Here is a 72,089-nt window from a genome sequence, read left to right as displayed (position 1 = left end):
TATTTAACCTAATTAAAATGTAAATTTGACAATGTTGCATTATTGATGGACTCCATAAATCACAGGTAGTAAGATTTTGCTAAAGGATTTGATCTGATTTGGGTGTCTAAGTATGCACTGTAGAATACATGAAAATGTTATTAATTCTACACAAATCATTCATGATTCTGCATTTTTTTTAAATTCTGTTGATCACAATGACTTTTTCATCACAATACCTGCTGGCATTCTGGAATAAAATTCTCCTTTGAATAATTTCTAGAGACTTCCATTAATGCGGATATTGGCCTAAAATATGTGGTACATAACATACATGTATAGCATATATTCAAATATAAATATAAATTCTTTATCACGTTCTCTGTACTTACTGGTACTAGGTTTTGTATTCTGAGCAGGAGTGCCAACAGCCTCTACAGGCCCCTGGGCAAGAGGTGCAGGGACTGGTTCCATATTCCCAGAAGAGGCGAGGCCTTGGGAAGAAGGGTCAGGGCCAGGGCAGCCCCAGAGCTCCATAGCAGAGGCAAGGAGCCACAGGCCCCTTTGAATTATTCTTTTTATCACCCCCCACCATTTCAGTGGGCCTGAGTCTGAGTTGAAGAATGATAATGAAATATTCATATTCAAATATTGGGATTTTGTTTTTGTTTTCTGATGTGTATTCCTATGATTGATTTTTACAAAAGATACACATCCAAGTCACAGTTTGAAAGTAGTTTAAAAAGTGAATGTGTCTACTTCTTGACACTTCCTTTTCTTGTAAAGGATAGCATTCAGTAGTCTGAATATTACTAATCCTTTAGCCGTCTTATAGCCATAAATATGATTACAACGTAATTCCTCCCTGCAACCCTTCCTTCTTTCCTTTCCCCCCTTCCTCTTTTACACTTCTGCAGCCTCACTCATCACAGAATAGGTCTAAGTTACTACCCCATCCAACTCCTACTGAACTCTATCCATTCCATTTCATTACATTCCATGGGAGTTAAATCAAGTCCTTATTCTGGGAGGAACTGAAAGCTTAAGTGACTGTTTTCTTTAAGGTGGTGAAAGCATTTCAGTTTGGTACATATATTCTATGTGATGTGTAGTTTTCTGTTATGTGGTGTTGTTATTCACTCTCATTTGCACACTGTAGTCATTCAGGGCAGTGTAATAGTGCTGCTAGTGTAACACACAGAGTGTGGTGTTCTGCCATCACATACTAGCAGAGGTAGATTCACCAACTAGAACCTTATCTAACAGAGCTAATTCTCTGAGCCCAAGAAGTAAGTGACTCATGCTTTTAGACCCAGAGGTCTTAAGTTCAACTTCCATTTCTGAAAATTAAGGTTTCAATGTTACTTTTGCTTTTACTGGGAAACAGTAATTCTGCACAATTTGTAAAGAATGGCTGAAGATACACAGAGCCTACCAGTGAACAGGAGGAACTGAGGGGAGAGAGACATGTTGAAAGGGGATTGACTGGTGGGTGCTGAGCATTCACCTTTTTTTCGTGGGTGCTCCAGCCTCAGAGCACCTATGGAGTTAGCACCTATGGCTATCACTGACAGACTATGCCTGAGTCCTGCATGAGACACACATACTCAGGCAGAGGGTCTCCCAAAGCACAGTGCTCAGAGTGGTCACCCTGGTACACGTCTGGTCAAGCAGATATTAAAACTTTCTAATGATCCTTGATAGAGTCTTCTCAACAACAAAAAGCAATCAACTTGCTTGGTTCTGCATAGGTAAAGAAGGGAAAGGCGAGAAATCCTTTCATTCCTGTTTGTTTCTTCACAAAGGCCAGCTACAAGGTGCCTTGAGAACAGAGGAACAGCATCAGACTTGTACATGGGGGCGGGGAAGCCTAGCCTCCCCAGTGAGGAGCATGGTGATCACTGGTCTCTCCTTCTGTATGTCAGCAGAACTCCTACTGAAGTGTGTAAGCCCAGGAAGACACTCTCCACATCCTTCCCCAGAGCAGGGTTGTACCTTTAAAGGCACAATATAGCCAAATGAATTAATTATTTCTTCAGACTTGGGCCTTAAAATGTTGTAGGAGAGCATCGCAAAAGAAACAACTCATTGCTCAGCAGATAAGAATGCTTAGCTGCTTCCATGTGGCCATCCCAAAATAGTTGTGCTTGCAACCCCATCCTCAGAGCATGAGAAAGCTAGTCACGTCACTATCTTCCACTGAAAAGCCTGTTCTTCTATATTCCATCTCAAGAGCAAGAAACAAATTAAGAGAGGAAATACTCCACAAATCTAAACGATCCCCAGGAATTTACCGTATATACAGACTTTTGCTTTTGAATATCCTATTCCAAGAAAGCTGCTTTAAGAAGTGAAATGGCAAGAGCAAATTAGTAAATATTATAAAGCTGAAATCAGAGGAATCATGTCAACCAAATATATAGGTAATGGTATAAACTTGAAGTAGTGCATCCTTTCTGATCCACATTCTGCCTGTGCATGCCTTGATCCCCATTCTAACTGCATGAAAAGAAACGGTTTTCTTTACCTCACAGATAAAAAAGTAAATTCCTGGAGAACAGAGGCTGTAGCTATTCCTGCTATAAAAGGCCATACTCCACTAGCAAATGTTTAAGAGAGTAGTTTTAGTTCAAGTGTTTTGTTCACTCATCCAGCCAGCATATTTCTCTGTGTTTTCCCATATTCAGACAGCTAAATTTCTTTAAATAAGACCAAAACCATCTAATAGCAAATTCAGATGTACAAGTTGAACCTCTCCAGTATGGCACTGTCTGGTCTGGCAATATCTGTGGTCCAGTATGATTTTAGTTATCCAGATATCCATTTACCCACGGTATGACCAAATTTCCGCAGTTCTGTAAATTTTGTTTACAGCCACCAGTCCTGGCTCTCAGTGTTCTGTGCTGTTATTTATCTCTAATTTACCCCTAAATGTCTTTTAAGAGCCCAGTGAGTAATGGAAGTGTTGGTAATGCTGCTAGACAATATTTTCCTCCCATGGTTTGACAAATTCTCTGGTTCGGCACCAGTCCGATATGGAGGGTATCGGACTAGAGAGATTCAACCTGTAAAACACAAAATCAATCACAAACCAAATATATTAGAGAAAATAATTTATATTAGAAGAACTCAGTGTCTTGCTGTCTGTAACTATACAGAGAACCCTGAAATTTGTTCAGCAAAATTATTAAGAAAAGGAAAACAAAGGAGACAGACTCTTCAGCTATGAAATAAAAATGAAGCAAAGAAAGCAATTAATGGATTTACAAAAAAAAAAAAAAAGACAAAAGGATTCTTTTTTTCCTTTCCTCCAGTATTGTTCACCAGAGTCAGAGCTAGCATATATAGAAATTCAAGCATACTGAAGCTTCTCAGATAATTTTACTTGTACATTGGCTACCAAAAATACTATATAGGGTATGTCTATTCTACACCTGAGAACATAATTCCCAGCTCAGGTAGAAAAATATGCTATGTATTACAGATGGCATGCTAAAAATAGCAGTGCAGTCAGACATAGAATATAGAATGGGCAGAAGTTTGGAATAATTGCCTGCATAGAAATATGCCCAGATCTCCTTAGAATGTAGTTGGATAGCTATGCTAAGACACTGCCCATGCTGCCCCTAGCTAAATTGGTATGTGTCTAGATAGAAAGCATGCTTCCAGCAGCAGGAATGGCACACCCATAGGCAAAAGCAAGCAACGCCCCCATAAAAAAAAACATAAAATAAAATGAAGTAAAATAAAATGAAATAAAATGATGAAGAAGGAAAAACTCTAAATCTAAGTATATTTAACGTACAGTATTATAAGACCTTAAAAAGACTCACATTTAACTTCTGTCATGTATTACTAAAAGTCAAAGGCTTTCAATTGCTATGTGAGAAATATGAATAGATAATCTCTAAGGCCGTGTCCAGACTCAGGGGTTTTTTCGGGAAAAGTAGCCTTTTCCTGAAAAAACTTCCCCTGCGTCCAGACTCAAGCCGCGTTCTTTCGAAATTATTTCGAAAGAACGCGGCTTTTCTTTCGATGGCGGTAAACCTCAATTTACGAGGAAGAACGCCTTCTTTCGAAAGTTCCTCTTTCGAAAGAAGGCGTTCTTCAATGTAAAAAGGCCGTCTTCGAAAGAGAGCATCCAGACTCGCTGGGTGCTCTCTTTCGAAAAAGCGGATTTCTCTTTCGAAAGATCCGCCTGCAGTCTAGACGCGATCTTTCGAAAGAGGCTCTTTCGAAAGAAGCCTGCAGTCTAGACATAGCCTAAGAGTATGTCTACACTACAGGATAAAGTTTAATTAAGGTACACAAGTTCAGCTAGGTTAATAGTGTATCTGAAGTCCAAGTACTTGAACTCAAGTTTTGGTTCTGTTCACACTGCAGGAAGTCAAAGAAAGAACACTCTCCTTTCGATCTCCCTACTCTTCATTGATGCAGGATTATGGTATTGACTAGAGTGTCCTTCTCAGTTTGAATTAACATGTCTTCACTAGACACATTAATTTGAACCCTGGAAAATCGACAGCAGCAACTTCGATCTTCTCTGTAGTGTAGACATACCCTAAGACAAAAAAGCCTTCTTACATCAATCAGCCTTACGGAAAAAATATTGAATAAATCACAATGACTTACATCCAAGAGTCTCTCTGTGAATTAAAAGCCAAGCCCGGAATTGAATTAAAACTATTTATAGATATCCCAATAGATTTTGCCAAATACAATTACTTGTAATGTCTATATAGTCTTCCTAAGAGAGAGATTGTCCTCTGTCTCCATTAGTATCCATCTCTTCTGTTAAACCTATGTCTCCTTTTTACCACAATAGAAGAAAATTAATGAATAAAAGTATTCTAGGGGACACAAAATTATCTTCACAAATGTATGTGTGTAGATTATGTACTGATGATAGAAAAGCTGATGATCTCCGTACTAATAATTTTTTCAGATCATTTTCAGGTATTAGAATTAATTATAGCAAATGTGAAGCCATGGAATAAAAACCTCCTCAGGCACAGTAATGATCATTGTAAAATGGTATAGTGAATTTAAAAGCTAACATAAATCCAGATCAATTCAGGGTGGAAGTAGCACATTCACAGCCAGGCCGTCTCAGAAAATGAAAAAGGCCCAGGCCCCTTTGAGTTTAGAGGCCCCATCCCATCTCCATCCCCAGGCCTCCAACGTATCTAACTTCTCATCCACAGGCTCATACTAAAGCCAAAAGAATATATGAAAATGAACACTTGAGACATTTATGTATTAACAATTAAGTCATTATACCAATAGCATGTATACTAAAATGTAACTTTCATTGTGAGTTTCCACTGCAAGCAAAACTCTTCATTTTAGGAATGCTTTTCTGGTTTTGTTGTGTGCAAATTAATTTATAATTGAAGAAAAATTTAATTTATGTGCAACATCATTGTTAATTTTAAGCCCATTCAAATGTGAGCCCATTCAAATGCTCTTGTCCCATTGTAGAATGATAATAGTTCTTTACTTGTTTTATCAAGTTGAATGTGCATTCACCTGAAACCACTGGTGCAGGGAGACTGACAAAAAATACTTAAGGCAATTGCGATATTAGGAAATACAGTCAACAGGCTGAGATCAAATATTTCTTGAAGTAGTTCTTTTTGCTTGCAGTCTCATTTAATGTTGGTGAAATGTATATGTTTCAGGAAGATGATCTTGTCATAGAGATATCTTGAAGTTTCATTGTAGCTTTGTTGAAACTATTCAACCACTGAATATAGATCTTCATCACCTAATACTCTGAACTCCCAAAGGAATCCAAAAAGGGTACAAATTTGTCACAGTTACTCAAATAGACATGTAAGACCAGATTTGATGGAGTCAATAACAACAATAAAATTGGCTTGGTAGTGCCTTTCTGCATCAGCTTGAGATGTTAGGCTGTGATTGGTGGAAAACTTAGATGAAATGTCAATATTCTGTGCTACTGACTTGGACTCAGAAATGATTGCATCTCATTGATCATTAATCTTTTGAATATCTTTAAGAAGTCATCGAATGTTATCTCTTTCAAAATTGAATGTAGCATTGCATGTTTCAATTACACAATTAGTTTAGTAGATCATTTGTAGTAGCTTCATCCACAAGGACAACATTAAACTGTATTCAAATTTGGATATATACTTCTAAATTGACTGAAACTCAGTGTGAGCCTGTGCCGTGAGAGTAAGAGATACAAGCTCAATTAAAGCCTTTCTCACAGAGTCCACATGCTGTGCAACTGGTTTAATGCCATCAATTTATGCTGACCATCTCATTGTTGACATGCCGTGAAGGGAAACAGTCAGATGCTGCTTCAGAATGTCCCGCTTTTGAAGACTGCTACTGAAGAGGCTGTAAAATTGCAGGATTGTTCCAGAGTATGTGATTGTTTCCTTGCATGACTTAGCACAATAAACGCCAACAAGATTTCGTGTGTGGTTGCCACAACTGGAGAAAATACAGTTTAGATTTTGCTCAAGAAAGATTGCTTGTTCTCCATTGTACTCTATATTGGATCCATTGTCATAGATTTGGCCAATGCAGACATGACAATTTAACATGAAGCCTTCCAGAATTTCTAATACATGGGCAGTGATTTCTTTTCCAAATTTTTGTGTGAAATTATCAAACAAAATGAATCATTCTTCATCTGAAACTTTTGAGCTTCCTACAATTTTAATATATCAGACAACCAAGGACATCTGTTCTTCATAAGAACAGTTTGGAGTTGCATCATTAATAAGGGTATGTCTACACTACAGTGATAGTTTGAAATAGTTAACTCAAATTAACTATTTCAAATTAAGTTAATTCAAAATAGCTGGAAGGGGGAAGCAAAGAGAAGAAGGGGGAGGGGAAGCTCAGGGCTCAGGGGATCTTGTCAGGCCACATGTCTCCTAGCATGGCGGCCGTGGGGGCCTCGGTGTCCCCGGGGGAATGGTGTGGAGGTTGAGGTGGGGGGTGTAGAGACTGAGGAGGAGGGTGAGGAGGGAGAGGCAGGAGGGGGAGGAGGAGCGTGAGGAGGAGCAGGAGCTGGCAAGGCAGCAGGCACGGGAGCGGCACGAGGCAGCACGCTCTGCACCAGAGTCAGCAGATGGGCACAGATGGCACAACCCTGGGCAAGCAGCTCCTGCTGGAACTCCCATTCTTCCTACGCCTGCTGCTCCATGATGTGGGTCTGGTCTTGCAGGGCCACCAGGTGCTGCTCATGGTACCCAAGCAGTGTTGAGGTGGTCCTGAGGAGCCCTCAGGACTGGGAGCATGTCCCGGTTGGAGTGGTGCTCCCTGAATGTGCAGGTGGTGCTGCTGTGGAGAAAAAAGAGAAGTGGTCAGTTCTCCCTGGGGACACAGTGGGTGAAGCCCAGCGAGGTGAGGATGACCATTCCCTACACCATCAGAACTGTTGTGCTTGCCCAGAGGCCACGTTTGGAATGTCCAGCTATCCCTGGGAGTGGAAGGTGCCCCGAGACCGCACCCATGCCCCTGTGCCATGGATAGTGCGGCTGAGGTGGGGGGAGATGTCCCCTGCCTCTGTGTAGAGGGGGTGTGTGAAGGGATGGCATCCTGTTGTGTCATGCCCCGGGGTCAGCAGCGTGTTAGGTCTCTTCACACATGTGGGTACCTATCAGGCCACGGCCCCTGGTTGTCACTCATCTGGAGCCACCTGCCCAAGGGTGGCATAGTATGTGCTCACACATGCACAGGTTGCTGCGTGATGTGTGGTAAGCAAGGGCCACACACACAGTCCCTGGTTTCCCTCCCCCCCCACCCCAAGTAGGGGACGGTGATGGCACTTACCTGATGTGTCCTCCCCAGATGACACTCCTGACTCCAGTGCTGGGACAGCTTGGGGGTCCTGCTGGCATTGCACTCTCAGCAATGTCCCTCTGCCGTGCCCAGGTCAGGGCCCTCCAGTCCCGGCTGGCTGCCCCCTGTGGTGGCATGGGTCATCCAGTCCCCCAGGATGTGGTCAAGGGCAGGGAAGTAGGGTCAGGTGTCAGCCCCTGCTGCGGCGCTGCCCCGGTGGCCCTGTCGTACGCCTGCCGCAGCTCCTTCACTTTGAGGTGCACCTGCTCCTATGGGTGCCTGTGGCCCTTTCTGGCCATGGTGGCTGCTATGCGGCCATAGACAGCCGCATTCCTCCGCCTAGTGCGGAGATCATGGACATTGGGGGTCTCCCCCCCCCAGCCTCAAGGAGGTCCACAATCTTCGCACTAGTCCATGAAGGTGCGTGCCGTCTACAGCCGCTGGCGGGCCCCTGGGTGCTGGGGGACTGGGTTGGGGACGGCTGGTGGCCACTGGCTGCCATTGTGCGGCCACTGGGTGAGGGGCTGCAGCTGCTGGCAGGCCTGGCTCTGGCACATGCCCAGTGGCCAGAGTCTACCCCTTTATGGGCCCCGGGGCTGGGGAAGAGGAGAGGAGTTTTCCTGGTTGTGCCCAGAGTGGCCACCAGGAGAAACTGGGAAGGGCTGGAGGCCAGCTAATTCAAATTAAGTGTCTACACAGCACTTATTTCAAATTTTCTATTTCGAATTTGGCATTACTCCTCATAGAATGAGGTTTACCAAATTCGAAATAAGCGCTCCGCTATTTTGAATTTAATTCAAAATAGCGATTTGCATGTATAGATGCTATTGAAGTTAATTCGAAATAACGGCTGTTATTTCGAATTAACTTTGCAGAGTAGACACACCCTAACTGAAAAGTACTTCACATGTCATATCTCTTCAAGAATTGTTGTTTGCCCAAATGTCCCACACAGCTCAATAAACTTGTTTTGTATTTTGGTAGACAGATAATGGACTTGCATGCATTTTCTGCTCTCTTGTGATTCACAAATAAGCTTAACATGGCCTCATAAAAGTTTGTTATACTTTCTAAGAAGCTCAAGTATGCCAAGAAAGTTTTCATTTGTAGGATCACCAATACGTTGATTGGAACCAAACAAAGCCAATCCTCGTTCAGAAAAAAAAAGAATGACATTCAGTCTGTGCTCAGGGTTTTTTTTGCAGTTATCATTTCGTGTATTTTTCTTGGTCTGAGAGTGAGTTTAACCTTTAAATTAGATGTTTATTTCTGCATAGGAGATTTTTGTATTTCTGGTTTTTCTTTTGTGTCTTCGTATACAATAATCATATCAGGCTCAGCTGTAAGGTACTTCTTCCTCCAGTTCTAGATTCATCTATCAGTAGTGATAGATGCCGAATCAACACTCAGTTTAGAGATTGTGCTTTTAATTCTAGTTGTTTAAAAAAACGTTATATCTAATATGGCAATTGCCCTATGTTCATATTCATAATAATTTAGAGGCATTTAATAACAGGAACATTTTAGCAGATGAAAATTCAAGACTTACAGACCTTGAATAAGTCTATAAGGGTCGTAGTAAATAATACCCCAAAACATTATTATATAATATTAATTGCAAAATATATTTGATTAAAATTTTGTATAATGAACTTATTAATGTATTGTGTGTTACTGTGCCTTAAAAGAACTCCTTTATAAAAATATAGCTAAGATTTGAAAGTGGCACAAGTAAGAGATGTTGAAAGCAAAGAGTGAAGCATCAGATAAGATTTTTAAACCCAATAACACCATTTCTTGTAGAAAAGATGTCACCATCTAAAGGATGATGCCATACTGACAGTGACACTTCCAGTTCTCATGATGAAAACTTTGTACCCACAAATTACATTTCAATGCCACTGTCTCAAAAAATTAGGAGGTCATTAATTAGGAACAGAAATGACAACAGTAGTGATAGATGCAGAATCAACACTCAAATTAGAGATTGTGCAGGCAGAAAATGAGGACCTTGGACATGCCACGCAGTAAGAGCGAGAACTTTTGACTAATACAGGACACAGTATAAAACAACAGTGGCATCAGAACCTGATATTGGACTTCTTGATAAGAACAATGTAAGGATTTTGCATAGAATCAACTTCTATTTTTGATCAAAAGTAAATTGACCTTGGGTGAGATGAACAGATAACTTTATCAGCTGGATAAAATGGTTTTCTACATTTCATATCCTAATCTATTGCCTAGCATTGATGTTCCTTTTTTTGTTGTGTTCCATCTCAGAGGTAGATGCATTTCAGTAGCTAGTGAATGATCTCTGCCTAGGAAGATACACTTTAAACTGATATACATAGGAGATATTATATGCATGAAGATAATCTTTATAAATATTTCTGAAAGTTTGTTTGTTTGTCCCAAAAGACCTCCGAAACGGTAAGAGCTAGAAAAAACAAATTTTGCACAGACACTACTGATTTCCTAACTTCAATCTCTTGATTGGTTATATCTCAAAATCAGTTCCCCCAGAGCCCCAATTGGGCCACATTAGCTTTCAGTAGCACCTGTTCATAGGTATTTGCTGTACTCTTCTGCTAAGCGTGTCACAAACTGCAACTATGAGATCTTTTCCCTATGATAACAAAGTACTAGCTATGTTAATTTCTTACAGTAATATAGAAGAGAAAAGTATTTACAATGAAATACGCTATGTTAATGTCATTGACGTAGTTCATTCATCACACCTTTTACTAAATTTTCCCCGGGCGACGCCGGGTATTTCTGTGAGGTGTTATTAAAATATCTTCCAGTGAAACTACTCTGAATGTGAAACACTTTATAATTTATACATAAAAAAATCTGAAAAAATAAACAACCTTGAAAGCCAATAGAAAAAAAGATGCAAAACTGTGAGACGCTAATACCCTGTAGGCTTGTTCTCCTATAATAAACATAAGCTGGATATACAGTAAGGAAGACTGCCAAGGAATCTCTTTCAGGTATCAAATCTGGCTCAATGCACAAGTAGCTGAAAATATTGTGTAGCAGAGTCACACTAAAAACACAGGGCTTTAGAATAATATCTGGCTCTGAAAATTCCTTGTACCCCAATTAAGAAAATCACAATAAACCTTTAACTATTTGGAAGAAGATTTTATTTTGTTTAAAATTAATCAGAGAATAATTCACAGTTCCTAATTTGGTAGAAAAATAAGACTTTTAAGTCACCAACATTATCCCACTTGCAGGTAGCAAAAACTCTTTAGACTAAATGATTTACCATACTACACAAGTTTATTTTCCATCATCCACATGAATCACTTGTATATTCATGTCTCACAACATTTTGTAAGGAATAGCTTATATGGTACAAAGCAAATATCACTTTTATCTAGTTCACTGGTTACTAATTATTTTTGCAGGCATTAATTAATTCACGTTATTTTGGGAGGAAAAGACAAGAGAGGCACTCACAAAAAAGTCTGTCTTGGTGTGAGATTGATGTAATGAAAACCAAGGAATGTCAGCACATCTAGTTAATTAGTGCTATGAAACCCTCATGATACATTTTTGTTTATTTCATGCTTTGTTAACGTAAATCGGAGACATCTGAAATGAACATTCCCTCCCAAGTCTGAGAAAGCAAGACTGAACTGTAAGTATTTTAATCCTATAAGGTATGGCAAAGTCTTCACATTTTAAGTGCAATGTGAGTTGTGGTACTAAGAAACTGCACACAAAAATAATTTAATCTTCTAGTTTTGGTGAACAAATAGATAAATGGTACCACTGATTAGAAAAGAAACAAAATACTGTATCCATTAATACTATATGGCTAATGGAGTATGCATGTAAGTCAGGGTACACTACACTTTTCAAAATAAAAAGGCAAGCGTCCATACTAACAAGCCTGTTATTGATAACAAGCTTTTTATTTAGAAATAATAACTCCTGTTTGTGAAGAGGAATAAGCTTATTTCAAAATAAGTTATCATATATATAATAGCCCAGTGTCTGTGAGCGAGAAAGAGAGAGAGAGATGGAGTGAGAGAGCTCAGGAGAGAAGACCTGAAAATCCCATTTTATGACGGGCTAATTGGCTAGTTTTGAAATAATAACTCCCAAAATAACTATTTACAAATAACCTGGTAGTATATACATAGCCTACCAGGCTATGACATGGTTCACCAAAGTAAACCCATGAGCTTCCAGATGGAAACTAGGACAAATAACAAAGGATGAATATAGGCAAGCAACACGGGAACGCAGGGGCAAGATTAGAAAGGCAAAGGCACAAAATGAGATCAAACTAGCTACAGGCATAAAGGGAAACAAGAAGACCTTTTATAAATACATTAAAAGCAAGAGGAAGACCAAGGACGGGTAGGCCCACTGGTTAGTGAGGAGGGAGAAGCAGTAACAGGAAACTTGGAAATGGTGGAGATGCTCAATGACTTCTTTGTTTCGGTCTTCACCGAGAAGTCTGGAGGCGTGCCTAACGTAGTGAATACAAGCAGAGAGAGGGTAAGTTTAGAAGATAGGATACACAAAGAACAAGTTAAAAATCATTTAGGAAAGTTAGATGTCAGCAAGTCACCAGGTCCTGATGAAATGCATCCCAGGATACTCAAAGAGCTGATAGAGGAGGTATCTGAGCCTTTAGTTATGATCTTTGAAAAATCATGGCAGACAGGGGAGATTCCAGAAGACTGGAAAAGGGCAAATATTGTGCCCATCTATAAAAAGGGGAATAAGAACAACCCAGGAAACTACAGACTGGTCAGTTTATCGTCTGTCCCAGGGAAGATAATGGAGCAGGTAATTAAGGAAATCCTATGCAAACACTTGGAAGGTAATAAAGTGATAGGGAATAGCCAGCATGGGTTTGTGAAGAACAAGTCATGCCAAACTAATCTGATAGCTTTCTTTGATAGGATAACGAGCCTTGTGGATAAGGGAGAAGCGGTGGATGTCATATACCTAGACTTTAGTAAGGCATTTGATACGGTCTCGCATGATATTCTTATTGATAAACTAGGCAAATATAACTTAGATAGGGCCACGATAAGGTGGGTGCATAATTGGCTGCATGACCATAGACAGAGAGTTGTTGTTAACCGTGCTAAATCCTGCTGGAAAGGGATAACAAGTGGAGTTCCGCAAGGGTCTGTTTTGGGACCCATACTGTTCAATATCTTCATCAATGATGTAGATATTGGGATAGAGAGTACGCTTATTAAGTTTGCAGATGATACCAAACTGGGTGGGGTTGCAACTTCTTTGGAGGATAGGGACATAATTCAAAATGACCTTAGCAAGTTAGAGAAATGGTCAGAGGTAAACAGGATGAGGTTTAATAAAGAGAAATGCAAAGTGCTCCACTTAGGAAGGAACAATCAGTTCCATACATACAAGATGGGAAGCGACTGTCTAGGAAGGAGCATGGCGGAAAGGGATCTAGGGGTCATAGTGGACCACAAGTTGAATATGAGTCAACAGTGTGATGCTGTTGCACAAAAAGCAAATATGATTCTAGGTTGTATCAACGGGTGTGTTGTAGGCAAAACTTGTGAAGTCATTCTGCCGCTCTACTCTGCACTAGTTAGGCCTCAGCTGGAGTACTGTGTCCAGTTCTGGGCGCCACATTTCAAGAAAGATGTGGAGAAATTGGAAAGGGTACAGAGAAGAGCGACAAGAATGATTAAAGGTTTAGAGAACATGACCTATGAAGCCAGGCTTCATGAACTGGGCTTGTTTAGTTTGGAAAAAAGAAGATTAAGCGGGGACATGATAGCGGTTTTCAAATATCTAAAAGGGTGTCACAAGGAGGAAGGAGAAAATGTGTTCCTCTTGGTTTCTGAGGACAGGACAAGGAGTAATGGGCTTAAAGTGCAGCAGGGGAGGTTTAGATTGGACATTAGGAAAAAATTCCTAACTGTCAGGGTGGTCAAATATTGGAATAAATTGCCAAGGGAGGTGGTGGAATCTCCCTCTCTGGAGATATTTAAGAACAGGTTAGATAGACATCTGTCAGGGATGGTGTAGATGGAGCTTGGTCCTGCCTTGAGAGCGGGGGGCTGGACTCGATGACCTCTCGCGGTCCTTTCCCTTCCTATTATTCTATGCTTTTATTTACATGAGCATCCTCAGCTATGGCCACTTGCAACTCCCATAGGCCATGGTTCACCAATCCCAGCCATTACGATTGTGAGAAACACTGGCTAAGATGATTGATTAGCTCAGTTAGGTAGAGTAGGGGCTAATAGTAACTTCCCTGGTCATGGTTTTGATCTGCAAACAGGCCACAGTTGATATTGGTTTTTGTTTTCCATAATAACAGCTTTCAAGTACTTGAAAGGGGTGACAATGCAGAGAGTGATTTCTTTTTCTCTCCTTAACCTCTGAGGATAGTACAAGAAGCAGTGGGCTTAAATTGCAACATGGGAGGTTCTGATTGGACATTAGGAAAAAAAACCCTCCTGTCAGGCCAATAAGCCCAAGAATAAATTGCCTAGGGAGATCTGTGGAATCTCCAAGTGGAGATATTTAAGAGGAGTTTGGACAAGCATCTGTCAGGGATGATCTAGATGGTGTTTGGTCCTGCCATGAGTGTAGGGGACTGGACTTGATGATCCCTTCCAGTTTTAGTGGTTTAAGATTTTATGATATCATAAAAGGGGATGTCATAACATTACATATTATGGTGCTTCATAAATTTCACTCCATATTATTGACCAGCTAGTTATTCATTTTCAAATGATATCTTTATTGAAAATATGCCTGGTAAGGTAACTACAGTAGTGTGTATGGTGTGAATACAGGGTTGATTTCAGTCACAATCACTCAATCCATTCCCTGGAAATACTCATATTACACATCCCCGTGTGGAGTAGTAAAGATTTTGAAACATTTCTCTTTTTTCTAGTCCATCAGGGGATTTAGAGTCCTTCAGAGTTAATTCCATTCTCTAGTATTGAGTTTCCGATCAAAGGAAATATTTAATGAGAGGAGAGTGATAGTTAGAACTCAAACAATATAAAAACATACTCTACATCCTTCAGAGGGACCATGTAGAATGTTACCTTTGATTATGAACAAAAGATACCAGTAAAACAGAACATGATCAGACATCAGTAGCCACTGAATTTTTATACCAAAAAATCCTGTGTCAATGATCTAGTGTGTTGATATTGCCTCTAAATAAGCATGCCAATTTGATTTTAGAGAGAAAATTATGAAGAGATATCCAATCTTGGATGGAATACTTGAGATAAATTTTGTATAAGCTTGAAAGTTTGTCATTTTCACCAAAGTTACTCAAATATATTAATTCACCAAATATGTCTCTCTATATAATACATAAAGCTTTCATTTTAATGAAGTGAAAGTAATGTGCTTTAAGCAGTATTCACTCTAAATGTGCCAAGATATTATTCCTGTGCATTTCATTTAAATATACATACACATAAATAAATGTTCCAGGCTGAAATTTGGAATCAAACTCCAAGTAAATTTGGAAAGTAGACTTCAGTAGTGTCCAATAAAACACAAATAAGTTTTGCCCTCTGTAAAATAAATTTCTAAACACATAGGTATTTAGGTCCACAAACAGACTTTTTAGTTGTTTCTCAGATCACACACACACACACACACACACACATATACACACACACACACTACCCAGTCAGACAAATGTAAGCTGAAGGTCATCAATCTGTAAGGTTATAGAAAATACATGTACTAGATCATATTGAGCTTGAAAAATACTACATGGTTAGACTTTAAAAACTGTGGAGACTTTTATATAGACTTTTGTATATTCAATCAGCACATTTCTGGAACTTGTGACCTTGTTTCTTCCCCAGCCAGAACTTAGTGTTCTGCCTAGTTCTGGGGCTTCATTGGCTAATTGTAAGCCCATTAAGCCAGTAGCAGTTGTAGAAAGCTTGGGTCCCACAGCTCTGGAAGACAGCCAGCTTGGGCTCATTAAACAGTTAGTCATCTCCTTAAACCCGTCTGAGATGTTATTGCTAGTCAGTTTCCCAGGAGTTGAGATCTGTAGAAAAACACTCAAAAGGAGAAAAATTTATTGAGAGAGATGTAGCCTGACTATCAGTACATCTCCATGTTCCACATCCCCTGGCCCCATTCTTTCAGACATAACGTTGGGTTATATGGAAATTAAGGGAAACAGAGGCTCAAGGGGGGGTATATCTCCTTAAATAATGTCACCATGCATGTTACAGAGTCTCCACTGAAGTTCAATTGGTTTCTGTAAGCTCTGATCTTTTAAGATGGTTTAGACTTTTATACAGTGGAGCGGTACATGCTAACAGCATAGAGCTATACACAACATATGTTGACAGAGCACCAACTGCAGGTGAGTAACTTCCCTATTTAAATATAACTACAGAAAAGTACACTGAAGTTTAGCAAGACCTTAAAGTAAGCATCAATGTAACATATCCATTTTAAGAACTGTTTAGACTTCAAAGCTGTGTAAAAATACCCTGACATTAAAATATGCATCTTAAAAAAATAACTGAGAGTAAAAGAAAGAATTTTATTTAGCGATCTGTTTTGCAAGTCTTCCACCTTGTTAGGAAAACTGCTGTACTGTAGCAAGATGTCAGTCTGATAAAGATATATTGGATTTCATTATAAATCTTGTCTCCAACCAACAGCACAAGGTGGGGAAGCTACAGCTGATAGATACATCTTCTCATATAAGAGGCACAGACAATTCAGAGAATAATATCTGGTGAAAGTGAACAGATATAATTAGACTATATTTACAATTTTCCAAACTTTGTTCTTTAACTTTTATGCAGTAACTATAAATCTGTTTTTTGCTTTTCTAAAACCTTAAAGATTTTTGGACACTCACCAACATTTAAACACCACACTTGTTCTGAACAGTAAGTACCAGGAAGCTGATTTAAAACCGCTTCAGGTAGCAAGTGCAGAGAACAATAAAAATCAGAGGTCATCATCACTGACCCTACTTCGCAAGTGCTGTCTCATATGAGTCTCACTGATTCATGTAGACTAGGCCATATGTAATTTGAGTTAATTCTGAGAGTATCAAATACTCCCATCAAATGTATTTTCACTAAGGATTTAAAGTAAATAATTCTATTTTGAAAAAAAAATGCCAATCATACTGTAGCAACCCTACAAAGTGCACAAATTGTAAAAAGTACTGAACACTTCCAAAGAGATTTCATAACTTGGATTGAAATCAGAAAACCAAATTCAGCTCTGTTAGTCCAAATTTACATCAGTAGATCAGGAAAATTTTTAGGTCTCAAAATGTAATTTTTAACAAGTGTTTCTCTAGTATGGTACCACAGGGGTCAGTTCATGGACATACAATGTTTTTATTAATGACTGGAAGACAACAAAATCATCACCTGTAAAATTTGCAGATGACACAAAAATTGGGGAAATGGCAAATAGTGAGGAGGACAGATCACTGATACAGAGTAGCATGGTAAGCTAGCAAGAAGCATATTGTATGTTTTTTAATATGGCTGAATGTAAAATATACATCTAAGTCACAACGAATGTAGGCCATATTTATAGGAGGGGGACTGTATCCTGTAAAGCGATGATTTCTGAAAAAGATTTGAGGGGACGGGGGTTTGTCATAGTTAATCATCTGAACATGAGCTCCCAATCTGATATTATGGCCAAAAAGGCTAACATGATTCTTGGGTACATAAACAGGAGAATCATGAATAGGAGTAGAGAGATTATTTTACCTCTGTATTTGGCACTGTTGTGTTTTCTGCTGGAGTCCTGTGATCTCTTCTTTTTTCTGCAATTCAAGAAGGAGGTTAATAAATTGGAAAATAGTTCAGAAATGAGCCATGAAAATAATTAAAGGACCAGAAAATGTACCTTATAGTGATTCAAGGAGATGAATCACTAATTTAATGAATAGAAGGTTAAGAGGAGAGTTAATTAATCTATGAGTATCTGCATAGGGAAAAATATCAAAGAAAGGTCTCTTCAGTTTAGCAAAGAGGAGTATAACATAATCCAGCGGCCAAAAGTTGATGGCAGACAAATTCAGACTGGAAAAATAGTACATTTGTAATGATTTAATTAATCATTGAAACAATTTATCAGGAGTCATGGTTAGGGCCTACTAAATGTATGGCCATGAAAAACATGGACTCAAACCTAGTCGCACACCATGTAATGGAGTCTTTTGTTTATTTTTACCCTATACTATACAGATTTTACAGGGGCAATCAACATTTCTCCAATTGGAGGTCCCAACCCAAAAGGTGATGGGGTGGTCTTAACAAATTATTGTAATGGGGTTGCAGGATTGCCACTCTTACTTCTGTGCTGCCTTCAGATCTGGGAGGCCACAAAGGAGATGGTGTCTCTGACCCAAAAAGGCTTCCCACCCTGCATTAAATCTTCATTGGGCTGTCTAAACATTAGAGAAAACAGTTTTATAACTAAAAAACTGGAGGAATTCTATATTCGATGTTGCCTTGCCAGTTAAAAGAGAGCTATTCACAGGTTTAAAACAGCAATGGCAACTAACAATCATAGAACAGAGTCACAGTATTTAAGGCCAGAAGGGACCACAAGATAATCGAGTCTGAATATTGGTATTTTGCAGGACCAGAAACACCAACCAACTTTCACGATCAGATAAATTGTAATGACAATGATTTGACCATATTTAAAATGCATAAATAGAATGTTGTAACAGACACTGACCTGTTGTCTACTGCAGTCTGATGGAAGTTAGATTTCTTGGCCTCTGAGTGAATAATTTTCTGTTTCTTGAGTAACCTAGGCAGGCACTTCTGCAGCACAATCAGAAAGATCCAGGAGCCAATTTAAGAGCTTACCAGCTGCAACAGGCTAATTTGCACTCCTGCAACCCATGAAGGACCTGCTAGAGTTAGTTTGAAAGGATTCCCACCAGGGATGACAAGCAGGTAGGGACTAGAAGTAAAGAGATGTGCTATAGAAGAGTAGAAAAGACTTGGTCAGGTACTAGGAAGAAGGTACTGGGAGGAGTTGGTTGGGGAAGTGGCTCAGGGAAAGGCGGCAGCACTGCTGCTGGAGGAAACAAGACCTGTTGCTGCTATCATTAGGATTACTGGGCTGGATCCCAGAGTAGAAGTTGGGCACAGGTTCCCCAATCCTCCCTGCAGCAACTACAGAGACTAACCCTGATACAGGAAGTTGGGACTAAAGAGGGATTTCACTCCAAGCTCGTTTGGCTAGCCTATGATGAAGGTGGCTCAGGAGTCTGCGATGCCTAATCTCCAGTGAAGGAGAGAGGTTATGTGAGGGATCAAAGCAAGCTTGTCATGCAGGAACAAGTCCCCTAAAAGTGCAAGAGCCCCCAAGACAAAGATAGAGATCTGCTACACACACACACACACACACACACACACACACATATATATATAGAATACATGCAGTCCAGACTAAGCATGTAAGTTATATGGTGGTAGGTGTAGTTGGTGCTTTTAAATAGACAGTTTAACAAAACTGAAAGCAATTATGAGCCAAATAAGCTGAAATGAAGAAATTTAATCAGAAAAATGTGAATAATTGGAATTGATTAAGAATACTTTACTAGCTGGGCAAAAAAAAAAAATACAATCAAGGAAGAAGGCTATTCTGGTTTAAAAAGGAGCAGAGCAGATCACTTGGGGGTAGGTGAAGGAAAAAAAGGACCTTCAAACCTTAGTTCCTGAGGAAGGATCTGAAGGAAGGTAGGATCTTTTCTGACAATAACTGCCTAAAGTTCCCTCCCAAGCATCCAGGAATTTTAAAGGAGCTGGCTAACGAACTCACCTGACTGTTTAATAATGATCTGTCAATACATTTTGTAATATCACGGATCTCCAGAAGACAGGAGAGGAAGTTAGTGTTATGCTAATTTTCAAAATAGGTAAAAGAGTTGACCAAAGTAATTGTAGGGCTGCTACTTTGACACTGATCCCAGACAAAATAATGGAATGGCTGATATGGGACTTGATTAATAAAATACTAAAGAAGGTAACTTAATTGCAGCCAATCAATCTAGATTTATTAAATAAACCTTGGTATCTCTTTTGACATGTGTGATGGGGTGTCCACTCCCCACAGGACTAAGAGGGCTTCACATGGCCTAGTAGGTCAATTAATGCCAGAGGCTGCATTTGCAGGAAGAGACAGGGAGCAGACAACTAATGAAAGAAGGTTCATCTACAAAGGAATAGGTGTATCCCACATAAAGCCAGGTAAGGGGAACCAACAGAATTGCCAGGCCCCTGGGAAAGGCGAGGGAGGTGAGGGAGCTGGCTCTGTGCTCCTAGAAGGGAAAGGCTGCAGCTCTGGTGTTGGAGGAAACATGCACAAATAGATAGCTTACAGTATGTTTTGTAACAGTCACAACTCCTGCTTGAATTGTTCTTGCCCGGGGAGCAAGTTTTGCTGAGATCTGGACCTGAAGGGCAGACAGGATGGGATGAGGGACTAGCTTCCCTCTGCCAACCCTTCAGTGACACCCGGAGTGCATCTGCTAGCCCTCCAGAAATAATTTAAAAGGCAAAGGGCTGCTGAAGCTCCGGGCCCTTTTGAGTCACTGGGCCCCAAGGCAATTGCTCCCTTTGTCCCCCCACCCTTTCTCCTCAGTGGGCTTGAAACCAGGTAACTGGCAACAAAGATGAGGCTGCAAAGAATGGGTTGTCATTATTCTCTGGAAAGAGGGAGGAGTGTTTGGAGACTAAAGATATGGGCAGCCTGCAGTCATTCCTTGGGCAGAGAGAGAAAGGTTTGGAAACAGTACACCCAGAGAGAAAAGGGGGACCAGAATGGTAGGAAACTGTCCTGAAAGGAGCAGTGCAGACTCAGAGTCAAGTGCAGAATTGTATGCTTTAGTGTCCCCAGACTGGAACACAGAGTAGAGGAGGGCCCAGGTTCCCCTACCAGCCAGTGGGGAGTGAATCGAAAGACTGTTTAGTACTCCTGAAGGGACCATACCCCTTTGCTCAGTGAGTCAGCTGGAGGGCTGAGTCACAAAGGGGATGGTTCATTACCTGGAGCAAGAGAGGAGCTGCAGACCAGATAGAGGGAGAGAGCTGAAATTCTGGCAAATCACACAAAGCAGGAGTTGGGCTTCAAGAGCGAATCTCTAGAGACCAGGAGAAGAGGCCAACACTGCTGTGAGTGGTGCTTCTCCTGACAATGAGATTATAAATGTAGTTGATGTAATATACACAGATTTCTGAAAGGCATTTAATCTAGTTACTACATGCCATTTTTATAAAAATTAGAAGAATATAAAATCAAAATTGGATTAAGAGCTTTGAACTCTGAGTAGAAAGTATTGACAGATTCAGGTCCAGATCTCTGCAAAACTTGCTCCCTGGGCAAGAACGATTCAGCCGGGGTTATGACACAGTGTTACAAAACATAGCTCTCTACTTGTACATGTGAAAATAGTTTTCCTTATCCATTACACATGGACTCCAAATGAGAGCATGTTAGGCTTTCAGAAGTTATGTACTGTTATTCTGTGGCTTGACACAGTTCACCTTTACAGATCACCCTGCAACTTTTAGATGACGGTACTCATTTAAAGTCTGCCAAGTAGAAGAAAAAGTAGAAGTAAAGTAGAAGAAAAAGAGTTCTATTGCTAAAATTCAAGCGTTATGTCACATTTGTGATCCCCTGTAAAAGTCAAAGTTATCAATGAGAATGACTACTATAATCTTACTATAAGGCAGAAAACAGAGACAAAATGGGCAGCTTATACAGAGAGTAAGTAAACCATTATATAAGGACCCAGATTTCTAGATGTCAAGACTTGCGTAGATGACCCCAATTTATTTTTCTGGACTGTATATATTTCCAAAGCCTTCCAGAGCTTAGAGTACGAGAGAATTTTTCTGTTCTAAAAATTCCCTACAGACAAGAAAGAAAGCAGTTTATCAAAAGAGAATGAGACCATCATACTAAAAGAAAAAAGTAATGCGTCCAGTAGCAGTCAGCAATGATATCTTTGGGCGCAACAGGAGAAATCTGGAGGAACTAAATTCATTACCATCAATAAGCAAGTACTTAAGCTGTATCACTATGGAAACAGTTTTAAATAAAGATAATCATAATGCCAGTAATAACATAAATTATATTAACTCTCATGATGGAGCATGAACTCCAGCAAGGGTCCTAATGGCCAGCAGATGAAGGTTCAAGAGTGAGAGCATAAATGTATTCCTGCCTCCATACCCCCAATGCTACATATTGGAATTTTTACATATGATACTTTATTTTCATATTGTTAATAGCAAAGTCAAACAATTATAGCATCATTATTTTTCCTTTAGACTGTGTCTGTCTCTATTTATTTATGTGGAGAACAGCTAGCAGACTGGGGTTCTGATTTTAAATTGGGCATCTAATTAATAATTAATCTTCATAGGAATGTCATCTAGGAAAACTGCAAAATCCCCCATTTTCCAAAATTCAAACCTTTAATAAAGAGTTCTTTGTTTCTACTCTCTTACAAAACTTTCCTCTAATTTAAAAATAAAACATTTTAAAGTTGTATGAATAAAATATTTAGCAATTCAATTCCTTTTTGAAGTTTAAATTAGATTTTTATTGCTCTTTCTGCAAACCCTGACCATGATTAATGAATCTGCTTCTTAAGAGCTATGTAGCTGGATTTCAACCACTACCTTTTCTTCCAACTAGTGTGTGAGCCACTAGTGTGTGCATGCGCGTGCGCGCACGCGCACACACACACACACACACATTAAGAAACAAAAACACAGGAGCAGAAAGGGGAGAAAATTGAGAGAGATAAAATGACAAAATGTGGGGAAAGACTGAAATAACTAGATTGTTTATTGCCTTTAGGTTATTAATATGATAAATTGAATTTAAAAAAGGAATAGTTTATACAAGAGTTCAAACACAAGTCAAAAGGAAACGAGTGAGGACAGATTATTTTTCTATTAGGAACACAGAAAGGGCTAGTAAATAAAAGCTGCAGCCTAATGGGATAGGCTCATCATAACTTTTTGTAGTTATAGGTATTGGCTCTTAGGGGATGTTTGTGGGCAAAACTCTACTGAAATCATTGAAATTGTGAATGTGCTCTATGATTTTCAAAACACACTCTGAAACAAACAAATAAACAAACAAACATCCAGAAAAATAATTTTCGCTGCATTTGAGTATAGTTATTCTCAGGCTGTCTCTACACTACAGAGATCTTTTCAGAAAAATGGCTGTTTTTCTGAAAAAAATTCATTTAGGTCCAGACTGCAATTGCATTCTTTTTTAAAAAAATTGAAAGAACAGAGGGGTTTTTCCGACATTAGCAAACCGCTTTCTACGAGGAAGAAGCCTTTTTCTGAAAGAGCTCTTTTGAAAAAAGGCGTGTCTAGACGGGGAAAAGGGAGTTCTTCCGAAAAAAGAGGAAAGAGGCAAAAGCACAGGTGCCCTGTTGGGTATTCCGTCCATACTAATCACAGCTTAAATGAGAGAGAGCGTCAATTCAGTGTGGATGCTATCTTTCAAAAAAGCAGATCGCTTTTTTGATGCGCTTTGTCAGGGCGTATGCTCTCTTTCGGAAGATGTTTTTTCGGAAGATCTCTTCCGGAAATGCTTCTTCTGAAAGAAGCCTGCAGTCTAAACGTAGCTCCATTTAAAGCACCCATTTTTAAAATGCTGATGTTTGAGAATCATTGTTCATACAAAATCATCATGAAATTATGATTTGAATGGTGTTATTCAAGAATATAGTGTTGCATTAAAATAACATAGCCAAACAAAGGAGCTTAATTCAATAATAACAACAGAGGTTAGGAACACTATGGATCGCTTTTCTTTGCATTACTCCTTTAGGTGCTATTAGCTGATGTACACAGTGTTGCTCAGATTGGTAACTCAAGTAATGTAGGGATTTGGGGTGAAAAAATTAAAAGGAAAATTTACATATATATGCTTTATTAAAATGGTGGTATTTTTCAAAAATGAAGGAGAAAAAAGTTTGTGTTCATAAAAGAATGAAAGTGATTCAAACATTTGAGCTTCTTAGAAGAAAATACGGCAGGAGTGGAAGCTTTAGTGCAGGGGAATAGATGTGTTGGGGGGACTTAGGGTAAGGGTGGGGGTGCAGGAGTCATGGCAGAGATTTTAGGGGGGTTATGGTAGGGGATGGAGAGTTCTGGATTTGAGGCAGGAGGTGAGGCACTCAGGGCAAGAGGTTGGATGTGGGCAGGATCCACGCAGGAGTGGGGGGTGCAGTTATGAGGGCAGGACTTGGGGGGGGGTCTCTGGGCAAGGGGGCTGAGGGCAGGAGTGAGGGAAAGGTTGTGCTGCCCTGGTATTGGTGTCTCTTCCATGGGGAGGGGTCAGCAGTTTCCAAGTTTCCCAGCACCTCCTCTGGCATGGGTGGACCATGGTTTATAGCCCCCTGTCCCCAGCATCTCCTCATTGGGAGTAGCAGTTTATGGCTCCTGGCTTTCTTCCACAGGGGGGAACAACAGTTTCTCTCCCCCTCCAACATCTCCTTGGGGAGATATGGTTCCAGAATTCTTGGCATTTCCTGGGATTGGAGGGAGCCACTGAGCCATGATTCTTGGTCCACCAACATTTTTTGGGGGTGGGATAGGGTCACTAGGCCATGGTTGACAGTCCTTCCCCCACAGCCTGTCCTGGGTGCTGGGGAGGCCACTGTGCAGTGGTTCATGATCCCCTTCATGTGTCTTGGTGTTTGGTGTGACCAGGGCTGTATTGCTTGGCTCAGGAGGTGGTCTCAGGGGGCTCTCCCCACCCAGGTCTGGCACTGTGGCTGAGGGCTATGAGGGCAGGGGTTTGGAGCAGGGGAGCCACTTACTTGCTGTGGTGGCTGGCCATGTTGATCCCCATCCCCAGGTGGCCAATCTCCTGCTGATGTGTCTGCCCCCAGTGGTCACTCTGCAATATAGCTGTCCCCCATGCACACTGCCCCCAGTAGTCACTCTGCATATAGCTCTGCTTCTGTTCACCCTCTCTCCCTTTCCATATTCATATTAGGGTGTGTCTACACAGCACAGATATTTCAAAATAACTGGCATTATTTCAAAATAACAATGTGAGCATCTACACATGGATTCCATTACAGGCAGTCCCCGAGTTACGCGGATCCTACTTACATCGGATCCGCACTTACGAACAAGGCTTTCTCGCCCCGGAGCTCGCAGGCAGCGGGACCTCCCAGAGTGCAGCGGTCCCGCCACCTCGACCTCCGGGGCGAGAAAGGCTGCTCCGGGTGCCCCTGGTCTGCTGGGGACCATCTCCAGCAGACCAGGGACACCGGGAGCAAAGCCAGGGAGGCGGAGGGGTCCCGCGCCTCTGAGGCTTTGCTAGAGCAAAGCCTCAGAGGCGTGGCACCCCGCCACCACTGCCGCTTTGTTCCCGGTGCCTCTAGTCTGCTGGGGACCATCTCCAGCAGACCAGGGACACCCGGAGCAAAGGCGGGGAGGCGGAAGGGTCCCGCACCTCTGAGGCTTTGCTCTGGCAAAGCCGGGGAGGCACAGGACTCCGCTGCCGCTTTGCTCCCGGTGCTTCTGGTCTGCTGGGGACTGTCTCCAGCAGACCAGGGACACCTGGAGCAAAGCCGGGAGGCGGAGGGGTCCTGCCACCGCTGCGGCTTTGCTCCCCGTGTCCCTGGTCTGCTGGGGGGGGCGCAGCTAGTGGCCCCCCCAGCAGACCAGGGACATGGGGAGCAAAGCCCCGGGTCTGTGGTAGAGCAGATGAGGCGCTGCCGGTTGGTCCCGCAGCACCGCTCCTTGGCACTACTGGACCAACCCGGCAGCATCCCAGCTGCTCTGCCCCAGGACTCCTGATTCAGCCGCTGCTGATCAGTTTCAGCAGCGGCTGAATCAGGACACCTGGGGCAGAGCAGCTGGGGTGCTGCTGGGTTGGTCCAGTAGTGCTGAGGAGTGGCGGCGCTACTGGACCAACCCAGCAGCACCCCAGCTGCTCTGCCCCAGGCGTCCCCAAGTCTGCCGCTGCTGAAACTGACCAGTGGCTGACTACAGGAAGCCCCTGCCCTGGGCTTTCTGGAATCAGCCGCTGATCAGTTTCAGCAGCAGCTGACTTGGGGATGCCTGGGTTCTTAAGTTGAATCTGTATGTAAGTCAGAACTGGCGTCCAGATTCAGCCGCTGTTGAAACTGATCAGTTTCAACAGCAACTGAATCTGGACACCAGTTCCGACTTACATACAGATTCAACTTAAGAACAAACCTACAGTCCCTATGTTGTACGTAACCCGGGGACTGCCTGTATTTTGAAATAAATTCAAAATAATGGATGGCTTATTCTGACTCCTGTAAACCTCATTCCGTGAGGAATAATGACTATTCTGAAATAGCTATTTCAAAATAGCTGTAGTGTGAATGCGCCACTGCTGCTATTCCAAAATAGCTCCTGCCCGGGGCCATTCAAACTAATTAGTCCCCAATGCCTCCTGGGACTCTAAATCAAGGTAGCATGTCCACATTAGGGAAGCCCTCTTTGAACTATCTTATTAGACTAGCTTATGCCTGCCTTGGACTAGCTTGTGCCTTCAAGAATAGTTCATTTTGAAATAAGTGTGCAGCGTAGACGTACCCCTAGTGAAAACATTCCCATTCTATGAATTTCCCATTTTCCTGGCATAAACCAACCCCGACCTTGCCTTAAGTTACGGGAAGAAGAAGCTGTATACCAAATGTGATGGTCCTAGCTCTTAGGCTATGTTTATACTCGCGGCTTCTTGCGTGAGTAATATGCAAATGAGGCTAAACGTGGAATACACCTATTACTTTTCAGGAAGAACAGCATTGCGCAAGAGGATTTTTCTTGCGCAAGAAGGGGCAGTGTAGACGCTTCTTCTTGCACAAAAGCCTCTTCTGAAAAAAATGGTGGCTCGTTAGATATGCAAATGAGGCTCGGCGATATTCCACGTTTAGCCTCTTTTGCATATTACTCACGGAAGAAGCCGTGAGTGTAGACATAGCCTTACTGTTTTGGAGGAGTTCTTGAACAAATAGACTCACAGGCAGACAGACAGAAAGACAGACATGCACATTTCTAAAATATATAAAGAGATTAGATTCTGACATCTATATGTTTTAGGTTGTTCTTTCTTACTAGGATTTCCAGATATTTGGTACTGTACGAAGGATCCAAAATCAAAGTCACCTCTCTGTTAACATGTCCTCTTTTTTTTTCTTCCTTTTAATCTATTTACTTGGGAGAGATTGGCAGAACGTCTGCTCTCTTCAGTGCAATTATATTATCACTGATACAACAGCAACATTGACAAATATACACATATGAACATTTTTGTGTGTTTTTCCTTTTTTATTGTAAGTGAAACAAACAAAAAACAAACATAAACAAAAGCAATTTTAATACACAGAAAGCCCTTAAAAATGAGGCTTCAACAAGTTGCATGAACAACTGGCAATTTAATCAATTTTGTACTCATCATCACTTTCTAGCTCTGGGAAGGGATAATACTATGAAAATGACGGCTTTCACATGATCAGAAACAGGGTATAGTGGAAAATTGAAAAGAAAACTTGTTTTTGCAGCATTTAAGGTGAAATAAATTTGAATAAGCTGCTTTGCCATTTAAATCAGGAAAAAAATACTAGTCTTCTTCAGGTAAAATGTCATACAATGGACAGCTTGCTCTCCTTGATCTTGTTCTTCATTTATCTGAACAATGGGATACGTGTCCAAACTGATCCTCCAACATTTTAGATGTACCTGTCACTAAATGGTATTAGATATTTTAGTCTAGCATGGCCCCTGTTTCTGAAAGAATTGTGTAAGACTGCATAAAATGTGCTTAGGGAATTTTCACAGTCCATTAGGCTATATGCATATATATATATATATATATATATATATATATATATATATATATATATATAAATGTGTTTGATTGGTTGATGTACTACATATTACTGCAAGATTAAAGGCACTTCTATACAGATGAAAAGGGGTGTCATCAATCCATTAAGGCAGGCAATCACAGTGTTACACAAATGGCAGGAAGAGGAATGAGGTGCCTTCAGAATGCATTATTTATCTTCGATGTTTCTTTCTGTCCTTTTTTTCCCAAGCATTTTTAAACCTCTAAAAAATTACTTTCACAGCAAAAACATGAAAGTGGCAATGTTTCCCTCTATTAAATATATGTTTCTGTCTATTTATTTCTTGGAATTGAAATGTCACTGTTGCAGACAATAAGGTACTAGGTACTGTATCCATTGTTCACAGGCTGCAAAACAGAAAGAATATATGTATGGATGCATTGATTACTAGAACAGTGTTGTTAAAACATTCTAACGGCCACTGAAGTTGAATGAGTTTTGTAAGAGTACAAATATACCTATTCTTTTAATGCAATGGGCTGTATGCCTAAATTAAATTACTTCATTTTCTGACTGGTGGAAGGAGGTGAGTGATAAAGGATTAAAGGAAATGGAAGTCTCTAGAAGCCTTACACGGATAGATAATATCTAACATTTGCCACTCACTTGCAATAAACATATACCCACATACGCCTTTTCTCAATTCTGGGAAATCTTTTGTCACTCTTACAGGGAGGATGAAGATGAAAATGAGACCATTAACTTCCTGATGCTGTCACTGCTGATTCCAGACTCAGTTCTGTTAGTTCTGTACCCATTTTATTTTGCTTGGGTCTTGCAAAAATTGTTGCTTGTATTTATTCTGTGGTCACGGGGGACAGGCTTTGGCCATGCCTATAGTTTTCATATCTCTTGACCAAGTCTACAATTTTTTAAATTTCTCCCAAACACAATGTGCAAATATAAGGCCATAATATTCTCTCAGATTTTCTACTCTTGCCTGTGCGCACAAATGAGTACTGGCATGAAAGATATCCTATTTCCCCCCTTAATGTGGCAATCGAAGAGATCCATAGAGAGGAATGTTACAATTCAGATTCACTTAAAAGGTTCCTTCAGAAAATTCTATAGTGGGAAGAGTAAGACAGATTCCCCATTTCAATGTAGGCAAAAGTTTAATTGTAGAATCCCAGAAAACTGAGTAAATCACAGGGAACTCATTGCAAGGCAGAACCCTGCACACAGAGACTCTCTTCTGCTTCTCCATTCCAATATCCCATTCTACCTTCTCTGGCTCTCTTCATCCCCTTATCAGTATAATTCCAGTGGACATGATTTGTGGCTCCATACAGATGGATCTGTGTGCTAAGCTCCACATTGCGGAAAGGGTTCTGTGGGAAAGTTGAAAATACCTCTAAATATTTTATCTTTCTGGCAGATTGTTTGAAAAGTCAGTGAGTATTTTCATGAGTCCCTTTCCCAGCACCACCCATTAAAGATTGTAGAGCTTCAGGAGAGAGACATCTATAAGGGAGACGAAAAGGGAGAATACCATGCCAGAGATGTAAGAGTTAGATACATGTGTGGAGTTCCCGTTGCATGTATATTTAGGGGCCATCATGTGACCCAGTATTCTGGATAATATTTAAAGAGGTATTCTAGAGTTACACTTTGTTTCCTGCATTCCTTTGTGGGACAAAACTCCCGAACTGATCAGTGGAATTTATATGTGCACTGGGCCAATAACAGCATTTTTAGATCCTCGTTTATGTTGAAATATGTGAAGAACAAAAAATAAAAATATAAGCATTCTTTGCACCTCTTTCTTCATCATCATTACATGACAATTTTGAAAGTTCCTTCATTTGGGGAGTCATCAAATTCTCTCTCTTTCTCTCTCCTTTGATTTATGAAGAGGGGAGTTTAACAATAATTGCTATCTTTTGTTGAGCTCTGAGTAATTATTCAGAAATAATCTAATAGGAAGGCCTACATTTTGTCTTTTGACGTTCAGTGGAATTCAGTAATGATTTTGAATATTTACATTTGAACACTTTACAATGATGTTGTCAATTTGATTTTTAAGGTGACTACAGGGTTTTTTTCAAAAAAAGTAGCCTTTTTTCGAAAAAACTTCCCCTGCATCTAGACTGCTGCCATGTTCTTTCGAAAGTAAATTGAAAGAACACAGCAGTTTTTTCGACTGTGGAAAACCTCGTTTTACGAGGAAGAACGCATTTTTTTGAAAGTGCTCTTTCGAAAAAAGGCGCTATGTAATGCAAACAGTGCTTTTTCAAAAGAGAGCATCCAGACTGCCTGGGTGCTCTCTTTCGAAAAAGCAGCTTGTTTTCTTGAAAGTACTGGTTGTAGTCTAGACGCTCTTTTTCGAAAGTTTCTTTTGAAAAAGCCTCTTTTGAAAGAGGCTTGCAGTCTAGACGTAGCCTAAGTTTCATTATTTTAAAATCCAATTTCAAATGAAGAACCATTACATAACATTCCCTGACTTAAAAAAATTGCAATGAGTTTTTTTCTTCTATTTTCCTCTTGAAGATCTTTATGAAGGCCTTTTCAGCATAACAGAAACTAACAGAGCTGAAGGAAAGTTTCAATTTTGGGGATTTAAAAATAAAATTCTGTTGAGAAAACATAAATGAAATATTTCATTTTGAGTTCATTCAACTATTTCATTTAGTTGGGATGGACTTGAATGTTTCAATGTGACTCAATTAAATAAAACATAATATTACATTTCTGTAATAGCATATAACCTTATATGAGTTATAGGAGTTAAAAGAGTTGTGGTTTGGATCCATTGTCTCCTATATGCCAATCTCCTCAGGCAAACACATATTGTACAATGCCATGTTGTTTTCCCTCTGACCAAGTTCTCCATGAGGCATTGTGTGACTTTAATAACTCTGAGTTCATCCTGGAAGATACAATCCAGGCACTAAAATTTGGTTTTAATTAGCATTGGTTAATAACTAACATATGCTGTAATAGGAAAGGGAAGTGATGTAATAAATTTGGCACTGGAGGGGCTTCAGGGCAAAGTACTGCGGGATGTTTTCTTTGTTTATTTTTTATATTTTTTTTCTGTTCATAAATTATCCAAAAAATACAGTAAATAATTTTAGTGCACTGGATTTGCGGTGGCCAAAAGAAGCCTTCCTTTGTGTAGGCGTTTAGGATTTTTTTTTTTAAATAACAGTATTATTCCATGGGAGTAAGTAAGGGTATGTCTACACTACAAAGTTAGTTCGAACTAACGGACGTTAGTTCGAACTAACTTTAATAGGTGCTACACTAGCGCTCCGCTAGTTCGAATTTGAATCGAACTAGCGGAGCGCTTAGTTCGAACTAGGTAAACCTCATTTTACGAGGACTAACGCCTAGTTCGAACTAGCTAGTTCGAACTAAGGGCTGTGTAGCCCTTTAGTTCGAACTAGTGGGAGGCTAGCCCTCCCCAGGTTTCCCTGGTGGCCACTCTGGCCAACACCAGGGAAACTCTATGCCCCCCTCCCGGCCCCGGACCCCTTAAAGGGGCACGGGCTGGCTACGGTGCCCGTGCCAGGTGCAAGCCTGCCAGCACCCAGCTAGCAGACCCTGCACGTGGCACGGCACAGAGCCACCCACCCGATGCCCCCCAGCCCACCCCCTCTTCCCGGGACCAGGCTGGCGGCTCCCGGGAGCTTGCCCTGGACCGCAAGAGGCGGGCACCTTCCTGGGCTAGTGCGGACATCGTGGACCTCGTCCACGATCTCCGCACTAGGCACAGGAAAGTGGCCGTCTAGGGCAGGAGAGCTGCCAGCCTGGCCACCCAGGACCAGGTGTGCATGAAAATCAAGGGGGTCCAGTGAGACCCCCGACACTGAGCCCTGAGCTTACAATGGCCGTCCTGGGTCAGACCAAAGGTCCATCTAGCCCAGTAGCCTGTCTGCCAACAGCGGCCAACCCTAGGGACCCTGGAGGGGATGGACCGAAGACAATGACCAAGCCATTTGTCTCGTGCCATCCCTCTCCAGCCTTCCACAAACTTTGGGCAGGGACACCACTCCTACCCTCTGGCTAATAGGACTCCATGGACCCAACCTCCATCACTTTATCTCACTTCCCTTTAAACTCTGTTCTAGTTGTAGCCTTCACAGCCTCCTGCAGCAAGGAGTTCCACAGGTTAACTATTTGCTTTGTCAAGAAGAACAACTTTCTCTTACTAGTTTCAAGCCTGCTACCCATTCCTTTCCTTTGGTGTCCTCTAGTCCTTCTTTATGGGAACTCAGGAAGAACTTTTATGAATGCACCCTCTCCACCCAACCCCTGCTTTTAGAGACCTCTATCCTGTCCCCTCTCCGTCTCCTCTTTTCTAAGCTGAACAGTCCCAGTCTCTGTAGCCTTTCTTCATCTGGGACCTGTTCCCAACCCCTGATCATGTTAGTTGCCCTCCCCTCTCCCAGCCTTTCTCTTCCCCTCTCCCACCTCCTTTTCCCAGTCCCCCCCAGTTTTGTTCAATGTTGGAAGAAACGTTATCTTTATTTTGTACATCAATAAGAAGGGGGGCTAGGGAAGGGTAAGTGGAAGGAGGTGAGGGAGGAATGGGGTACGAGCCCCCGATGGGGAGGACTGGGCTTGCTCTGCGGGCTTCTGGGGGTGGAAGCTCTCCTGCCGCCCCCCAATTACTCCCTCTCCCCAGATGGCAGCCTGCGGCAAGTGCAGCCGGGCTGATGGCCGAGTGGTGTGATGTGCCCAGTGTGGGCACTCAGGGCACTCCAAGCCAGAACTTCTTTGCAAGCGGGGCACCCCTTAGAACTGTGTGTCCGGGGTGGGGGTCGGGACCCTTTAAGCGCAGCCCTCGGCTAGCCTGAGACAGCATCTCCATGCTCTAAGTCCTCCTTTTATGCCCTGCCGGCACTGCTTCCGGCCATCCTTAAGCCCTGTCCAGAGTCCACTCAATGTGGACTTACTAGTTCGAACTAGCAAAACGCTAGTTCGAACTAGTTTTTAGTTCTAGATGCGTTAGTTCGAACTAGCTTAGTTCGAATTAACTAATTCGAACTAAGTTAGTTCGAACTAGCGCTGTAGTGTAGACGTACCCTAAGGGTAATTGAGATGAAAATTTTGAAAAGGACCAAATACTCATTTTCAGCATTTTTGGCATTCTCATTAGAACCCTCTGCACAATTTGTAAGCGGGTCAGATATTTAAATGAAGCAAACACTTCCTGGTAATTTGTGGATGTTTGTGTTTCTTTTGCTTCAACTACCCCAGACTAACACGGCTACATTTCTATCAGTAAATTTGGACTTACTTCTCATCATCTGATATATGACCCAATATATAAATGGTAACTCAACATTTAGAATACATACAGAAATCCCACCAAATAGAAATAACAGATTTGTTTTTTTTTCTATTTATTTATGTTAGTGGGATGGCGGCTGGATATGAAGGTGAGATTTTCATACTGAAGTTGTGGTGTTAAAGCTGAAAAGTTGAAGGTAAAATGTAACAGTTTGTCACAATTATGTCTCATATTGGCAGGTGTTCTGAACTTTCTGTTTGATAACTAGACATATAAATTTCAGTTCTTAAAGCTTTGTAGCCAATTTAAGGGCTCATTTATTTCCCTGACAGCAAGATGTATATGCTGCCTGGCATACTGGATGTCTGGGGCCAAATTCACCACTTTGTTGCTTGCTTGTCTCACAGGAAGTAAATAGTAGCAATTTTTCAGCCAAGGCAGACCAGCACAAGGTGTTTAGCAAATAAATGAGCATAAGATGACCTGTGGTGTCCTGAAATTACTAAAATTCATGAATAATAAAATGATCTATAGATTGTTAGCAGAGGGCTATAGCAAAGGCTAATTTGCAGCCAGTGAAGCTTTACGGGATAATTTGTAACTTTTGAAAATTTAATGACTTCATCAGTTTTTACCTATTTTTTTACTACTATAATTGTCTGAACACTCCCTTCAACAGAGATCTTCTATCCAGGCAATTTCATAGTTGCCTATATGCTCATGTTATGAATACATTGCTGCCTTTATCTGAAGAGGGTTTTGAAATTATTTTCTTTTCTTACACATCTTTTCTATGAGAAGTAGCACAAAGGACCCTTCATCTCAAGACATGTTTTGCACAGCACTCTGTAGATATAATTATCAGAAAAAAATCACGGCAGTAGTCCCAGGTAAATCAAAATGTCACAAAATTCATCTTTGAAAAAAAATCTATTTGATTTTATTGAAAAAATAAAACAGATCTGCCAAAATGTACAATTAAAGTAAACAGAGAGACAAATATAGGCTAAATTAGGGCATGTCCAGCAGCAGTCTGAAATTTCTCCTGTTTTCCACAATGTGGTTGTCAGGAAATTCTAACGACTGAGTATTCCCCTTTCTGTGCCCCATTTAGAGGTGATACTCATCCCAAGAGCTGTATCAAGTCTTTTCACCCAAACAAGGGTCAGACTTTGATATTAAGAACTGCATCTTAACAGTATGGAGTTGTAGGTATTGGATCCTCCTGCCCCCAAAATAACTTTTTCTCAAGAGAGAGTAGCCTATGTAAAGCCTGGGGGCCATGGATATTTTTGACTAGATAGTACTCAGGGTGTGAGCCTGCCTTTGATATGTACCATGTATCACTGTTTGTTCGTAAGATCAGATACTTCACTGAATATCTGAAGGCTGGATAGAGCCCATTATTGCATTTTGCGACAAAAGTAAATCTTATTAGATACAAGGGATGATACCCTGTCTATCTCCTGCCTCTTACACACATTCTGCAAATGGAAAAAGCCAATGTTTGTGCTTTTCTCAGATCTTCCTGAATAGAAATTGCATTCAACACAATATCAGCATGCAATGCTTGTTCTAAGGACTACTGCTGTATTCAGTTCTTGTTCCTGTCCTTGGAGTTATTTCATTTCCTTTTGCAGGATGATGATATGGTTTTAAAATCTCTAATTTTCCTGCACTGACATTCTTATAGATTCCTCACAGAGTACGGAGGGAATGATGTGCAACCCCTTTAGCCATGGTCCTACTCTGCCCCCTACCACAACCACAGAGCGGTAGCTGAGTTTAGGGACCAGGGATGATGAGTAAATGCAGTTAGGTAATTGGCAGCTGTTACATAACTAAACTTCCCTATCTTTCTCCCTTTTATGTCTGGGTGTGGAAAGGAGATCTCTTTGTGGATTTTCAGGGGCTGCCAAAAATGGCTATATTTCTACTAGGTTATGGACCTATCAGAGGAATGTTCCATTTGTAGAATTAAAGCTTCTATAAGAGCAGAACTAAACATTAAACTACATAGAGACAAAAACAGAACAGGAGAAGATTGTGTGCACTTTTTACTTTTTCTTTTTTGAATGTTCTTAATTAAGGGAGCTACATTTTCAAATCACTTTAAAAAAAGAAAGATAATTGTTTAACCTCATTCTGAGAATGCAGTGAAATAATGACATTTGGCAGATATAAAAAGAGGGTCCAAAGGGAACATATACAGCATTAATATCAGAAAAAGAGAAAGAATCAGACTGAAACGCAGCAGGGAAAAATAAAATGAAAGTATAAAAGTGTACTGAAAAGAGGAAATAAACATAAAAATATGAAAATCAAATAGCTGATGTACTTGTTTTAGAAACTTTGTCTTTTTATTGCTGAAATTTTAGATTGATATAGTTCTGAGCACCTAGCAAGTAAAATGAAGTATATAACACAGTAATAATATCTTCACAATACAGTTATTTAGCCACATCTGTGGAATTTGTTTATGGGAACCAGTTGAAGCTTTGCTTGGCAAGAACTCAATGCTGCAAAGACTGACATACATGCTTAGGCACATAAGCAACACTGACATAAAAATAAATTGGCTCCATGGAGCTACACATGTGCATTGGAGGATTGCAGCTCAAGATGGCAGCAAAACCATAATGGCAATATACCAAAATTCCCACAGAGTTTAGTATGATTTCTACTAGGGGAACATGGCAAAGTACTGTATGTTGCTATGTTCCTGGTGTTGCATTTCTTATACACCCAAACTCCCAATGTCTTCAACAGTTTAGTAATTCTTCAGGAGTTTTGATAGTACAAGGAATGATTAGCTAGGATATAGCTGATAAACTTGCTATTGTTCAATGTCAGTTCTGCAATTCTTAGGCATGTGAGCAAGCCTTACTCACACAAATAGTTCCATCCATTTCAATGGGATTGCTTGTGTGAGCAGCCCAAAGAAGAATGGGCCTGGTATGAACTTAGTTTTATATAGTTTGAACCTCTCTAGTCCAGCACTCTCTGGTCCAGTGACATTTATGGTCTGGCATGATTTTAGTTAGCCAGATGTCCATTTACCATGGATATGGCAAAGTTTCTCATGGTATGAAGTTTGTTTATAGCCATCAACCCTGGCTATCAGGGTTCTGTGCTGCTATATAGCACTAATTTACCCCCTAAATATCTTCTAAGAGCCCAGTAAGCAGAGGGGGTGTTGGTAATGTTACTGAACAATATTGATATCCTATGATTTGGCAAAGTCTTTGGGTTGGCACCAGTTAGGTTCCAAGGATGCCAGGTTCATCTTGTAGAAACTAGAATTTATATTAATAAGATGAAAAAACAATCCTTTGTTTTACTGTCAGAAGTTACTGGAGCAAGTCATACATGTATACTGTTGCAGGGCCAATGCTATACCCCAGTTGTGCTTGACTGATGTGGCAAACATCATGGGCTAGTAGGAGAATTTAAGTGGATGCACAGGAGAACATGAATATTATTAAGTCATAGGCTATTTTAAAGAAAACAGCTGAAGTCTATTATGCGTGTTGGATCTCAGAGTGGTCCGCATGTCCATTTATCCCAGATGGGAAGGCTGAGTGGGCTCAAGCAAGGCATATTTTGCAATGTTGACAAAACAGACATTTTATGGTTGCCACACTCAAACTCTTCAAATGTTGCTCATCTTGAGTGAGATCTTCCACAGGTGACATTAGGCCTGTGACAAGCCTGAACCATGTTGAGTGTCATTAAACCAAGCAGACCATTTATTTAATCCCAAATCTATGAAGATGGTGCCTAAAGGAGAACAAGTGGGAGCTGTCTCCTAAAAGGACACACAAAGCAAGAACATTTTGGGCTCTCTTGATCCACTGACCAGATATGAGAAATGTAACTCTCTTAATTCCCTGAGCAAGCTGTCCATAAGAACAGGTATAGACTTCACTTCAATATGACCTATCTGCTTTTGCTTGAGAGACCTTCCCAATTATCTAACACACTGACAAAGCTACTCTGTGGCCTGGTTCCAATCACTGCAAATGTGGGAACCAAAGAACACAATGGAAGAGCATTTTTGTTAGTCTCTAAGGTGAAACAGGACCACTCATTGTTTTTAAAGTAACAGACTAACATGGCTTCCCCTCTAAGACTTTTTAACAAAAGAAGACCATAAAGTAAAAGACGTTCAAACTCCTTTTTCTACTGTAAATGACTTATTTCCCTCTATTTTGGTTGTTTATCTGGAGAGAGTGAGAGTGAGAGAGAGAGATTTTTCCTCCTTATTGAACTAGAGAAGGAATGTGTGGATTACGCATGGGTGTATGTGTATGTCTTTGGGGGAAATGGCTCTATTAATAGTTCACCAAAACTAACCCCTCCCTGCCAACAGCAATCTAATCAGTACAATGACTCCTTCATTAAATTAGTGTTATTTATAGCTTCTAGGGTGAAGCTGTAAACATTGTTCAGTAGCAGTGGGGACTATTAGTTATAATAACAACTGCTAGATTTAAGGAGGAAGGAGGAAACTGTCCTGAGGTCATGGAATAAAGAAACCAGTTTGCTTCTTTGCATCCAAAAAATCTAACTAGGTAAAGTTTACTACTCTGTGCAATCTTCCTTCATTAGGGTCATAAACCAAAATGAACAGTCACTTTTTAAACCTGCTAAATTGATTTCACTATTGAGACAGTATCTTTTAGCAAGACAGAGTAAAATCAAACAGCCACCTCCTTCAGTCTCCTCATGCACAATTAATATGAAGATATTGTCATTTTAGTCTGCTGATTTGATTACCTGCAGTATTAACTTGATGCTTTAATAAACCGGTGATCTAAATCAACATCATTGTTAACTCATTCATCTCTTGATTCAGTTTCAATTGTGACTTCAGTTTGATCATTATATCTTTTCAATCTTAATTAGTGTAGTGTAGTGGTAATAGTTTAGCTTCAGGGACATAGTCATTTAATGTCATATTTGTTTGCTTGTCCTTTTAAATAAAATGTGTGATCTGGTTTATACTTTCAAATTACATCATGGTCCCAGATTACAAGGAATAAGGTAAGATCTCTGAACTTCCTAAGAACCACTTGGCCCACTTCAAGCACATAACTGAAAAAAGCAGCCCTAGTTCTTTAATGTTTTTTTCTGATCATAATGGAATTTTCTAGAGCTCTCCTAAATCAATAATTATTATTATTACCTGTAGTACTAGCTGGGTTGATTCATCTATACAAAGGGAAATCTCCTAGTTAAACTACAAACTTCTGCAGTATTATGCCTTCGAAAAAGACATGTTAGAATGTGCATAAGAAATCTCTTGTTCTGAGAATGCTGCACTGTGTATAAATATCAAAAATAAACCATTTGTGTATATCTAACAAAACTGTGCTATGTGATTTTGTACTATTCTCTGTGATTGTCAGCTTCTTTCTGAGAAAGTCTTGGGACCAAGGCAACAGGAGAGTTACTGTCACGGTTGAGGGATGTCTAGAAAGGTACGAAGGTTGATAGGCATTCACCTTCATGAGAAGAAAATACAAGTGTGTGTCTGTGTATTTTCATATTCCACTCATCCATCACTTGTGTGACACAAATGTTCGCTTAATATAAATGAGAGCCAAATAATTCAAAAAAATTAAGGGTCAGGAATACAGCATAGGCACAGGACTTTCCTGCAGGTTGCTATTTTTTCCAGAGGATCCTTTAGGAGGGAGAGAGGGAGGGATCTGGAAGCTTATGGGAAATGTCACCTATTTCTTCCATTCAGTAAAATGGTGAGCTCCCTCGTCTCCTTCAACTATATATTGGTTAATGCAGAAACAGTTTTGCTTTAGGAAGAACTTAATTAGTTTATTTTCTTATGCATGGAAACCCACCTATTATAGTGGAGGACTACCAAGATCCTTATTGTTCATTGCCATCATATCTGAATAGCAAGGTGTATTTCCGTGATAGTAGACTTTTCAAAATTAATTCCTGATGCTCTGCTCTGACACAACATACCATGCTGTGAATAAAGACCTGCTTCTCCTCTTATGATTTCTGCTTTTAACTAGTGCAATGTAAATACATAGTCATTAAAATGACCACAAGCCAACAATTCCTGCCTCAGAAATGGTTGCACTGTTATCAGATTCTGTTGCGCCTTACTAATCTGCTAGAGAGTAGAAAGAAGGAGACACAGGACTCAGCAAAGCTGAAGGAGGCTTTTTGCAGCTCCCTGTTTCTGAGGCAGGTTCGACACTGTTCCTAACACTCTTATAATTTACAACATCCATCATCTGACTATGCCCCCTTCTTCCTGCACAAGTTAAGTTATAGACATTGTAACCTGTGTGCCTTTCTGACCCTGGTGTTGCTGAAACAGCACAAAGAAATGGCAACAAGTCCACGGTAATACAGTTTAAGGTGTTTAGTTCTTTTATTCTGGAAGAAAAAAATGACTATTTCCTGTTTGTTGTAGCCTTTGAGAGTCTACACTGCAATTAGACACACAAACCTGGCCCATGCCAGCTGACTTGGACTCAGACCAAAGGGCTGTTTAATTGTGGTTCAGCCATTCTGGCTCTGACTGCAGCCCAAACTCCAGAACCCTCCTGCCTCACGGGGCTCTGGGCTCCAGTCTTAGGGCACATCCACACTGAAAGCTTATTTCAGAAAAAGCTATTTTGAAAGTAGCTTATTTCGAAATAGATCATCCATCTTAAAGGGAAGCCTCCAAATCAGTCTGAGGCAGGCTCCCCTAATGTGGATGAGCTACCTTGATTTAGAGTCCCAGGAGACACTGGGGAGGAATAACTTAGAATGGCCCTGTTGAGGAGCAATTTTGACAAACAGCACTGGAGCATCCACATACACCCTCTTCTGAAAGAGTTTTTTCGGCATAGGCATTATTCTTCATGGAATGAGGTATATCAACATCAGAAAAAGCCTTTCATTATTTCAATTTTCTTTCAAAATAATGTAATTGCTATGTGGACACTAGTATTGTTTTTCTGGAATAACGGCCATTATTCCGGAATAAAGGTGCAGTGTAAATTCACCCTTAGTTAAAATGTCTTCAGTTAAACATCCCCTTAGCCCAAGCCCCATAATCCAAAGTCAGCCACTGGTTTCTAATTGCAGTGTAGACAGAACCTGAATCAATGGTTCCTTATGACTTATTGCTACCAACTGCATTGTGGTATTGTAGTTCACTTGTACAATGGGTGTGTCTAGACTACAGAGGGTTTTTTTAAGAGGACTTTTTTCAAAAAAACCCCCAAAACCAACCTTCCCCTGCATCTAGACTGCCGCTGCGTTCTTTCGAAATTAAATCGAAAGAATGTGGCGGTTTTTTCAACCGTTGGAAACCTCTTTATGAGGAAGAACGCCTTTTTTCAAAAGCGCTCTTTTGAATTAAGGCATTCTTGAATGCAAACCGGGCTTTTTTGAAAGAAAGCATCCAGACTGCTTGTGTGCTCTTTCAAAAAAGAGGCTCACTTTTTATAAAGAACTGGTTGCAGTCTAGACGCTCTCTTTCGAAAGAGGTTTTTTCAAAAGATTCTTTCAAAAAAAGCCTTTTTTGAAAGAGGCTTGTAGTCTAGATGTACCCCTAGTTCCACACTGCAGAAAGTCTTCATTTGTTCAGTTACAAACAGATATGTGTCTGGATAGCACATATACATTATTCTGGTCATTTCAATTCCTGATCACCTATAAGCAATATTAAAAAACACAGAGGAATTGAGCCAACTACAGAGGTGATGTAAATACTGATATAAGCAACAATTGTAAAATCTGACTGTAATGTGGTAAGTCTGATACCACAAATTTTTCCTACAATTATTAGCAGCAACTAAAGAGACCAATATTGCTACCTGGTTTCATCTAAGCCAAGGCTAATTAAACATGAAGCTATATGGGGAAGGACCTGAGTTGTGACTATACAGAAAGAAGGCAAAGATTAGAAGGAGGCTGCTCAATAGCCATCCTAGTCATATTTAAAGAAAGGTCTCTGTTTGGAAGAATGATAGTAAGGTAGCAGATAGGAGATTTTTCTAAAATAAGCCATATATCCCTCTCCCTTGGAAATATTACAGGTGATGAAGGTTTGGATACGTGGGAAATAATTGTAAATAGAAATGAGGTGTAGTTAGTATGGCAAAGAATACTCATATGGAAATTGTACGTAAGAGACAAAATTAAAGTGTAGCCGTAGTGAACAAAAACCTAGTTGAGCATTCAGGGAACATACTATGGTAAATCAAGCTAGGAGAAAAAAACTCTGTGATTATTAATGACATAGCATATGTGGAAGCTGTTAGGAGACATCAGAGGGAAACAGGGAAGAAAAAAGGTAGCCCATAATGGGAAAGAAATAACAAAGCAACAAAATAGCGGAAAGAGATGTTATGAGAGATAGTGGGGATAACAATGATGACATAAGCTATACCTTTGGCTCGAACTAATGCGTCCTGGCATGCACTTTCACTTTCGAATCAGCTGTTGAGCAAAGTAACGCACCGGCGAGATCATGCTATTGAAGCGTGCGATATTTCAGTCGCCTACATTTGCGTCCCTAACTCAAACTAGGGAGCAAGTATAGACGTACCCTAAGATACTCCAATGTAAAAAAAAAAGTGAAAACTCTCACAGAAATGTTCCATGGAATTAGTAATGGTAACAATTGAGTGCAGAGATCTTTGAGAGGAAAAACACAATTCACTAAATAAAACTATGATATGAGATAGTGAAGAGGTGAAAGGATGATGATGAAAGTATTTTAAATGGAAACTTTGGAATGACTAGTGTCTCAAAGCTATAATGAACAGCAAAAATTCTACTTCAGGCAAGGATTGTATATGCTTTGAAATGCTTAAACCAGTGGCTGAAAGAATTCTGAGGATGAAATTGTACCATTACATGAGCATAAACAAAGAATTTACCAATGAACTGGAAGCATGCAGTTTTTGTTCTGGTAAGAAAACCATACAGGCTGCAATCAAGATCTGATCCATTCAGGCCAATTGCCCTTACAGTTTATTTGGGTTAAACCATATACGATGAAATATTTACCCCCACACCACCACTGAAAGGGTTAAAATGGCTGTGAAGGGGCTACTGGTGAGAATTAGCTGAAGTGAGGTGTAGGCTGGATATACCATCCTAACTGGACCTGAACCTTCCCTGGGCAGGAAGAGGGGGGACTTGTATAAAGCCACAGAGCATAATGCATAAAGTGGTTGCAAGGAGAAAGAGAGAGTCAGTAGTCATTTTCATGGTTGAAAGAAATCAGCAAATAGAAGCCTATGAAAAACAGCAGCAAAGGTGAGATCACATACCCTTGGTTGCTGATTGTAGGATCCCTAGACTGGAACCCAGTGTAGTGGGAGGGTCTGTATTCCCCTAAGAGCCAGCGGGGGAGGGGGCTAAAGGATAAGGCAATGGCTGTGGAGAATGCCTGATGTGGTTTGTTTACACAGATTTTGATATTCCAACCAGGGGAAATTACAATGAACTGGGTGGAGGACCAAGCCAGATGGAGAAAGTGATGCAGTTCATGCTGCAGTTCATGCAGCATGAGAGAGACTGCCAAATAAGTGACAGGATTAAGGGAGAGGAGAAACCACAAGAAGAGATGTCAAACCTGTGGTAAGTAAATCCCCAGAGTGGCCACAAGGAAGCATCTTAGCAATGAGTGAATCAGACCCCACCATACCATGGGAAAAAATGGTAACTGTGATTGTTTTCATATTTAGGGGAGAGTCAACTTAGGAGGGAAAGGAGTGTGATTTACTATATTCTTAGGAGAGAAACTGAACAACAGAATAGTATAAGAAGTAAATAATTTATTATAACTTTTTGAGGTACTGAAAAAATCTCATATGATGTCACAAAGTGTCTAACAAGGATATAAATGTGAGACAAGGTAGATGGATAAGGTATTTCTTAAGTAAAAGAACGATACAGATCTGAGTAAGGAAAGCCTACCTCAGTCTATGGATGCTTACAAAAGGCACTCTACAGGAGAGTGACATTAGTCCTATCTTATTCAACATCATAATGAATTATCTTCCAAAAGAGATGAGTGTAAGAAAAGGCATCACCCCATTTGCTGAAAACTATGCCATATGGGCCCAAATCAGCAATCCTGAAGTATCTGCTAAATGAACAAACAAAGCACTTAGGAATTCTTGAGAATGGGGCCACATGCAGGGTTTTAAATTCTGACTTTGCAAAACTAAGGGAACAGTATTTTCTAAAAGAAAATTAAGTTGTAACTATATGGGCAGCAAATGAGCATACTTAACAGCTGCAATTTTTTAGGTGTTACCTTTGATAGCAAGCTTTCTTGGAAGGATCATATTTGAAAATATTAAAGGTAAGTATAAAAGCAAAATCAACTTGCTTAAAAGGCCTCTGTTCCTTTGATTGGAATGAAGAAACCTGTAAGGCAATACAAATGTGTGTGTTTTTTTTCAGTTAAGCTGTAAAGTTGGCTTTAAATTGGGTCAGACACGTATGCTCATTGGTCATCTTGTCTGAGCCTTATCAGGGCTATTGGCTCTTAGAAATGGCACTTCAGGAAGTAGAAATTATATACTTAAGAAAGTATTGCAGAAAACAACTGCATTGATGCAGTTGGGTGTAATTACCGTGATACCATTCATTCCTGCCTAAATAAGACCTTATAGGTTTCATAAGTAAGTAACAGGCCTGCTGATGGCATGGGGGGAAGGATGGATGTCAATGAGGAAGATGCTCCACAATTTGGAGATTTAAAAGGGCCCAGGGCTTCTGAGCCCTGCTGCCATTACTATGGCAGCAACTGGAGCTCGGGACCCTTTAGAACTGCTACTAGAATGCTTGCAGCATGCTCAAGAGCCCCGCTCCACATGTTCCATCTGGCTCTGAGGACCAGTGGAGGGGGATGCTGGGCAATTTGGGCAGTGCTGAGGGCTGGCTGCCCCCGATCCACCCCTTCTACCTGAGACCCTGCCCTTTCCAGGAGTTCAGAACCACCACCTACACTCATAGGATATGTCTACACTACAAAGTTAATTTGAACTAACAGATGTTAGTTTGAATTAACTTTGATAGGCTCTACACATGCAAACCGCTAGTTTGAACTTAATTCAAACTAGCGGTGCGCTTAATTTGAACTAGGTAAACCTCATTTTATGAGGACTAACGCCTAGTTCGAATTAACTAGTTCGAATTAAGGGCTGTGTAGCCACTTAATTCGAACTAGTGGGAGGCTAGCCCTCCCCAGCTTGCCCCTGGTGGCCACTCTGGGAAACACCAGGGAAACTCTTCTGCCCCCCTCCCAGCCCCGGAGCCCTTAAAGGGGCACAGGCTGGCTACGGTGCCCGTGCCAGGTGCAAGCCTGCCAGCACCCAGCCAGCAGACCCTGCACCTGGCACAGCTCGAGCTGGCCACCCACTGCCACCCAGCCCTCCACCTCTTCCCGGGACCAGGCTGGCGGCTCCCGGGAGCCTGCCCAGGTCCGCAAGAGGCGGGCGCCTGCCTGGTCTAGTGCAGACATCGTGGACCTCATCCACAACCTCCGCAGTAGGCACAGGAAAGCGGCCATCTAGGGCAGGATAGCTGCCAGCCTGGCCACCCAGGAGCAGGTTGGCATGAAAATCAAGGTGGTCCACTGAGACCCCCGACCCTGAGCCCTGAGCTTACAATGGCCGTACTAGGTCAGACCAAAGGTCCATCTAGCCCAGTAGCCTGTCTGCTGACAGTGGCCAACACTAGGTACCCTGGAGGGGATGGACCAAAGACAGTGACCAAGCCATTTGTCTCGTGCCATCCCTCTCCAGCCTTCCACAAACTTCGGGCAGGGACACCACTCCTACCCCCTGGCTAATAGCACTCCATGGACCCAACCTCCATCACTTTATCTCACTTCTCTTTAAACTCTGTTCTAGTTCTAGCCTTCACAGCCTCCTGCAGCAAGGAGTTCCACAGGTTGACTCTTTGCTTTGTGATAAAGAACTTTTTGTTATTAGTTTGAAGCCTGCTACCCATTCATTTCATTTGGTGTCCTTTAGCCTGCTACCCATTCATTTCATTTGGTGTCCTTCAATTATGGGAACTAATGAAGAACTTTTCTTCATGCACCCTCTCCACACCACTCATGCTTTTATAGACCTCTATCATATTCCCCCTCAGTCTCCTCTTTTCTAAGCTGAGAAGTCCCAGGGTATGTCTACACTACCCTCCTATTTTGAAGTAGGAGGGTAATATAGGCATACTGCACTTGCAAATGAAGCCTGGGATTTGAATTTCCCGGGCTTCATTTGCATAAGCTGGGCGCCGCCATTTTTAAATCCCGGCTAGTTCGAACCCCGTGCCGCACGGCTACACGCGGCACGGAGTAGCTAGTTCGGATTAGGCTTCCTAATCCGAACTAGCTGTACTCCTCATTCCACGACTATTTGATTATCTGATAGGGGTTCGAACTGCCGGCATTTAAAAATGGCGTCGGCCAGCTTTATGCAAATGAAGCCCGGGAAATTCAAATTCCGGGCTTCATTTGCAAGTGTGGTATGCCTACATTACCCTCCTACTTCGAAATAGGAGGGTAGTATAGACATACCCCTAGTCTCTTTAGCCTCTCTTCATATGGGACCTGTTCCAAACCCCTGATCATTTTAGTTGCCCTCCCCTCTCCCACGCTCTCTCTTCCCCTCTCCCACCTTCTTTTCCCAGTCTCCCCGAGTTTTGTTCAATAAAGAGAGTTTCTATTTTTGAACACACGTGTCCTTTATTTTGTACATCAGGAAGGGGGGTATAGGGAGGGGTAAGTGGAAGGAGGTGAGGGAGGAATGGGGTACGAGCTCCCAATGGGGAGGACTGGGGTGGCTCTGCGGGTTCCTCGGGGTGGAAGATCTCCTGCAGCCCCCCGATTGACCCGCCCTCCGGATGGCAGCCTGCGGCAAGTGCAGTCGGGCTGATGGCCGAGTGCTGTGATGCGCCGAGTGTGGGCACTCAGGGCACTCCAAGCCAGGACTGCTTTGCAAGCGGGGAACCCCTGAGAACTGTCTGTCCGGGGTGGGGGTGGGGTCCCTTTAAGTACAGCCCTCGGCTAGCCTGAGGCAGCAGCTCCACACTCTAAATCCTAATCTGATGCCCTGCCGGCACTGCTTCCGGCCATCCTTAACCTCAGTTCAGGGTCCACTCAGTGCGGACATGCTAATTCGAATTAGCAAAACGCTAATTAGAACTAGTTTTTAAGTCTAGATGCGCTAATTCGAATTAGCTTAGTTTGAATTAACTAATTCGAACTAAGTTAGTTCGAATTAGTGCTGTAGTGTAGACATACCCATATTGCCCAGAGGCTTGGTGATCCTTTCAGTTCCCTGGTGATCAATGAAGTGATAGAAAAAATGGTGAAAATAGTTTGTCAAGCATGAGCAAATCTATTTAAACATCCCTCTGGATAAACTAGTTTCCAAAAAACTAATTACAATGAGTTGAGAGAGGAATGGTAGGAAATATGGAAAAAAGAAGCAAAAGGGGAAATATTCCATGAAATTTCCCTGGGAGATGAAATTACATGTATTCTGATGCACTGAGATAGTTCATGAAATGACTCTATTTAGATTAACAACTGGCTATTGTGGCTTAAATAGGAATTTGTTTCTAACAAAACAAACATAAAGATGCATTATGCAGAATGTGCAAGGTTCAAAGAAATAGTTGATCATCTCCTTTGGGAGTGCACAAGAGTATACCATAAAAAAGAAGTATTTATGTGAAGAACTTAGAGGCCTTAAAGTATCCCCATTTTCAATTAAAACCTTAGTAAAATCAGGAAAATTGAGCCCCATAAAAAAGTAGTAATGCACTTCCTTAAAAATGCCAAGAAAGGTGAAAATTTTTGAATTTTTCAATGGTGTCCAGTGCTTTATGGTCACAGAGTCAGCAAGTGAGTCTTCTTTTTGCCATAAAAAAAGGAAGAAACAGTGCTTTGGTCACACTCTTGATCTAGAGAGACTAGAAGGTTCAAGGAGGAAACGTAGCACGAGTATTTGCTTGAGCAATAAAGCCTGGTAAAAGGCCAGAAGAAATATAAAGCACCCACATGATGGGGGATCCCTAATAACAGGGCAGGTTCTGGACTGCCCAGCAGAGAATTCTGGGAGTTTATTGATTGAGACATGGAGATGGATGGAAGTCTATTTAACTGGAGATGGTAAGAAGCTGAAAGCTAAATTTGGTGCACGAGGGAATCATTATAATTATTAGGGCCAGTCTTCCATCTTCACAAAGTGAACCTAAAGTGGCCAGAGACTGCTATTGGAGAGTTCCCCCATTTATGAGGAATCTCACCTAGATGAAGCTTTAGGTGCCATAAACCTCAAGTGCTTTTAACCCCAGCCCTTGGTATAAAGGAGCTAGGTTTGGAAGACGAAGGGAAAGGAAGAAGCATGGCAGAGCACAAGTCCATTGTAATTGATTCTTCGCTGTTGTAAAGTTTCTGAGGGACCTAACACCAGTAGCATAATTTGAACTGCCCCACTTCCCCGCTGATATAAGTTGCTCCAGAAATGGGCAGCTGAGAATCAAAGAGCTTTGATTGACTGGGGTACATGGAGAATCGAGCCTTTCACAGGCCCCTCCAGTCTTATTTTACATCCATCTATTAATTGTGTTTCATGCCACAACTGTAAAGATTTACATCTACTTATTAGTATATTTGAACATTTAAATTACTGTGGAATCAGGTCCTCCATGGATCTGGAAGACCTATACGTATAAGATATTACCTCAGTTTTCATTTAAAACAAACAAAACAATTTGTTCTTTTTGTAAAATGTGCAAATGAATAATCATGTTCCATTTGTTCCAGTATTATTTGTCCTAAAGCATTCTCTTATTAGCTCTTAACCAACACCTGTTATAGCAACCTATGGCTATAGAACCCCCACACTAAGGTGAAGGTGCAACCAAGGTTGCTACTGATGGTGTGTAGGAATGTTGCAAGCTTCCACCTACCTGAACTGATGCCTGCACTGAGCAGTTACTGTAGCTTTTGTCCACAAGGAGTATTGCTTACTATTTTCTTAAGTATACAGTGTTGTCTTCGGGCCCCAGGCATAGATCAGTCTCATTGTGCTAGGCATAATAGCTTACAATCATAATAGCTTACAATCCTAACAGTGGGATGAAAATAAACCATCAAATAGAAGTGAAAAAGTAGAAGAGGAAACAGTAAAATGAGCAAGCTTTACTTAAAGTGAGAAGGAATGTCACCCGGTGAATTATGCATGGAACTATTAATCTGGGATTCTACCTTCTGATCCTGGTTCTGATATTAACCCCCTCTTTGATCTTGATGAAACTCCTAAGATCTGAATCTTCCAACCTTGCTCAAACTGAATAGATTCTTATTTGGGGAGTAGCCCCATTCAAGCCAAATAGCTGCAGGCAAAGTAGGCTGGGCTCCAATTCTCTTCCAGTAGGGGTAGGGAGTTGGTTAAAAAATTACCTCTGAAAATATTAAATAAACCAGTTAAATTATGCTAAAATATCTCCCCATAATATTAAAACAAGCCCTTCCCATAATATGAGAATGACAATAAGAAGATATCAGTGATATTTTATTGGATGACATGAAAAATGGCTTCATATATTGACACAAAAATGCAAAATATGTGTCTCAATTTTTTTAAAAAGTGTTAATTTTTGTGTCATATAGGTTGCTTGCCCATATGAATGTATGCTTAACTATATTTTCCCTGTATGGTAGGGACACTCATTCTTTAACATTTAGGAGGTACAAGCTGAAAAGCTTATTGAGAGCAAGGACAAAAAAGATGGCTGTTGCATAAATGAGAAAGAATTCAAATGCCTAAACAAATCTGAAAAGCCTTGAGAAGTTGAATACACAAGTTAGACTAGCCCTGCACGGTTCTAACTTTTGTATTTAGCATTTACACAGTCAATAACCTAAACTGTCATTGACCTTGGTAGCAAAATGGGGCAATATTTTCACTTGGGTGAACTGTTATTGGATAATTTCTCCAGTGTATTAAGCACAACATTCATTCCATCAACATCGACTATGCATGTTATCTTTTACCATCTATTTCTTTTTCTGTTGTGCAAACATTTTTATTGTGCTCAGTAGAAGGACAAAATCTACTCTTTGTGAGCTAATGTAATCCTTGGTTTAACACCAATGAAATCACCTTACTCCACTTCATTTGGTTCCTTGTCTTGAAATAGGAGTGCCTCATATAACTTATCAAGGCAGTAATGCAGCAGAGCATATTAATCCAAATGTAAGAATTTTTGTGATTTTTTTACTATTTTACTTTAATTTTTAAATTGTGGAAACTCACCTTCAGCTCTTAGCTTTTGGACATGATCACAATGAAATACAGTTAAAATACAATTTGTAAATTAACTCATGCTGTTGTCAGTTGATGGCATCAAAGAAGAATCCCTACATTTATGACACTCGTTGTGCTGCAAAGCAAAACAGAAACTTATAGAAAGTTTTCCCACCTTTTTGCTTGGACATTTCTTAAAGAAAACAGCATGTGTCCCAATAATCTAACTTATGCACAAGCTTCAATAAACAGAATTAGTATAATGTCCTAAAATCTAACAGTCTGAGGTCACATAAAGAATCAAGATTCTCTCCCTGGTTCCCATTTTGCTGCAGGCAGAAATACTTGGAACTAAAACTTTAGCATACATAAATTACTAATTCCTAGATGCTGTTCTAGTTGAATTTGCTGGTGTTTGAGGTGGAGAGAAAAACTTTCCCTGATCTTGTGTGTCTACTCCCCAATTACTTAACTAGGGGAAGGATTAGAGGAAAGCTCATAAGCATGAAGGGAAGCCAATGTTGCTGCGTAGAAGGAATGCAGAGGGAGGAATGATACAAATCTTGACTAAATATAAAAGTGCCCCAGATTAAAAGTATTTTGAATATATTGATTCACTGCAATCTTATGTGTGGACACTCCCATATTGATTATAACTGGTTATGTCAGTGATGGGCAATCACAATTAGTAGGTGGTATGTATGAGTATATCTCATTCATCTCAGTGGGCGGCCTGTGGCTCACATGCTCCCCCTCTCTGCCTCCTTCTGCTGCACTCCTCTCATGCACTGAGGCAATAGTGCCCTGAACTTGCTTCTCCCCCACCCTCCCAGAACTTTCAGATAACCATGAATTTGCTCACACTTCATCCTTGCTACTACATCTCCCTCCCAGAGCTCAAATGTCACAAACAGTTGATTTGTAGTATTTGTAGCTCTGGGAGGGAGTGGGAAGAGTGGGATGGAGTGCAAATCAGGTGATTTATCCTGAAAGTGCTGGGAGAGTAAGGGAGAAACAAGGAAGTGCTGGGCTCCAGTGCCCCAGTGCGTAAGAGTCATGAGAGGTAGAGGAATAGACAGGGGGTCCACAGGCTGCAGGTGGAACCCCAGTGGGCCACAACAGATTGCCCACCAGTGGGTTATGTTTTTTTAGCTGGTATCTGTATCTTAATTGATACAGATCTAAACTTAATCTAAACTGAAAATGAAGCCACTAATACTATAGTTTCTTTATATAAAACTGCATGTTTAACTAACAGACGAAAGTACTTAAAAATGGCCATATTGGGTCAGACCAAAGGTCCATCTAGCCCAGTATCCCGCTGTCTGCCAATGGCCAATGCGAGATGCTCCAGAAGGAGTGAACACAAAAGGGAATCATCAAATGATCCCTCTCTCATCATTCATTTCCAGCCTCTGACAAACAGAGGCTAGAAACACTATTCCTACCCATCCTGGTTAACAGCCATTGATAGACCTAACCTCCATGAATTTATCTAGTTCTTTTTTCTACCTTGTTAAAGTCCTGGTCTTCACAACATACTCTGGCAAGGAGTTAACACAGAAGATTGACTGTGCTCTCTCTGAGTGAAGAAAAACTTCCTTGTGTTGTAACATCAGATATTTAGTTTAAACAGTACAAATAAGTGAAGACCCTGATATAGGGAAGTAAGAAAAACATAAGAGAGAGATGAATACAAAGGACAGAAATAGCAGTGTTTCAAAAATGAGAATATTTCTCTACTGTGTGATAATTAATGTGACATTGAGGCCATGGATAAATAACAATTGGTTACTACATTAATGCCATAGTTTACCCTGCTCTATCTACAACCTTCCTATTGGCATCAGTGGGGGTTCCTCTGGTATTATGTTGTCATACATTTATATATGCCAGCTCTAGATAGGGCCTTGAGCCAAGGTCTTACCAATGTCAGAATTATTTTTTGATATACAAATTGAGAAAAATCAGTCTCCTTTTCTGGAGCCTTTTCACCTTAAGCTCAAAAGCAATCTTCACTGCTTTTAAAACAAACAAACAATACCCCTGCTTCTTGGAATTTTAACCTTTTCAAAATTCTAACCTGTGCATGTCACAATGGAGGTGTAGTTGAAAGGAAAAGTTGAAATAGAACTACTTCCATCAATAGGTCTTGAACTCAACATTACCTGCTTTGTCACACAAGAAAGTTATGTCAGGGAGCGTGCAGGCTTCAAGAGAAAACAGAAGAAACTAAAGAAACAGACATCACTAAAGAGAGGTTAAAATTCACACAATCATAAAACAGTCTCATGACTTGTTTCTCTGGCTAAATATAAATACCTTGTTCACAGTGAAATGGTCCCATTCTGAAGATCAGCCATATGAACATATTTAGGTATACTTAAGCACAATTATGTTATGTACTTTTTTGTTTTCTATGCTGGATAAATACATACTTCTTAATAGAATTCAATGTATAGAGAAAAGAAGAAAAGACAGAAAACGATGCAATCTTGTATATATCTATTTGCCACAGAAATAAGAGGGTAGAACAATGATTCTGAGGGTATGTCTACACTACCCTCCTAGTTCGAACTAGGAGAGTAATGTATACATACCGCACTTGCTAATGAAGCCCGGGATTTGAATTTCCCGGGCTTCATTAGCATAAGCGGGGAGCCGCCATTTTTAAATCCCCGCTGCTTCGAACCCCGTGTAGCGCGGCTACACGGGGCTCGAACTAGGTAGTTCGGACTAGGGTGCCTATTCCGAACTACCGGTACACCTCGTTTCACGAGGAGTAACGGTAGTTCGGAATAGGACCCTAGTCCGAACTACCTAGTTCGAGCCCCGTGTAGCCGCGCTACACGGGGTTCGAAGCAGCGGGGATTTAAAAATGGCGGCTCCCCGCTTATGCTAATGAAGCCCGGGAAATTCAAATCCCGGGCTTCATTAGCAAGTGCGGTATGCATACATTACCCCGCTAGTTCGAACTAGCGGGGTAGTGTAGACATATCCTGAGATTCCCCAGATTGTGTATTTTGGGAAACATTGTTTAGAAATGGTATTTCTTATAACATAGCTTCATGGTGAAATAAAAACACTTACATTACAATGATCACATTGTTCTAATACTGGAAGTTACCTCACAGCAGTATTCCTTTGTTTCGTAAGGCAGGTGGAGTCTCTCTGATCTCTCTTAGTCAATTCTTCACCTCTCTTGCTTTTCCCCTTCTCTCCATTTAATGACTTGCTTGTCTCTCCTTGTCACTTACCAGGCTCATGATAGGCTAGCCGTGTAATAGTCACAAGACTTCTGGATGAGTTGCATAGCAACAACACCCTTAAGGAAGGCACACTCACTCCCAGACCTACTCCATCCACACACAGGGTGAATAATTGGCACTGCTCTTTTGGACAACATATATTACTCCTCCCCTCAATGCACCTGCCCTGTTCAACAGAACAGTGAGAAAGATGAGAATAGTCCCACTGACCTTACTCCTTGTTACCCATCCCCATCTATAACTGAACTCTTTGAGCAATAGATGAAAGAGGGTATGTCTACACTACCCCGCTAGTTCGAACTAGCGGGGTAATGTATGCATACCGCACTTGCTAATGAAGCCCGGGAAATTCAAATCCCGGGCTTCATTAGCAAGTGCGCTATGCATACATTACCCTCCTAGTTCGAACTAGGAGGGTAGTGTAGACATATCCAGAGATACTGTTTGCTGCTCATCAAGAATATTATTATAAGTAGCCCTTTCCCATGCCACAAAAAAGTATAAGAAAACTTCCTGCACACACATAATCACAATGGTCAACCATATTTTGATACTATGTTCACATATAAGTCATAAGAACATCAGAACATAAGAACGGCTGTACTGGGTCAGACCAAAGGTCCATCTAGCCCAGTATCCTGTCTGCCGACAGTGGCCAGCACCAGGTGCCCCAGAGAGGGTGGACCGAAGACAATGATCAAGCAATTTGTCTCCTGCCATCCCTCTCCAGCCTCTGACAAACAGAGGCCAAGGACACCATTTTATCCCCTGGTTAATAGCCTTTTATGGACCTAACCTCCATGAAATTATCTAACTTCTCTTTAAAAAGAGAAGTCTCTCTCTTCATTGTTGCCTTATAACCTTCTCTTGTGCTTTGAGATATTTTTCTTTTTTCTAACTAATTTTCCTAACCCCAGATACTTCTTCCATGTTCATTGCCAAATGGGTTTCATGTCTGCTCCCAAACACAGGTAAAACATGTTACTCCCCCACACACCCTATCTACATTATTGATCCTTTTTCTCTACAGTACTAGTTCACTAACCCTGAACTGTTGAGTGCTTTCTCCACTTCTAGTTTTCTCTTCATTGACCTTGATTTTCCCTTCTATTTTCTCTGATACAGTTTGTGTTTTTGTGGTTTTTATTGCATGCCATATCTCTTTTCTTATGTTCTAAATCCAATATTCACTGATCATATTACTGGCAGGAGATGCCTGCTGTTATTAGTAGTGCAGGGCAAAATTTTTCATCTGAAACTTTTTCTAGCAAAAAAGGCAGAGTTGACAACACTGAAAACATTTTGCAAATTCATTTTGCTTTGGCTGAAGCAAAAAGAATTCTAAAAGAATCAAAATGACACTTTTTGAAACAGTCAATACAAATCATTTTTATATTCTTGGTTTTAAATTAGTGCACTTCAAAAATCTCTTTTAATTTTATTGAACAAGCAACTATACTTTTAACAAGCAAAAACCAAAACAAAACTTTCTCTTTTTGATTTACATGCATTTTTCAAAATAGTTTTGTTTCACGTTGTCATGGGGTGGGTGGCCTGTCCGTGCTATGAGACCAGGCAAAGTGGCTCACCCCCATTATGACTCTGGCTCAAGCCTCTATCATCCGGGAGTTAAGGCGGCCTACTTGTAGTGCCCTCAATAGGTACAGCCAAAATGTCCTAGACTCTAGTACCTCAGGGTATGTCTACACTACCCCCCTAGTTCGAACTAGGGGGGTAGTGTAGACATACCCGCAGTCTGTGGAGCAGTAAGGCCAAATCTATCTCACCCTGGTCGACAGGTAGTAAGGCCCAGTGGCCAAGTTTATAACGATTGGTTTGCCTCCCCAGTGGGGATCAAAGGAGGTGGGAGGGTAGAGGGGCCTGGACCCTCTCTCTCTAATGGGCCCTACCCCGGGGCATTGTCAGTTTTAGGTGTTTCCCACCACTGGCTCAGCGGTAAATCTGCCTGAAACACGCTGAGCTCACGAGGAGGTCTCCAGCTCCCTGCTCTGGGCTTCTTACTACTCTGACCCACCAGCCAGTGTATTACTTCCCTACGTCCTCCTGCTTACAAGCTCTCCTGGTCATCCGCTTGCTATGGTCACTGTGGCTGCAGCAGGGGTGGTTGTTATTGCTGTTGCAGCAGTGGCTGCTGTTGCTGTGGCTGTGGCTGTGGTGGCTGTGGCTATGGCTGCAGTGGTGGCAGCTGCTGGGCCAATGGGGGCAGCTGCTTCTGAGTTCTGGCAGGACCTCCTTTTCCTCTCCTGTGGTCAGGCCCAACTGGTCTGCTCCTCTGGCTTTTATGCTGGGCCTGCAGTTGGAGCATGCCCATCAGGGCTGTGAGGGAGAGGCCTTCTCAGACCAGCAGGCCTGGTTAATCCCTCCCAAGCCAGTGTGGGGTCGGTTCACCCCGTCACAGACCTCAAACATTTTTTAAATTTTTTTAGTAATTGTCCATTTAAAAATCCATTATTCAAAAGGCTCTAGTACTAGTGTCACCAGTTCATAAAAGAATGGTTACAGAAGAGAACATGATTTCCTCTTATATTCCACACAGGAGATTGTTCAGTTTTCTGCTTTAAGAAATTTAACAAAATAATATGTTGTGATTTTCTTGGGGTCAGATTTTCAAGTGTTTCTCAGTGATAGCACACAAATACCACGGGAAATCATTTCACTCAACAGAGCATAAAGCCAATGGGACTAGAAATTTCCCCGATTATTTAAAATATCTCATTGAAACATATTTAAATATCCTTCATCACAAATGGGAGTTGCCTGAAAGTGTAGCTTTTTCTGAAAAGTTACTGCATAAATAGAATTGTTAAATTCTATGTTAAAAGGTATATAAGGTATATATCCTGGGAATTGCACTGAAGAAATTGAAACTAACTTTAGCTTTTCTGCAAAAGTACCTCTCTTTCATTGCTGGTTGTTCCAATGCTGTCCATTAAAGCCATATGTACCTTAATCAAAAAGTCTGTAAAGCAGCAGCTCATGCACAGATCTTTCCGATTCTAAACATATTGGCTATGTCTAGACTGGCATGATTTTCCGGAAATGCTTTTAATGGAAAAGTTTTCTGTTAAAAGCATTTTCGGAAAAGAGCATATAGATTGACACGGACGCTTTTCCACAAAAGCACTTTTTGCAGAAAAGCGTCCGTGCCAATCTAGACGCGCTTTTGCGCAAAAAAGCTCCGATCGCCATTTTAGCCATCGGGGCTTTTTTGCACAAAACAGTACTGTGCTGTCTACACTGGCCTTCTTGCACAAATGATTTGCGCAAGAGGGCTTTTGCCCAAACGAGAGCAGCACAGTATTTCCGCAAGAACACTGACGATCTTACATGAGATCGTCAGTGTTCTTGCGGAAATTCAAGCGGCCAGTGTAGACAGCTGGCAAGTTTTTCCGCAAAAGCAGATGATTTTGCAGAAAAACTTGCCAGTCTAGACATAGCCATTAGGGGTAAGGATTTTATGACCTCTGAATATACACTATTGCACACTGCCTGCCCCAAATAATTCTTGATTCCTTATTTGGTCCTTTAAAGTGCTATAAAAAACAAATAATACATGCCAGTCTTTTAAGAGCTACTCAGTAATCATGGTGAATGAGATATAGGATTGAGGTGAATATGCATTTATACTTTTATTTTCTGAGAATGATTTAAGATTTTTATACCTAGCACTAAGATATAAGATCATATATTTGAAGTCTACTTACGCATATTTGACAGTGTTCAGAAAGGAATACACACCAGTCAAAAACACTGCTGCATAGCTAACCGTTATTCATAAATAAAGGTCTAAAACACTTCAGTGATTCCTAAAGTAACATATTCTAGTTAAACTATTGTAGCTGCTGATAGATTGAAGAAGTGTCCTCCAGAATGGTTTTGAACGCACCATAGCAACAACAGATGAGTGAATGACTGTCTCTCCCTTACACCTTTCTTCCCACAAAAATGGATTTCATTTATATTACTTTCAATGAAGATAGTAAAGTTATTACCATAGGACTCTGTCACAGGGTCAATATTGCCCGTTTTGAAATATGTATCTCAAGGTCACTATGTCAGTTATTCCTCATAACCTGCTGTGTATGCATAAGACTTTTTATTACAATAAATTTATAATTTGTAGGATAACAACAATTTCATGATATTCTGAAATTAGTTTCTGTAAACAATACCAAAGGCTACAATCACTTTATAGACATGTAGATGAACTTACACGGACTCAGGGTTTCTTTGCATCACTAAATATTGCAGCATTACTAATAAGAAATGCTTCTAAACAAACTTCCAGTGTACATATGATATTAGCAAAGAAAGCAACATTTTAAGTATCTTCATTGATCGAAGCAAAGGATGGCATGTTAAAAAATATTTTCCCAGAGCAACAATATCATTTTCCTTTTCTACTTCTTTTGCAATATAGAAAATATGTAATCAAAAATAATTAGAACTACAGTTTCAAAGTATCTGTGAAGATTTCCTGGAAAGTAAAATGCAGAAGTAAATTACATTAGGACAAATTCTCAGATGTCTTTTCTATTTTTATGATCATTGCCTCATTTATAACCTTCTCCTTTCTTTCTATTCTTTCATTTTGTGTGCTGTCATGAGAGGGCTAAAGGATACTACAGAGCTATCTCTCCCTTACGCCTTGAATAGGTTTCTGTCCACTGTGGGTTAGGGCTATTGTGTTCTTTATTTTCCCTTCTGTGTGTGTGCGTATATATACATATATACATATTAGAAAGTCCTAGGTAATATCTAGCAAAGCAGTATTATCATAAATGTTTTGATGGGAATTACTAAAACAGAGTGCTGTCTCAAACTGCCTAATATGCAAAGGCTTCTAAATGATTTAAAGCAATGTCCATGTGAAGATCATGCTGCATAATCATAGCCAGGGTGATGGAGAGGCAATCCCAGGAGGAACTCCAGGAACTAATGTGGAGGGTTGGGCCTTACTATGTCACTCTGAAGGAGGATGAAACATGTGGTTTCTTCATGCCACCAGGCTACCTTGCCACTCACATTGGGGCTGGTAAGAAGCCTGTAGATACAAGCAAACATTGATTCCTGTGCTGAAGAATACAGAGGGACTGCAACTATGGCTGTCTTTTGATTAGGGAGAAGACATGGAGGACTGACTTCTACTTAATTTCTCAGATTCATCATCTATGCTCCTTCAATGAGCCAGGTGGCTGAAAGATTGGGTCAGCAATGCTGATCCCTAGGGTAGGAAGAGGACAAGGATGTAATTATGAGGAGGACAAGGTCTAAGGATGAGGGAGAGATCTGCCATGTACAGATGATAAATATATGATGATCATAAGTAATAAAGGGGGATTTATCAGGCACAGATCAACATGTGTTACCTGTCTCTCTCTGATTCTGGTAAAGATATCTTAAGGGTCTGAGAAAATGGGACGCAGTGCCAAAGTTCTTCCACTCATTATACATAATGAATAGTTATTTGCTAATTAACTTGTCAACATCCATTATTTATTAATGGACAGGATGTTCTCTTATTAATGTGCTAGACCACTGCAGGACTAAGTTCTTTGTGTCCAAGTTCAGCTTCAAGAATACAGTTACTCCTTTCAAGTTCAGGCAATGCATAATCCCAAAGATGCATGTTCCACAGTAAAGGGAGGCTGAAGATGCAGGACGTATATACTTAGGTCTTTGCTTGCTAGAATCCCAAAAAGAGTTTAAGGAGCTCTTGTCAGGTTTAAAACAAACAAAAGGAAGTTTTTCTTCACTCAGCACACAGTCAGCCTGTGGAACTCCTTGGCAGAGAATGCAGTGAAGGCTAGAATTGTAACAGGGTTCAAAAAAGAGCTAGATAGATGCATGGAGGTTAGGTCCATCAATGGCTATAACCAGAATGGGTTGCAATGGTGTCCCTAACCTCTGTTTTTCTGGAGGTGGGTGAATGGGGAGGGATCACATGAGGATTACCTGTTGTGATCCCTCCCTCTGAGGAATCTAGTATTTGCCACTGTCGGCAGACAGGATACTGGAGTAGCTGGACATTTGGTCTAACCTAGTATGGCCAGTCTTATGTTCTTATGTTCTTATCTGCCACACCAAGATGTCTTGTTCAGAGTGACTTTATTATCCTCAGTTATTACTCTAATATATTACCTCCCTGACATCTACAGGATTATCCTCTGCAAGTTTTGAATGAAAGATCAGGCTTTTACCTTATTCACATCAGGTTGGTGATTGCATTCTCCCCTGGGGGACTGGATTCAAAAAGATTATAAAATGTCCTCATCATGTTATGTCTACTCTAGATTTGGAAGGTGACATTTCTAGCTCCAGTAACATACCCGTGTTAGCTCTGAGCTAGATGCTAACAGAAGCATAGCCACTGTTGTACTAGAAAGGAGTGAGCTAACTGCCCCAAATACAATAGTGTCTCAGAGAGGGTCATATTCAGGACAGAGAGCCTCTTAGATGGTTTGCACTGCTGCAGTTATACTTCTCTTTTTAATGGGCTAGTTCTGACTGGGAACATTAGTCATTCATGTCTTTTTTTAAATCAGGCTCATACACTACAACTCATTATTAAATATTCACTACACTTAAAGGAGAAACCATCGTTACCAGTCTGGAGAAAGTGCACAACAATGTGACTAATAGAAGGCATGGAATCAGGTTGGACACTGGGGAATGCTAAAATTTGCCCCCACCTCACAAAAATACAGTGAGCAACAAGAGGCAATTAGTGCTTCATGAGACAACTGAGGGTAACCTGTAATGAAGGTAGACAAAGGGAAAGCAGCACAAAAGAATACACGTCTTTTTTTTCAATTTTCAGTTAAAAAAAAAAGTTAAAAAAGTTAATATTCCATAAAATTTCAAGGAGAAATATCAGAAAAGAAGTAATGGAAAAAATAGGTCAAGTCATAAATGAAGAAAAGGATGAAATTAATACCACATTAAAAATGGATGACTGTACTACTTTGTACAATTTGTCTTCAGGAAAACTGAAAGAAAGCTTATATGGTTAACAAATGAGGAAGTCCTCATAGTAATGGATACTGACGGTCAGCAAATTTTGACCATGTGCATGGCAACTAGTCTGGATTATTTTCTTTGTAAAGATACAAAGTGAATTAACAAGCAAACTTATTATTCTCCTGACAATTATTTTTGAAACATTATGGAAGAATTGCAGAGATGACAAAGGTTTGGATTAAAGAAAATATAATACCCTTTTCAAGAAGCACAGTTCAGTGATCCTGACAGTTACCATCCTGCAATATCTTAAGTAAAACACCAGTTCAAGTACAGAAGGGAGAATTTGGGGAAAATAATCACTGAATATTTGCTTAGATTTTCAGAAAAGCCTACAATCCATACTCCTTTTTAGTTAACTAAATAGATAGCTGGATATTCAAAATGTCTTAGCTCCCAACCAAGACACCTAAATTAAGTGTACAAGAGGGTCAGCACCCATGTGTCTCAGTGAGTGTTGTGGAGATGAACACTTAGTTAAAATGCTTAAACTTTGAAAATCTGGGCAGGAGTGGTGTGATTATTTATGGGGCCTACTTCGAATATATGGAGCGCCTAGCACAATTCCCAGGAAACGGGTGTACTGCAAAGAATGGGATATCATTCCTTTAAATAGTTTGGGAACACTCCAGTGGCATTCACCATGTCTTTGAAGCTGGCAGAATCCAACAAAAGCAGTGGATCTGTCCAATACTGGCATATTGTGTCTATTTGGTAAATATGTTGTACATAAGTAGCTCCTTTATACTGTGTTTATTCTGTAAAGGACAGAAGACATAACAAAATCAATGGAAATTTTACTCCTAAACCACTTATGTGCTACTGAAAATCTCACCCATTGTGAAATATCTTACTGTGTGAGTATCTCAGCAAAATGAGTGAAGAATGCCATGGCTAGGCCCAAAATGATTTAATCTTAGCTTTGAGGTAAACACTGTTGACTAAATTCAGGTTGAATGGCCATAATAAAAAGGATAAAATAAACAAAGAAATTATTAAGTCAGAAAAAAGTGTGTTAGTTTATCTTAGTGACCCAGATAGCTCTTGTATGATTGTATCTAGCACACTGGACTAATTTCTGCCTCAAATATACTCCATGCAGTGCTACTGAAAACAATGGGGTAGCTCAGACTTTAGCCTATTATGCTAATTTCTGAATATCTCTTTACCAGCAAGATACTAGCAAATTGGAAGGAGTTCAGAGAATAGCAACAAACATGATCAGAGGGCTGGAGGATTGATTCATGAGAGGAGATAAAAAGAACTAAATATGTATACTGTTGCTTGGCTAAGCGATGACTAAGGGGGGCATAATTGCACCCTTCAGATATTTGTAGAATGTTAACACTGAGGAAAGAGAGGAGAATTATTTAGCATAATAAAAAGGAATATGCCTTCAAGGAATAGAATAAAATATAGAAAGGGAAAAATGAGGATGAATATCAGAAAATTCTGCCTTACAGTACAGTCTATCAGCCTATGCTGTAACCTTCCAAAGGTAGAATACCAACCTTGAATAATGAATTTCAAACAAGGAACAATCCTGTTCTGACAGACAAGTGGACTAGGTCAAATGCGCAGAAGCACTTTAATAATTTCATTTGGACCTGGCACTGACTTGGTGTGTTACTATCATATAATGCAATGGGTGTTTTCCGCTAGGGCTACATCTCTATTACACACCAATGGGCACAGAGTGTAATGTGTGTTCCTAAGATGAGAGGTCTGTAGCGATATTTGTCAGTGAAAGTCTTTGGCAGAGGGGAGGCAGTGAGGTAAGGCTTTCACAGCTGAAACCTGTCACTGCATTCAGGACAGAGATGTTAAATTTAGATTAATTAATTAATCAAATAGTCAAAGGGTATGTCTACACTACCCTCCTAGTTCGAACTAGGAGGGTAATGTAGGCATACCGCACTTGCAAATGAAGCCCGGGATTTGAATTTCCCGAGCTTCATTTGCATAAGCGGGGAGCCGCCATTTTTAAAACCCCGCTGGTTCGAACCCCGTGCAGCGCGGCTACACGGGGCTCGAACTAGGTAGCTTGAACTAGGCTTCCTATTCCGAACTACCGGTACACCTCGTGGAACCACTTGCTTATCAGATAATCAAATAGTCGTGGAACGAGGTGTACCGGTAGTTCGGAATAGGAAGCCTAGTTCGAACTACCTAGTTCGAGCCCCGTGTAGCCGCGCTGCACGGGGTTCAAAACAGCAGGGTTTTAAAAATGGTGGCTCCCCGCTTATGCAAATGAAGCGTGGGAAATCAAATCCCGGGCTTCATTTGCAAGTGCGGTATGCCTACATTACCCCTCTAGTTCGAACTAGCGGGGTAGTGTAGACATACCCAAAGGGATTTCCATCAACTTTTCGATTAGTTGATAAGGGTGTGTCCACCATTGAACTACCAGGCTCTTGCTACAGTTCAAAAGTGTAAGCCCCGCAAGGAAGGTGGGGCCAGCGGGGGACTGGCCTCGCACTTCCTGCAGTGCCTGAGCCTGGCAGGGCTCTTGTACATTTCAAAAGCAGAATCACAGCAGAACCGGCACGAGTGGAGATTGCTTCAGTCACTGCTTGCACTGTTTCCCACCGTGCCTCTACCATCCCTTTCCTCTATTGAGGGGGAACCGTGCCTTTACCATCCCTTTCCTCTATTGGGGGGAACCGGCTTTTTAGACAACTCCCCCCAGCACCGGCTCCCACTCCCGAACATACTGCCTGCCTCTGACAGATTCAGCAAGGTGGGGTGAAGCGATTAGTTGCATCACTAGTTGACTATCTGATATTATGCTTATCAGATAATCAAATAGTCGATGAGTTGCTTACATTCCTAATCCAGGAAAGAATATTGCAGGGGGAGACCGTGGGAATCTCTTCCAGCTGCAGGAAACTGATCCAGGAATTGAAAGCTAGCAGATCCTTCCCCTGCTGTTGGAATCTTTTCCCTTAGGCTACGTGTAGGCTGCAAGCCCCTTTCGAGAAAGAGCATCTAGACTACAACCAGTACTTTTGAAAAAGCAAGCCGCTTTTCTGAAAGAGAGCACCCAGGCAGTGTGGATGCTTTCTTTCAAGAAAGCACAGTTTGCATTACATAGCGCCTTTTTTTGAAAGAGCACTTTTGAAAAAACGTATTCTTCCTTGTAAAACAAGGTTTTCCGTGGTCGAAAAAACTGCTGTGTTCTTTCAATTTACTTTCAAAAGAAAGAGGTGGCAGTGTAGACGCAGGGGAAGTTTTTAAAAAAAAAAGCCCACTTTTTTTGAAAAAACCCTGTAGTCTAGACCCACCCTTAGAGAAGAAGAGCTCTGGCAGTAGGACTCTAAAGACAAAAATATTAAGGCTGTCAAACAATTAAAAAAATTAAAAAAATTAATTGTGATTGCGTGAGTAATCATGTGTGCTGTCCATTTGAAATGCAGTGGAGGAGTTTCAAAGGGGCAGCACTGCAGGAGCCCAGGATCAGCTGGAGTCCCCAGCTGACCCTGGGCTTTGTGCAGTGCTGACCCTTAGAAAGGACACCCTGGCATTTCCAAGGGGCATCACCGTGGCACTTCAAAGGGACAGTGCAACACGGAGCCGGGGATCAGCTGGTAAAAAACGAGGGTGATATCATGCTAGGAGTCTACTACAGGCCACCTAGCCAGGTGGAAGAGGTGGATGAGGCCTTTCTTAAACAATTAACAAAACTATCCAAAGCCCAAGATTTGGTGGTGATGGGGGACTTCAACTATCCAGACATATGTTGGGAAACTAACACAGCGAGGCACAGGCTATCCAATAAGTTTCTGGACTGCATTGGAGACAACTTTCTGTTTCAGAAGGTTGAAAAAGCTACCAGAGGAGAAGCTGTTCTGGATTTGGTTTTAACAAATTGGGAGGAACTAGTTGAGAACTTGAAAGTGGAAGACAGTATAGGGGACAGTGATCACGAAATAATAGAGTTCATGATCTTAAGGAAAGGTAGAAGGGAGACCAGCACAATTGAGGTAATGGATTTCAGGAAGGCAGATTTTGATAAGCTCAGAGAACTTGTAGGTAAGGTCCCATGGGAAGCAAGACTGAAGGGAAAAACAACTGAGGAGAGTTGGAAGTATTTCAAAGGGACGTTGTTAAGGGCCCAAAAGCAAACAATTCCGCTGTGTAGGAAAGATAGAAAATATGGCAAAAGACCAGCTTGGCTTAACAAGGAGATCTTGCATGATCTCAAAATTAAAAAGGAGTCATATAAAAAATGGAAACTAGGACAACTAACAAAGGATGAATATAGGCAAGCAACACGGGAATGCAGGGGCAAGATTAGAAAGGCAAAGGCACAAAATGAGATCAAACTAGCTACAGGCATAAAGGGAAACAAGAAGACCTTTTATAAATACATTAAAAGCAAGAGGAAGACCAAGGACAGGGTAGGCCCACTGCTTAGCGAGGAGGGAGAAGCAGTAACAGGGAACTTGGAAATGGCGGAGATGCTCAATGACTTCTTTGTTTCGGTCTTCACCGAGAAGTCTGGAGGTGTGCCTAACGTAGTGAATACAAGCAGAGAGAGGGTAAGTTTAGAAGATAGGATACACAAAGAACAAGTTAAAAATCACTTAGGAAAGTTAGATGTCAGCAAGTCACCAGGTCCTGATGAAATGCATCCCAGGATACTCAAGGAGCTGATAGAGGAGGTATCTGGAAAAGGGCAAATATTGTGCCCATCTATAAAAAGGGGAATAAGAACAACCCAGGAAATTATAGACCGGTCAGTTTAACGTCTGTCCCAGGGAAGATAATGGAGCAGGTAATTAAGGAAATCGTATGCAAACACTTGGAAAGTAATAAAGTGATAGGGAAGAGCCAGCATGGGTTTGTGAAGAACAAGTCATGTCAAACTAATCTGATAGCTTTCTTTGATAAGATAGCGAGCCTTGTGGATAAGGGAGAAGCGGTGGATGTCATATACCTAGACTTTAGTAAGGCATTTGATACGGTCTCGCATGATATTCTTATTGATAAACTAGGCAAATATAACTTAGATAGGGCCACGATAAGGTGGGTGCATAATTGGCTGGATAACCGTAGTCAGAGAGTTGTTGTTAACGGTTCTAAATCCTGCTGGAAAGGGATAACAAGTGGAGTTCCTCAAGGGTCTGTTTTGGGACCCGTACTGTTCAATATCTTCATCAATGATGTAGATATTGGGATAGAGAGTACTCTTATTAAGTTTGCAGATGATACCAAACTGGGTGGGGTTGCAACTTCTTTGGAGGATAGGGACATAATTCAAAATGACCTTAGCAAGTTAGAGAAATGGTCAGAGGTAAACAGGATGAGGTTTAATAAAGAGAAATGCAAAGTGCTCCACTTAGGAAGGACCAATCAGTTCCATACATACAAGATGGGAAGCGACTGTCTAGGAAGGAGCATGGCGGAAAGGGATCTAGGGGTCATAGTGGACCACAAGTTGAATATGAGTCAACAGTGTGATGCTGTTGCAAAAAAAGCAAATATGATTCTAGGTTGTATCAACAGGTGTGTTGTAAGCAAAACTCGTGAAGTCATTCTGCCGCTCTACTCTGCACTAGTTAGGCCTCAGCTGGAGTACTGTGTCCAGTTCTGGGCGCCACATTTCAAGAAAGATGTGGAGAAATTGGAAAGAGTACAGAGAAGAGCGACAAGAATGATTAAAGGTCTAGAGAACATGACCTATGAAGCCAGGCTTCATGAACTGGGCTTGTTTAGTTTGGAAAAAAGAAGATTAAGGGGGGACATGATAGCGGTTTTCAAATATCTAAAAGGGTGTCACAAGGAGGAAGGCGAAAATTTGTTCCTCTTGGTTTCTGAGGACAGGACAAGGAGTAATGGGCTTAAAGTGCAGCAGGGGAGGTTTAGATTGGACATTAGGAAAAAATTCCTAACTGTCAGGGTGGTCAAATATTGGAATAAATTGCCAAGGGAGGTGGTGGAATCTCCCTCTCTGGAGATATTTAAGAACAGGTTAGATAGACATCTGTCAGGGATGGTGTAGACGGAGCTTGATCCTGCCTTGAGGGCGGGGGGCTGGACTCGATGACCTCTCGAGGTCCCTTCCAGTCCTATTATTCTATGATTCTATGATTCCAGCTGATCCACAACTCATGTTGCTGCCCCTTTGAAGTGCCACTCCAGAACCTCAAAGGGGTAGCACAACATTGAGATAGGGATCAGCTGGACTGCCCAGCTGACCCGGGCTCCATGCAGTACTACCCTTTTGAAGTGCTGCTCCGGCTCTTTAAAGGGGCAGCACAGCATTAACGCCTGTGATTATCCCCTGTGATTAACACATTAACTTTTTAACGTGTTAATCCTGTCCTGCGTTAATAACAGGCATTAACGCAGATAAACTGACAGCCCTAAAAAGTATAGATGAGAAGTCATAGAATCATAGGGTCTAAGGAGACCTCAGATCATAGAGTTAAACCCCCTGCTAAAAGCAGGACCAATCCCAGCTAAATCATTCCAGCCACAGCTTTGTCAAGCCAGGACTTAAAAACCTCTAGGATGGAGACTACACCACTTCCATAGGTAACACATTCCATCACTTCACCCCACTTCTAGTGAAATAGATTTTCTTAATGTCCAACCCAGACCTCCCTCACTGCAACATGAGAACTTTGCTACTCGTTTTGGCTTCTGTCACCACTGAGAACAGCCTCTCTTCTCTATATCCTTTTTTGAACTTGCCTTCAGGTAGTTGAATGCTGCTCTCAAATCCCCCTCACTCTTTACTTCTATAGACTAAATAAGCCCAAATCCTTCAGCCTCTCCTCAGAAGTCATATACTCCAGCCCTGTAATCATTTTGGTTGCTCTCCACTGGACTTTCTCCAATGCATCCACATCCTTTCTGTAATGGGAGGGGAGAAGAATTAGATGCAATATTCCAGATATGGCCTCACTAGTGCTGAATTAAGGGGAATAATCACTTCCTTGCTGATGCTCCTCCTAATGCACCCCAATATGTTGTTAGCCTTCTTGGCTACAGGGGCACACTGTTGACTCATATCCAGCTTCTCATCCACTGTAATCCCCACGTCCTTTTCTGCAGAGCTGCTGTTTAGCCTGTTGGTTCCCAGGCTGTAACAGTGCTTGGGATTCTTCTGGCCCAAGTATAGGACTATGTACTTGTCTTTGTTGAACCTCATCACATTTCTTTTGGCCCAATCCTCCAATTTGTCTAGGTCACTCTGGACCCTATCTGTACCCTCCAGCATAGACCTATCCTCCAGTTTAGTGTCATCTGCAAACTTGCTGAGGGTTCAATAATCCCCTCATCCAGGTCATTAATAAAGATGTTGAACAAAACCGGCCCCAGAACCGATCCTTGGGGCACTCTATTTGATACCAACCATCAACCAGACATCAAGCCGTTGATCACTACCTATTGAACTCAGTGATCTAGCCAGCTTTCTATCCACCTTACATTTTTGCAGCCCAACCTTCTTTACTTACTGATAAGAATACTGTGGCAGACTGCATCAAAAGCTTTCCTAAAGTCAACATAGAGAGAATGTAGAGGATACACTTATGTACATATCCACACATTTCTGATGGATATTTACTCCATTTGCTCAAGCCATATCTTATTGGCTATATTCCTATTGATATTCCTGCTAAGGCATTACTGTGCGTATGTTCTCTACATATCACCGAGAAAAGTGTGTAGTATAATCACCCTAGGGGTCTGGCACAAAGAAAAGGGATGTCCTCTCTAATAGTCACCTAAGAACTTAAATGTAATGTTCATTAAGAGTCCATATTACACCAGTTAGCCATAATGTCTCTAGCCCACTCTCCTAGGCAGAGACTAGTTTAAACAAGGTGGGTCAGAGTAAGAGAACCATTTTGAGGGTCATACAAATTCTCAGAAGAATCAGGGCTTGTTAGAAAATACTGGTTCTATTCTGTTCTACTAATGTAAGACAAGATTCTGTCTAATTTAGCTTGTACTGAAGAGTATTCTTAGATGAGAATAACTAGTTTTCCCTTTATTCCAGGTGGGTTGGACTCTGTGCAGGTCTCTTTCTGGTGCAATGTACATCCTCCATGTACTACACTGCAGCTATGGCAATCAGGCAGTGAGGGAAGAGCCATGGGTGGTGCACTCCCCATCTTGTCCTTACTGCATGTGTGGAGGTGATGTATCAGCTTTACATCTCCCCCAGCACTGATTGCTATGCTGGGGCATTAAGAGGAATCATGCATGTCTGTGTTGTCCTGCATAGCTGTGTAAGTCAGGGGTGTGATCTAGCTCTTAAAAGTTTCGAATCCTGAAACCAGAAGGGTGAAGCTCACATTTTGTTTACCTCATGGAAATGCTCACTAATAATATTCAAATCTTGATTTCCTCCTCTAGAAAAGCGATTGTTTGGTTAATGAGATTCAGCCTCCTGTGGCTATTCCTTTCCTTTGAGCAATGTGGTTAGCAGAAAGGCCAGGAAAGCCTCACACCTCTTGCTCTGACACGACTAAGCCAGGGACATTCTTATTAGTGTGTACTTTTAATTTCAGCAGACTGAAAACAAACAACATAAATGAGTTTAGCCATTACACAGAGGGGAGCTAGAGGTTGTTAAAGGACAGCTCGAAAATGTACTGCAAGTGCTAGCATGCAGCCATTTGCAAAGCAAACTAAGAAACCTACATTTTAGCAAAGCTGTGTAAAATATGTCTAGTTTGCAGTTCAGAAGTAGATATTTATTATGATTATTATTAAAGAGCAGTGGACATGGAGATCATAGTATATTTTCATTTTCTGGAAAATGAACAACAAACTAACATGATGTGCAATTATAATGAAACAAAGTAGTCTATTATCATGAGTTACAATATCCATTAATGCATACCTCTAAGATACGTGTGCTTAGAAGTGAAAATCTATTGTTCTTTAAATGTAAATGAGAAGAAAAAAAGCAAATATAGCACTTTGAGACTGAGTACGTCTTAATTGTTGTTGCTCATTCTCCTTACTTCTAAGGTTTTACGTTTAACTGAGCTTTCATAAATTTTCCTTTATTAGCTTCTCTCATGATTAGTATGACAATTTAGTTACTCAAAACATATACCTCTCTTTACCACTAGATGGGACTAAAAAACCTTGCAATGCCTCTTCATAGGCTAATTCTTATGAATGCATACCAATAATCTCTTCACCAAAAAGGCTGGAAGTAGTCCAGAACTGAAAATATCCAAGTTCATGGAAGGGTATCTAAAACAAAGTAATTACCACTTGGTGGAAGACAGCCTTTGTTGTTAGTAACTGCAACTGCCAGAAATGAGTCTAGTTAAAATATATCAAAACTGACTGTATTTTCAAATCCATTGAGGGGGAAGCATATCCTTTATATCTTCAGAAACTGCAATAACTCAAACTAAAAGTCAATATTGATTTGTTTGTCAGTGGATACTTCTGAGGCAAATCAAGATAGAAGTATACTTACTCTCCAATTTATCTGACATTTAACCATTTAAAAGATTAGAATAGCTAGAACAGGCTTTTAAAAACCCCTTTGATTTCATTTCAGGCAACATTTACCACTTTGTATGTCTAAAGAAGAAAGCAAACATTTATTTTGTTGCTGAAAAGAAATGAATATACTGAATTACTAGTTTCACTGTGTATTTAAATACAAAAGCATAGTTAAGTTTTTGAAAAATATCCATCCCCTTTATGCCAAGAGATTACTGCTTTAGATAGATTATATTAATTGATCAACATAATAGCTTTCCCTATCAGATGATCTGCATTTTATCTTAGTACACTTACTACACTTTCTATACTAAGCATACATTGGAATAATAATTAAAAAGCAACACGGCTATGATAATTTAGACCTCTTTAACTACCAGATTACCATGTCTATATCCTGGTGTGATTAAATCCAGCTATTTCTTCTAATTCTTAGAATCATGTCATGCAGAAATTCATTGCAGTGTCTTCTCTTCTGACCAGGTGACTAAACATCTAATATTCCACTGTACTTAAAAAGTAAAATGAATTTTTTTTTTGTATTCACTTTATCAAACTTTCATGTTTGCTTTCTGCTTTGGAGGTAGCTGCTCAGAACACTTGTCACTTGTGAGTACCATGTTGTGAATTTCACAAGATGGCCATGCCACACTACAGTAGCACCGTTTAAAACTAAATCTGATTATGCTGAACATTGAAGATATTAGTCAAAAGAACACAAGAACAGCCATACTGGGTCAGACCAAAGGTCCATCTGTGTATCCTGTCTTGTGACAGTGGCCAATGCCAGGTGCCCCAGAAGGAATGAACAAAATGATGATTCTTTAACATAATTGTCAAGTGACTTTAGAAATTAGTAGGGAGACGACAACTGGAAGTTACACAGGCATTGTAGGTCATTTTGCCAAGTATGCTGGCAGGACTTTTAAGGTAACAGAATGAGACCAGCAAATGTTAATACCTGAGGAGCTGATAGAACTGAGGCTTCCTATGAGGCTCATGATCTTCAAAATTATGGACATCTTTCTTCTGTTCTTCATCTCTGCTTTATCACTTTCTCCTCCATTAACTTCCTTTTACCTTATGCTTCCTTTGGCATCCTCATCCCACAATTTCCTTTGTTTCCTTCCATTGTGTCTCCCATCACAGCCCTCACTAAAGGTGTTGTGTTTGGGCCATGAAAAGCTAGACCCATTATTTTGAAATTTCCCTTCCCCTGAATAGGCTGCAGAACTGCCTTGGCCCCTTTGGCACGCCTCCTGGACATAGTCTTTTCTGTTTGTTACCCCATCATGGAAATGGGGCCCTGACGTCCAGCTGCAATATTGGGGCCCCAATATCACTACTGAACTCCTGACTTCTCATTAACTTATTTCTCACATTTCTAACCTGATGGGACCTATGGGTTTTCAGCTTACTGCATCAACAACACATGGAGTGGAAGTAAAGTGACATTCAGACTATGGTACATCAACACTGCAGCTGCAATTCCTAGCAAGGGTGGAAGAAGAGGTATTCGTTCTGATCGAGCTAGAATGATAAAAATTGTAATGTGGCCCTGGTGTCTCTTGCGCTAGCCATTCAAATACTTATTGAAGCTCTTGGATAGGACTCTACTCAGGCAAATTGTCCAGGCTACCATCTAGACTGCCATGGTCATTGTAGTCTACTGATCCTGGAAATTATATTCCCAGCTGTAGCATAGACATACCCTTTGTAAGGGTTCCCCAAAATGAACTCCTTAGTTTGCCTTGAACAAGAAATAACAGATAAAGACAAAAACACATTACTTCAACCCCCCCCTCCCATTTCCCCTCCACATACACACACCTGCACACCAGTACAAATTTCCTTGCCTCAATGTCCTTACTGTTTTTAAGCATTCTGTGGGCTTAGGTTAGTGACTTTTAAGAAGCCCAGGATTCTCCTCCTGCTCGTGGCTTCTCAAAATTGTGCCCTCTCTCTGTCCATTGCAGCCATCTTCTCAGCTAGTCATGCTTTCTACCTCTATCCCATCCAAGCTTCCATTGTCTCTGTGAGTATCTTTAAGTCCATCCTACAATGTGGCTCAGACTCTGTGGGTTTTAAGTCCTACTGTTAACAACTGATTCTCTTGTTTGGGGGTATGGCACTTCTAAATCCATCAGAGAAGTGGGAGAAATCTGGATCCATATAGTAGGTAGCCATTGCATTATACTGTAGTGATCACATTTGAATTAGATCCATCATGATTTTACATCTCTCCAATGTCCGTGGTTGGGGAGGGAGGGGGCAAGACACAGCCCTGATATCATGTGATTGACTCCAAATATCCTGGGATATTCAATAAGACAGCAATTTCATAACATCAACCAGGATTCACAAGTTGCACACAGACAGATTCCCCAGATCATCACAATCTCTTTGATTGGGACGCCTCCATCCAGAAAATAGTCTTTCTGCAATGCCTGTCAACTTCCATCCACCTAAGGAAGAAGCAGTGCATTACATTTTTATCATTAAAAACTGAACAGTATCTTTATGCATTGAACTGTGCTCTAAGATATTTCTTTCTGTGAGGAAAAAAAATTGGGGGAAGAATTCTAAGATTTACTCACTTTGTTTATAAGCCAGATGAAGCAGGTACATTGGTTCCTCATGCATTTTGTACCGGAATAAGCACACCATTGACACTCCACAACCCAGATGACATACTGTGACACATGAAGCAGCTGTAGGCTGTCTTCCTGTTTTTTGCCTTGATAAGGGGTAAAGATGGCTTTTTTTCAGGCTCAGAGTCAGACCGCAAACAGTGCAGAAGTAAAAGCCTATGTCAACAAGTGCAATAGCTGTAGTTTATTTGCTCATTTTATTTTGTGTTATAAAAAGAATAGAAATGCCCATGATAAATTGTTTTGGCAGCATGAAGTGTGAATGTAAAAGTCAGGGTGCATTTTGAGTCATGTATAAGTAACTTATCTTATATATTTCTATGGATGATCAAACCA

The 72,089-nt window shown here is 40.9% G+C and overlaps 2 long non-coding RNA genes across 4 annotated transcripts; both read right to left on the bottom strand.

Annotated features, from left to right (window-relative positions):
• Positions 1 to 14,918: 14,918 nt before the first annotated feature.
• Positions 14,919 to 18,680, bottom strand: LOC112544200 (uncharacterized). Its single transcript, XR_012901523.2, has 3 exons — positions 18,544 to 18,680; positions 17,565 to 17,620; positions 14,919 to 15,856 (listed from the first exon to the last, which is right to left on the bottom strand). It is a non-coding gene; the product is annotated as an uncharacterized LOC112544200 (long non-coding RNA).
• Positions 18,681 to 28,870: 10,190 nt separating this feature from the next.
• Positions 28,871 to 52,551, bottom strand: LOC149525746 (uncharacterized). 3 transcript variants are annotated; one of them, XR_016348802.1, is made up of 3 exons: positions 52,437 to 52,551; positions 49,319 to 49,445; positions 28,871 to 29,082 (listed from the first exon to the last, which is right to left on the bottom strand). It is a non-coding gene; the product is annotated as an uncharacterized LOC149525746 (long non-coding RNA). The 3 variants fall into 3 exon arrangements; XR_016348804.1 differs by having other exon boundaries at positions 52,400 to 52,518; XR_016348803.1 differs by lacking the exon at positions 28,871 to 29,082 and adding an exon at positions 48,268 to 48,464.
• Between the last annotated feature and the right edge of the window lie 19,538 nt (positions 52,552 to 72,089).

The sequence above is a fragment of the Pelodiscus sinensis genome, chromosome 1, assembly GCF_052426305.1.
Source record: "Pelodiscus sinensis isolate ZL-2025 chromosome 1, ASM5242630v1, whole genome shotgun sequence".
Taxonomy (NCBI): Eukaryota; Metazoa; Chordata; order Testudines; family Trionychidae; genus Pelodiscus; species Pelodiscus sinensis.
The sequence above is the reverse complement of the archived record's forward strand: the minus strand, read 5'-3'. Positions and strand labels throughout refer to the sequence as shown.